The sequence below is a fragment of the Bufo gargarizans genome, chromosome 8 (assembly GCF_014858855.1).
Source record: "Bufo gargarizans isolate SCDJY-AF-19 chromosome 8, ASM1485885v1, whole genome shotgun sequence".
Lineage (NCBI taxonomy): Eukaryota > Metazoa > Chordata > Amphibia > Anura > Bufonidae > Bufo > Bufo gargarizans.
Window position 1 is genome coordinate 190,951,742 of NC_058087.1, and position 60,948 is coordinate 191,012,689.

At 43.9% G+C, this 60,948-nt stretch overlaps 2 protein-coding genes across 2 annotated transcripts in view; both read right to left on the bottom strand.

Annotated features, from left to right (window-relative positions):
- LOC122945529 (signal-regulatory protein beta-1-like) overlaps positions 1–1,242 on the bottom strand; it is a 21,645-nt gene extending 20,403 nt beyond the window's left edge. Inside the window, exon 1 of the mRNA XM_044304592.1 lies at positions 1,115–1,242. Within this exon, the coding sequence (XP_044160527.1) occupies positions 1,115–1,160 (46 nt within the window). The 5' untranslated portion in view covers positions 1,161–1,242. The remainder of the gene's footprint in view (positions 1–1,114) is intronic.
- Positions 1,243–14,772: 13,530 nt separating this feature from the next.
- LOC122945530 lies at positions 14,773–60,584 on the bottom strand. The gene is made up of 12 exons (XM_044304593.1): positions 60,542–60,584; positions 58,402–58,722; positions 56,288–56,629; positions 55,721–56,026; positions 51,744–52,079; positions 41,799–42,092; positions 36,298–36,630; positions 33,729–34,031; positions 25,656–26,003; positions 21,369–21,662; positions 18,185–18,529; positions 14,773–14,804 (listed from the first exon to the last, which is right to left on the bottom strand). Exons 1-12 carry the CDS (start codon positions 60,582–60,584, stop codon positions 14,773–14,775), a joined length of 3,297 nt encoding a protein of 1,098 aa, XP_044160528.1.
- Positions 60,585–60,948: the final 364 nt, after the last annotated feature.

Here is a 60,948-nt window from a genome sequence, read left to right on the forward strand (position 1 = left end):
CCATAAGTGTTTTGCGGATCCGCGAATTGCGGATCTGCAAAACACAGACACCTGCAATGTGCGATCCGCAATTTGCGGACCGCACATCACAGACACTCTCATAGAAAACGTATTTTCTTGTCCGCAATTGCAGACAATAATAGAACAATAATAGATTCCTATTTAAACCCCTATTGAATTATTTTAAAATCCATTAAAGTCCCAAAGCAGAGCAGCCATCGGTGAGGAGGTCGGGGGCTTCTGAAAGGCCTTGCTTTGTAACGTCTTTGATGGATGAATAATGAATATGCTTCAGCAGAGTAATGTTTTCTCGTGCTGGAAAACATCCTTTCTCATAGCGATGTTCCTCTTTTATTCTTCCTAGAAATTTAGGAATAAATTGACAACTGGCTTTAGCCGTTCCCCTTACTAATAATGGATGTTCCTACACAGTCTAATTGGCCAGGGTTAGAGCGTGGAGGTCCCCCCCCCCCCCCCCCCCCAACTCTTAACATTCCGTTGTCAACATATTCCTACATTGCTACATTTTCAAGATAAATAAACAAAGATAATAAAAGAGGACGGCAGAACACAGAGTTCCCCCCAAAAAATATATATATGTATCTAGAATTGTTACATTATGGGTTATTTATGTAGTAAAACGCCCCTTTAATACTATGCATTTCCTAGTAAGGATATGTTCACACATAGCAGATTTGTTGCGCTAAATTCTGCCGCTGAAATCTGAATCAGGTTGTTTCTGCAGCAGGTGAATGTCATAGAACATATATTTTCTACTAAACATGGATTAGCATTCATAGATAAGTCATTTCATTATAATTAATCATAAACTGAACATCAGCCAACGAGCGCGCAGCCTCCAGTTACTAGGATAGTAGACAGACGGTCTACAGGCTCAGGTCTGTCGTATGTTTTCATGGACATGACAGGTATGGGTATGCTGGGCTGCACAGCCGTTCTGCACATTGTGCGGCTGGGAAATGCTGCTGACACTCCAGTTCATTGTGAGAACAGTCTGCCTGCAAAGCATCGCAAGGACAAATGCTGGAACAGAAATCTGCAGCTGCGGTGGTCTGCAGAATGGATGCCCCTCCGTCAATAATGTCATACTCACACACAACTGTCACCAGCGGCAGCAGGATCAAGAGCAGGGAAGACATGGTAACTGGAAATGAAAGGACCAGGGCCTCGTACTACACTCGATTGTCAGTCACATCACAGCCAGTTCCATAGCTGTGTCTCCTCCTACCGGGGCTGGCAGACCACACATGAAAGATGTGAGTGGTGCAGGGATGCAGTCCCATGTAATAGACAGGCTTTCTGCAGCCATAATGAGGGAGAATACATGAAACGTGGGAGGATGTGACTGCTCTGCGCCGTGTAATACCGGTGTATCACCCAGCACTATATATATATATATAAATGTAACATTGTCTTGTGTGACCGTAATATTCTGGACCTGTTACACCTTCGTGTAGAGGAAGAAATTACTAATGATACCCGTAACCTCGCTCACATTCACTATTAAGGACTCCAGTCCTTTAGAAAGATTTCAACCCATCTTTTTTTTATAGACAGACAACAACCGGGGTAAATGTAAGCCCCGTGTTCCCAAATACTAAACCCTATGCGTAATTCTTAAAGAAATCCTAAAATGCTCCTTTCTGCCCCTGCACGCTTTCATTGGGCATGACGAGGGGTGTCACGGCCGTACAGTGATGGGTCTTGTTGCCCCTACCTACAAAATGTAATCCCTATGTCTACATGCAGCCATGTCACTGTGCACCCGTGTCGGAGCCTGTCTGCTGGGTATATGAAATATTCAGCATGCTTTACTTTAATGCCTGGAAAACAGACGTGAAAATATAAATTCATCGGCCTACGTCCGCGGGGCATTCGCGTCCCATCAGTAGCTTGTCGGTATTGCTCTTTCATGAATTTCTAATTCCTGCCTGGAAGACGTACTGAGGGAATAGGATGCGTAATATGGACATATGGCAGATCTGCAGTACGCTTTGGTAGAAATACACTGGTGTGAAAGTGTTGTTAGGATATGTCCGCGCTTCACAGTCAGTGTCAGGACCGCCGGAGTCCCTATAAAGCAGTGGTCCCCAACCCTTTTCACACCAAGGACCGGTTTCATACAAGACATTTTCTCAGTGGAGGGGGAGGGGGGGGGTGGCGCGTCAGTTAATCACTAGTGATGAGCGGCAAGGGCTATATTCGAATTTGCGATATTTCACAATAATTTTGTAGAATATTCGTCATATATTCACGAATTCCGAGAATTCCAGGTTATTTTATTGAACGTGAAAAATTGGCAATGTAAAAATTGCGTAATTGTCATGCCCTGCTCGGACGGTGTGCGGAGGTCTGTCAGATTGGCAGCACGTGTCTAACCTTTTGTTTGTTTTGGAATCATGCTGGATCCGCCTTCCTTCATGTGCTCCGGGTGGGGTCATTGGCTTAAATTGCCTTCAATCCCAGAGGGCTGTGCGGGTTATAGATTTCATTCTGGTCTTGGATTCATGAAGGAAGGATTGTCTGTTCCAGCTCAGATAAGTTTGATTTCTGTTTGTGTTGTTTGCGGTCTAGGCTATTTGTGTGTCTTCTGCCCCTTCTCCCCTTTCACCATCTCAGGGATTCTAGGGTGTTTTGCAGTCCAGGCACGAGGACACTTCACACCTACCATCAAGGTCTGAATGTGGGCTTAGCAGCATAGGGAGAGAAGTCAGGGATGTGCTAGGAGGTGACCTGTCCCCAGCATCTAGCCTAGACACTTGTGTATTTGGTTGTCTGTGTATCTGAGTTCCTGTCCGCCGTGACAGTAATGCGAATTCGCAATGTAAAATACGGGCGTGGGTGACTTTGGTTACATTTTTCAAGCTGGTATTAGTTTCCTGAGAGTGGAGAAAATGGTTGGCCCGGCAGAACATTAGAATAGCTTTATATGCAGATAGAGTCAAGTGCTCCAATATATTAGCGATTGCGCTAATCGGCAGTGATTAGAATGTTTTTCCGCACTACGTGCAACTTCACATTTTAGCAGGTCTGACTACAGATTATTGATTGGTGTTGTGAACTTGACATTGCTTCCTTCTCCTTGGCCCACAAGCAAGAAGCAGAGAGGAATCATGTGTGCAGATGGAAAAAAATGACGAATATTCGATCTAACGAATACATAGCACTATATTCTAAATATTCGTGAATTCTCGAAGAGACGATATTCACGATATAAATTCGATATTCGAATATTCATGCTCAACACTATTAAACACGTACATAATAAAACACAATAAAGTACATATTGCAGAATACACGGCCAATAATAACACTTTATAAAGGCCAACTAATACTGCTACACCATTACCCAACCATTAATAATCCCGCACTCAGTGACCTCCAGGTGAGGTCTCCTCTTTCCTCTTTCTCAGTCCAGCACAGAACACCACGATCACGTCTCCTGACCACAACTGCATAACTGAACACCTACAGTATTTAGTATTAATGCTACCAGAGAAGTGGCACCTGGTTTCTTACAAGCACCTCTCACCCCATCCACAAAGGCTAGTGATGGAGGAAGATGCACCCTCACTCCCATATCGGGATTTCTCATTTCCTATGCTCCTATGAGATCGTGACTCTCCCATCTCTTATATCATCAATGTTTAGCACTTTGCCTAAACCATGTTTATTTTTCTGGTTGGGACTTTTGAGGACTCTTTTTATGTGGTTATCTCTCTATTCCTACAGGCATTTTGAAGTACGATGCCTCCTGCCCAGGTTCATATGAGTACCTTTCTGTACCCTTCCCAGTAATGCCTTCATCCCCATGATATGTAGTTGGCGATGGTTTGAGTTTCCCTCTTTGCAATCACCCATCTGCCTCAGATCCTTAAGTTGCGCAACATTATAAGTGCTTGTTTGTAAGGTTTAATTTTCTATCTGAGGTCAGTCAGGGTCAGTTTCCGTCATAGGATGTAATTCGGGGGTTTCTCTTTGCACACCCCTTCTGTTAGATGGTTATGGCTGATTTAACAGTGCATTCATTTAATGTTAAAGGCTTCAATGTCCCTCAGAAATGTTCTCAAGTATTGGTGCTTCTAAAAACAAAAAGGAACAGCCCATAATTGTATTTTTCCAGGAAATGTAGTATTGCTTTTAGGAAGGGGCTCCTCAACACCATTTTTGGGTATTATATCTAACCCCCTTACTAAAGCTTTATTTAGTGTCTGGAATAATCAGTGTAGTTCTCCACTATTTTCTCTCCTCCCCTCCCCCCTAACTAGAGCTAAACATCTCACCCACCTGATTTCATTCACACACACTGTGGATCCGGCAGAGTTTTTGACCCGTTCGGGGGTTTCTCTATTTTTTGCTTTTGGGAGATGGCCAGATTCTTTCTAGGTGAGACCTGGTGGATCTCCTAGGCCTGTGATGGCTAACCTCCGGCACTCCAGCTGTGATAAAACTAAGACTCCCAAGATGTAAGGTTCTCAGAACTCCATAGAAATGAATGGAGCATGCTGGGAGTCGTCGTTTCACCACAGCTGGAGTGCCGGAGGTTTAGCCATCACTGTCCTGGGTGTTTCGGACTTCTCTATCCTACATTACTACCAATTCACGTTGATTTATTGGTAGTTTCTGAAGCTACATCTCTCTCCTATGCCCCTTACCTGCTTTGAAAAAACCATATTGGATGATATACCACTTTATAAGGGAACCTCTAATATATATATAAAACATTGACTTCCTCAGATAGCTTTAGTACTATACCTTTTGTGTTGGGGTGGAAGAAAGAACTTGGTAGAACCTTTTTGACTTTAGAGGTCAAGCAGATCCTGCTTCATTCCCATGGATTCTCTAGGTGTGTCTACCCTCAGGTGAACTCCTATTAAACCTCACCCGCTGGTATAAAACCCCTGCCTTAGGGTCTTAGTCTCACTGACCTATGCTGGAGATGTGGACGTAGCTTGGGACAACTTCCCATACATGGTGGGGGCGCGCTGGAATCAAAAGCTTTTGGAAGGACACTATACTCCAAATTTGTGGGCCACTCGTTGGCCAATCAAAAGAAGCAATTCTTATGTGGCTGGACCTTCTATTAGCCCTTGTAAGTGTTTTCTCCCGACATATCTTATGGCACCAAAACTATTTATACCTGCTAAATGGCTGAGCCCTGAGCCACTGCCTAAACAACAATGGATAGATAGGGTAGAACAAATCTTGGAAGAAATCACTGCATGGGTCGAAGGCTCCCATAACCGTTTTAAGCCACTATGGTTCCCTTGGTCCTCCGATCCATGCGTTCTTAAGGTTCCCATTGACTGCCTCTCTGTATATTATCTTGTCATTCATGGGCTTGAGATGTCTTCCACCTCCCTCCTGTTATAGATACGCCTCTCATAGCAAACCCCATGTTTCCAGCTTTGTGGTTCCTACTGTATGAATGACACAATTTGAAATGTTAGTGTTCTCTTATGTCATTCTAGAAGCTCATAAACTGTCCGTAACAGATTGGACGGCTCGATCTTTTTGTTCCTTTGTATATGCTTTCAATGTACATATTATTTCTTTATTCAATAAACAAATATTTGACTAGAATTGTATTAATCGTTACAACGTATCAGTGCAAAACACATCAATGACTTTTATTTATGAAAGGAATATTTTAGATGATGGATGATAGACGCCTAAAGATTTATCAGCTTCAGGCCTTGTCCACAGTTTCAGATCCGTGAAAAAAAGGACCTGTGTGTCCTCCGTGAAAATGTCCGTGAAGGATCCGTGTGTCATCCGTAATCCATGGATGCTGCTCAGCTGAAAATTAATTTCCAGAGCATCTCCTATCAGTCTTCAGTGAAAAATGAATGCAACATGGTTGCCATCCGTGTTGTGTCCGTGATTTTTTTACGGAGCTGTAGACTTCAATAGGTATGTTTGGTCTGCATCATGGACCAAAGTAGTGCATGTCTCTATGATTTATTTTTTTTACTGATGCACCATCTGTAAAAAAGAAAATACTGAATACATCAATGGGTACACGTGCTGTCTGCAGAAAATGGACGCGGATTCGGACAGGATTTAGTACAAATAAGATGATATGCCTGCAATGTCTATGGGCTGCCTTCAGACAGAAGTAATTTGAGTTCACTATGGCGTCCATGTTAGGGCCACAATACGTGGATCTCTCCTAGTTTGTACTTAACGTTCTATGTTGATCCAAGTTCAGTAGAGCCCGGGAGGTGCTGCTATTGTTGTAACACAGGTTCCAGCTGTTGAAAGTGGTCGTACTGACATCTGCCTCAGTCTCAGGAGGCATAATTATGATAGATCCTAGAAATATGGAAATGATGAAGAGCGATGCACTTATGACTATAGAAATAAATGGCCTTTATTGTGATCATTAACAAAAAAAGAAAAGCCCTTTATCAGCCGAGCGTTTTGATCCTGACAGCTTTTTTTGTGCATAGACCAATGGCCATAAATGTTATACCTTCTGCTACCAAAATACTTTTTATCTTGCTTTTCTAAGGTAAATATTTTCTCTTTTTCAGTTCTATTCAAAGTCCATAAAAGTCTATTTTGAACTAAACTGAATGTTCTGAGGCTACTTTCACACTCGCATAATGGATCTGAAAAAACGCTTCCGTTACAATAATACAACCGCATGCATCCGTCTTGAACGGATCCGGTTGTATTATGTCTTCTATAGCCATGACGGATGCGTCTTGAACACCATTGAAAGTCAATAGGGAAAGGATCAGTTTTCTATTGTGCCAGACTGTGTCAGAGAAAACGGATCCGTTTGGCGCCGCTTCGTTGGGCGGACAGCAAAACGCTGCAGGCGGCCTCCAGAGCGGAACGGAGACTGAATGGATTAGGGCAAAACTGATCTGTTTTGGACCGCTTGTGAGAGCCCATGACGGATCTCAGAAAACGGAAAGCCAAAACGCAAGTGGGAAAGTGGCCTTATCAGACATCGCGTTCACTCTGTAGTGATGCTTTCTAGGAGTAAGGCCTCATGCACACGACAGTATTTTTTTGCGGTCCGCAAAAAGGGGTTCCGTTGTTCCGTGATACATGTCTGTTTTTGTTTCCGTGTGTCTTCCTTTATTTTTGGAGGATCACCAGACATGAAGGAAAGTAAAAAAAAATCTAAGTCAAGTTTGCCATGCAAATGATAGGAAAAAAAACGGACGCGGATGACAATCCTGTGTGCCTCCGTGTTTTTTCACGGACCCATTGACTTGAATGGGTCCGCGAACCACTGTCCGTAAAAAAAATAGGACAGGTCATATTTTTTTCACAGACTGGAAACACGGATCACGGACGCGGATGACAAACAGATCCATTGAAAGTCAATGGGTCCACAGAAAATCACGGAAAACGGAACAACGGACACGGGACACAACAACGGTCGTGTGCATGAGGCCTTATACTGTGTACACAAGAGTCCACCTACACGTTCATTTTCTCAGCTCAAATTTATTGTTCATATTGCGTTTTATTACACATTCGAATAAACATACAGGAAAAATCTATAAGCTGATGTCTCTACAAGGTGCTTCCTTAAAGGGGTTGTCAGGTTTCCCGTATAGATGAACTAGCCTCAGGATATCAATATACTGGTGGGGCTCAGACTCTCAGCACTCCCGCCGATCAGCTGCACTCTGTTCACTGTTGGGCTTGAATATTCGAATAGCGAATATTAATCGTGAATATCGGCACTTTGAGAATTCGCGAATATTTAGAATATAGTGATATATATTCGTAATTTCGAATATTCTAGATTTTTTTCCATCAGTAACCTCCCTTCTTGCTCGTGGGTTAATGAGAAGGCTGCAATGTCTTTGTCACAGCTTAGCAACATCCCTAGCAACCAACAGGAAAGTTGCCTGCCCCTTACTATATAAGAACCTCCGCAGCAGCCCTTGTCTGCAGTACTTTGCAGATCTGAGAGAGGTAGCAGTGTTACTGCTGTGCTCTCTGCTTTCCTGTGTCATTAGATAGTTAGTTAGTTACTTAGTTTGTTTATATATATAATACAGATAGTTAGTGGGAGATAGTCAGGGTAGGTTAGATAGTGATATAGTGGAGCTAATAGGTTCCAGTGCAGGGTGTTAGGTAGTGTGATAGGGATTACTGTTTCTCTGCTGTCCATACATACATGCTACAGACACAGCGCTGTGATGTCACAACAATACTTAATGCACCAATCAGTAATAAGTAGTCAGACCTGTTAAAATGTGAGGTTGCATGTATTACGCCAAAATATTCGCATCATTGGTGCCAATTTCGCAATCGCGAATATATTGGTGCACTCTAACTGAATATAAAGCTATTGTAATGTTCTTCCGTGCCAACCATTTTCTCCAGTCTCAGGAAACTTCTAGCAGCTTTAAAAAATGCACCTATAGTGACCCACGCCTGTATTTCGAGCGCATTACATGAATATTACATTGCCGATTTTTCGCGATCAAGAAAATATTCTTGAATTCTCAAATATATGACGAATATTCTACCAAATATTCGCTAAATATTGCAAATTCGAATATTGCTCATCACTAGTAATTAAACCGCACGGCCGCTGCAATGTCAACATCGAGCAGGTAAACAGTGAAGAGTACAAGCGCTGCAGTCTCTTCATACAGCCGATTGATGGGGGTGCCGGGAATTGGACCCCCACTGATCTGATACTGATAACCTATCCTGAGAATAGTTTATCCATATGGAAAACCTTCAAAGAGGTTGTCCCACCTCAGCATTTCGTAGCCAAGACGTGAATATCTCACAGTAAGCACCAGCATGTGGAGAAGTTATAACAACTGCCCAGGGGTCGATGCTCCTCTGTATGTGTAACTCCCACAGCAGTAAATGGAAGCAATGCAAACATCTTAAAGGGAAGCTGTCACATTGAACATGGTGTCTACAGGCAGCATGTTATAGAGGAGCGTAGCAGATTGATATATAGTTTCATGGAAAAAGATTCAATAAAATTTGTATTTTATACATATAAATTCCTGCTAATTCTTGGCTTTGAAGGCAAGGAGACGGTCCTATCAGTGACTGACAGCCTGCCCTTTATGAGGAGGAGGTCCTATCAGTGACTGACAGCCTGGCCTCTATGAGGAGATGGTCCTATCAGTGACTGACTGCTTTCCCTCTATAAGGAGGAGGTCCTATCAGTGATTGACAGCCTTCCCTCTATGAGGAGACGGTCCTATCAGTGACTGACAGCCTTCCCTCTATAAGGAGACGGTCCTATCAGTGACTGACAGCTTTCCCTCTATGTGGAGGAGGTCCTATCAGTGACTGACAGCCTGCCCTCTATGAGGAGGCGGTCCTATCAGTGATTGACAGCCTTCCCTCTATGAGGAGACGGTCCTATCAGTGACTGACAGCCTTCCCTCTATGAGGAGACGGTCCTATCAGTGATTGACAGCTTTCCCTCTATGAGGAGGTGGTCCTATCAGTGACTGTCAGCTTTCCCTCTATGAGGAGACGGTCCTATCAGTGACTGACAGCCTGCCCTTTATGAGGAGATGGTCCTATCAGTGACTGACAGCCTTCCCTCTATAAGGAGACGGTCCTATCAGTGACTGACAGCTTTCCCTCTATAAGGAGGTGGTCCTATCAGTGACTGACAGCTTTCCCTCTATGAGGAGACGGTCCTATCAGTGACTGACAGCTTTCCCTCTATAAGGAGGTGGTCCTATCAGTGACTGACAGCCTTCCCTCTATAAGGAGACGGTCCTATCAGTGACTGACAGCTTTCCCTCTATAAGGAGGTGGTCCTATCAGTGACTGACAGCCTTCCCTCTATGAGGAGATGGTCCTATCAGTGACTGACAGCCTTCCCTCTATAAGGAGACGGTCCTATCAGTGACTGACAGCTTTCCCTCTATGTGGAGGAGGTCCTATCAGTGACTGACAGCCTGCCCTCTATGAGGAGGCGGTCCTATCAGTGATTGACAGCCTTCCCTCTATGAGGAGACGGTCCTATCAGTGACTGACAGCCTTCCCTCTATGAGGAGACGGTCCTATCAGTGATTGACAGCTTTCCCTCTATGAGGAGGTGGTCCTATCAGTGACTGACAGCTTTCCCTCTATGAGGAGACGGTCCTATCAGTGACTGACAGCCTGCCCTTTATGAGGAGATGGTCCTATCAGTGACTGACAGCCTTCCCTCTATAAGGAGACGGTCCTATCAGTGACTGACAGCTTTCCCTCTATAAGGAGGTGGTCCTATCAGTGACTGACAGCTTTCCCTCTATGAGGAGGAGGTCCTATCAGTGACTGACAGCTTTCCCTCTATGAGGAGGTGGTCCTATCAGTGACTGACAGCCTGCCCTTTATGAGGAGATGGTCCCATCAGTGACTGACAGCCTTCCCTCTATAAGGAGACGGTCCTATCAGTGACTGACAGCTTTCCCTCTATGTGGAGGAGGTCCTATCAGTGACTGACAGCCTGCCCTCTATGAGGAGGCGGTCCTATCAGTGACTGACAGCCTGCCCTCTATGAGGAGGAGGTCCTATCAGTGACTGACAGCCTTCCCTCTATGAGGAGACGGTCCTATCAGTGACTGACAGCTTTCCCTCTATGAGGAGGAGGTCCTATCAGTGACTGACAGCCTTCCCTCTATGAGGAGACGGTCCTATCAGTGACTGACAGCTTTCCCTCTATGAGGAGACGGTCCTATCAGTGACTGACAGCCTGTCCTTTATGAGGAGGAGGTCCTATCAGTGACTGACAGCCTTCCCTCTATGAGGAGACGGTCCTATCAGTGACTGACAGCCTGCCCTCTATAAGGAGGAGGTCCTATCAGTGATTGACAGCCTTCCCTCTATGAGGAGACGGTCCTATCAGTGACTGACAGCCTTCCCTCTATGAGGAGACGGTCCTATCAGTGACTGACAGCCTTCCCTCTATGAGGAGACGGTCCTATCAGTGATTGACAGCTTTCCCTCTATGAGGAGGTGGTCCTATCAGTGACTGACAGCTTTCCCTCTATGAGGAGACGGTCCTATCAGTGACTGACAGCCTGCCCTTTATGAGGAGATGGTCCTATCAATGACTGACAGCCTTCCCTCTATAAGGAGACGGTCCTATCAGTGACTGACAGCTTTCCCTCTATAAGGAGACGGTCCTATCAGTGACTGACAGCTTTCCCTCTATGAGGAGGAGGTCCTATCAGTGACTGACAGCTTTCCCTCTATGAGGAGGTGGTCCTATCAGTGACTGACAGCCTGCCCTTTATGAGGAGATGGTCCCATCAGTGACTGACAGCCTTCCCTCTATAAGGAGACGGTCCTATCAGTGACTGACAGCTTTCCCTCTATGTGGAGGAGGTCCTATCAGTGACTGACAGCCTGCCCTCTATGAGGAGGCGGTCCTATCAGTGACTGACAGCCTGCCCTCTATGAGGAGGAGGTCCTATCAGTGACTGACAGCCTTCCCTCTATGAGGAGACGGTCCTATCAGTGACTGACAGCTTTCCCTCTATGAGGAGGAGGTCCTATCAGTGACTGACAGCCTTCCCTCTATGAGGAGACGGTCCTATCAGTGACTGACAGCTTTCCCTCTATGAGGAGACGGTCCTATCAGTGACTGACAGCCTGTCCTTTATGAGGAGGAGGTCCTATCAGTGACTGACAGCCTTCCCTCTATGAGGAGACGGTCCTATCAGTGACTGACAGCCTTCCCTCTATGAGGAGGAGGTTCCATCAGTGACTGACAGCCTTCCCTCTATGAGGAGACGGTCCTATCAGTGACTGACAGCCTGCCCTCTATGACTGTGTATACAGAGATAGCTGTCAATCAATGATAGGACCGCCTCCTTGACTTTAAACCCCAGAATGAGCAGGAATATAAATGTATAAAATACACATTAAACTGAATGTTTCACCACTAATCTGTATATCAGTCTGCTCAGCTCCTGCTTTCTATAAAATGATAACAGGCTCCCTTTAACACAGATGTCATGCCAAGATGGGCTAACCCCTATAAAGCATCATAACCCTAGTAATATCCAATATGTTTCACTAAATAAAAGTGTTAAATGTCGTTTACATCACATCTTTTATGTCTAGCATGCACACCAGGGTAGCCCACAGGGTTACATCAGTATGTCAGTATCACTGTGTTCCAAAAAATGTATGGCATGGTGCAGTACACTGTTATACAGTATCCAGTAAAACATATATGTTATATATGAGAAAGAGGCATGTGAGAAAGAGGCAACCTGTCTCGTAGCTGTTATTATCTGTGTATGATTTTATGTCAATGTTGAGTGATTTTATATATTTTTCTGCCTTTCTTTTAAAACGGTCGGTACGATGCCATGCTGTCACAGCGCGGTGTGGGTAATTAACTCCACACCAAACACAAGAGGGAAGGGAAGAGGTACCAGGCCTTGAAACTAGGGAAAGGGGATAGGTCACAACCTACTGAATCCCTACCCTGAGTCCTGACTACTATCAGCATGAACAGACCCTGAGAGTAGGAAAGCTCATATGCAGGAACCTAGATCCTAATCTGACCCTAAGTGGCCCTGGAAATAGTCTCTGGACAAAAGATGACCTGTTCCTTTCCAGTTGAAGAAACAAGAGGCTCCCTCAGGCCCAATACCAAAAGACAGGGGAATACAACAAACAATAACTAGGGAAAAGGACACTTAACTCCAAAGAAAGCGGATGAGCAGGAACTCAAAGGAGAACCAAACACCAGCATGTTCACAAGCAGAAAGAGCTATCAACCGCATAGCATAAAAGTTAAGACCAGACTAAATAGAGGAGTGGGAATGACCACTTAAGCTACACCTGAGACAAGAGGTGTGGTCATATCCAGCAACAACACAGAAACAAGTGAAACTAAAGAGGCTGTCAGATCACATCACATGCAGCCAGTCTCTTAGATCTTCTGACCCCTGTCACGGGAGAGGCTGTGACACATGCAGTCTGGACCTGTGGGGGAGAATACACAAACACCTTTTTGCAGGATTCAGATTAGCATCCTACTGCTAACAAAGTAGTGGTAACGAGGTTTCCAGGACGGGCCACTAGAGCCTCATGGTAATGCCTGACACGTCAGACGTATTGGCATCGGTGCACAGCAGACATCTAGGTGCTTTTCAACTGGAGTACCAGAATATGAAGGAAATATATCATAAGCGATAACTCGTCTCTGGTAATACTGCAAATGGTTCAGATGCAAAGAAAATGTTACGATGGCTATTCTGTTAATAAATGGGCCGCTATGGCCTTTTACACCAAGATAAGGTCTCCGTGTGTTTGATAATGGGAAAAGGGATGAGGTGGTAAATGGCCGTACTAATCTTCCATCCTATTAAGTCAACTGTAAGTCTGGGGACAGTCTACTGCTGAGGCTATACATATTAATGGTGGGAGCAAAGCATATCTCCACTAAAAGCAAAAGGATTGGACATTAGACACCCCAACACATGTTTAGTGGCCAGTGGTTCTGATGACATTCACCCAATGTAGAAACTGACCTTTACTCATTTCATAACACATGTAAAATCTTTACCATATCAACAATACGTGCAGTTTTACTGCTGCTTGTGAAACACCTCGAGGGGCCTCTCATTTGTCACATAAACCTGGCACAGGTGAATTGGGTCTGTTTTCACCAACCAGCTGTGCCATGTCAGGGGCCACCCAGTGATCACATGATCACCGGGAGCAATAGTGGTGGATAAGTGCACTGCCTCTGTTTGCTACATGGGACTGATTTAGTGTTATTTAGGCTGGAAAAGATAAGTGGCTTCTAAATTAGGCCTCATTCACACAACTGTATTTTTGGTCCACGTCCAGTCCGCATGTTTTGCAGTTTGAACGGGGATGTAAAAAATACAGACGGCACACGGATGTCATATGTGTGCTGTCCGTGCCCGTGTGGCTGTGCTGTAAATGGTAGAACATGTTCTACTCTTGTCCATTTAGCTGGCAGTTTTGCAATGAGTCCCACGAAAAGCGTAGCCTAAGGGTTCATGCACACAAACGTATTTTCTTTCCGTGTCCGTTCCAGGTTTTTTTTGCGGACTGTATACGGAACCATTAATTTCAATTGGTCTGCAAAAAAAACGGAAGTTACTCCGTGTGCATTCTGTTCTGTATGTCCGTATTTCCATTCCACCCAAAAATCGAATATGTCCTATTATTGTCCACATTACGGACAAGGATAGGACTGTTCTATTAGGGGCCAGCTGTTCTGTTCCGCAAAATACGGAATGAACACGGAGGTCATCCGTATTTTTAGCGGATCCGTTTTTTGCGGACCGCACAATACATACAGTCACGTGCATGAGGCCTTAAAGTGCAGGATAAAATTTCAGGACAGTGTGCCGTACTTTTACATGGTCCTAAAGAGGTGAACGAAGTATTAATTCTTATAATATTAGGGCACACCAGTTGGATTCATGTATCATTACAATCATTGGAGGGCTGACATCCAAGACCCAGCTGATTCCGAGAATGCACAGAATGAGATCCCTTAGATTTTTTTGCTCTAGTGTAATATACACCAAAAAGAGTTCCTTGCTTCCTAATACTTGTGGGGCAAGTGGATTTCAGGTGTAATGTCCTCTGGTGTTCTTTCACCCTTGTTAAATGTTTTGGGCCAGGGAGATCCTGGCTGTGGCCCACTCCCTCCTGCCCACTTATACCGCTGGCAGGAATGTAAGGAAAAAGCAAAAAAAACTAACAAACATAGTAAATCTCCCAGAGTTTTGGGAATGCGACCTTTGTCTTCTATTTCTTGTTTTCCTTCTTCTTCTCTTTACCTGCGATAAAAACACAATAATGTCGGCAAATGTCCACACCAAACCAGAAGAAGTAATTGTTCTCTACTCTATCTGAACACAGCCACCTACATATCGTAACTGGTGGAACAACCAGTACAAAAAAGGTTAAATACATTATTCCAATGAATAAATAGGGTCATGACTTAAACTTCTAAGACAAGGTTTCATCAATAGAAACTATACAATTCTCAGGGTGGACATTATGAGGATTCATCTGATTGTCTTATTAACTGCCCCAACATTCATCAAATGATAGTATTCTGTAATGTTTACATTGATTATTGCTCATTAAACTTATTTCATAAACCTACAGTACATTTTCTTTTGTCTTTTGTTTACAATAATATTATTTTTACCCCTTCCCGACACATGACATAATAGTACGTCATGGCGGTGTCACCGCCAGTTCTGTGAGAAGGACTGGCAGACGTCCTTCTCTACCTCTTGCATGAAGTTCTTTGTTTTGGTTTCACTTCATCATCTCCTTTCCTTCTCCCAGGTGTCACCTATTTAGACTAATCGTCTCCCTTTATATTCCCTCCCATACTGCCTCACTTTGCGGTTTATACTACTTCCTGGATGAAGTGTTCACTGCTGGAGGCTGCTGCTGCTGTTTACTCAGATAAGTCTTTTCATGTATTGTGTTTCCTTGCTGGCTTGATTCTAGGAGACCCTCTTTATTCTAGGTGACCCTGACTCCGTCCGTATTAAGTGCTGGGAGCCGGTGGTCGTGTCCCCTCACTATTATAGGGTTTTCAGGTGTCACACAGTCTTAGGTACGTGGGCATGCAATCGTCTACAATTGAGACCCTTGCATGGGCATAGCAGTCAGGGAGAGCTCTTAGGGTTTTATAGGGCTCACCTATATGCTCCTTAGTTTGGGATCAAGCCAGTCGGACGTAAATTCATAAGTGCCAGCTATCTGCAGCATCATCCGTGACACGCTGCAAGTGACTTCCCGTATTTGAACGTACTATTACGAGAGTCACTAATAGCCGGGACACTGCTGTATCCGCCAGCATCGCTGTAAAAGCCAATGCCGGTGAATTAACCCTTTCTATGCCACGGTTAGCTCTAACCCCGGCATAGAAGGGGTTTGCGGTGGGTGAGGGAGCCCATCAGGTCCCCGCGCTGCTGTGTCGGGGACCCGATAGGTGACAAGGCAGCCCGATGCTGTGTAGAGACTGCCCAATGCCTTGCACGGCATGGACACCTGCCTTCAATGGGTGCCCAGGATATCCAGCCCGGTCTCCTAGGCAACCTGTTAGTGTATTACACTGTGCAATACACTAAAAGGCAATGCATTACAATACAATAGCTGTTTTGGCACCGTTTTTATTTTTTGTTATTTACAATGTTCATCTGACAGGTTAGATCATGTGCTATTTTTATAGAGCAGGTGGTTATGGACGCGACAATACCAAATATACAACTTTTTTTGTTTTTTTGTTTCAGTTTCACATAATAAAGCATTTTTTAAATAAATTATTTTTTAGTGTCTCTATATTCCTCAATTTTTGCGCGAGGAGCTACTATTTTAGGGTGCATATACATTTTTGATCGCTTGGTATTACACTTTTTGTGAAGTAAGGTGACAAAAAATTGCTTTTTTTCACCGTTTTTATAAAAAAATATTACGGTGTCTACCTGAGGGGTTAGTTCATATGATATTTTTATACAGCAGGTTGTTACGGACGCGCGATACCTAATATGTATACTTTTTTTTATTTATTTAAGTTTTACACAATAAAAGTATTTTTGAAACAAAAAAAAATGTTTTATTGTCTCCATATTCTGAGAGCCATATTTTATTTATTTTTTTGCTTGATTGTTTTATGTAGGGGCAAATTTTTTGCGGGATTAGGTGATGGTTTGATTAGGACTATTTTAGGGGGCATACGCTTTTTTGATCACTCGGTCTTGCACTTTTTGTGACGTAAGATGACAAAAAAACTATTGTTTTAGCAGTTTTTATTAAATTTTTTCTACGGCGTGTAGAGCCAGTCATTACAGACGCGGCAATAACCAATATGTGTGGTTTTCTTTTCTTCTATTTTTTTTTACAATTTTATGTGTTTTATTTTGGGAAATGTTATTTTATATTTCTTACTTGAAACTTTATTTATTTTTTATTATGAAAAACACTTTTTTTAAACTTTTTTAAAAACTTTTTAAAGCTTTTATGCTAACAGCTTACCTGTGAGACCCAGCCTAAGGCCTCTTTCACACGACCGTTTGGCTTTTTATGAGTGTTTTGTGGGCCATTTTTAACAGATCAGTTTTTCCGTTTTTTGTTTCAGTACTGTTTTCGGTTCCGTTCCATTTTTCCGTTTAGTTTCCGTTTTTTGCGGATCGCAAACGGCAACGGAAGCATGGCATATACAGTATACAGTAATTACATAGAAAAATTGGGCTGGGCATAACATTTTCAATAGATGGTTCCGCAAAAACTGAACGGTTACGGAAGACATACGGATGCATTCCGTATTCATTCCATTTTTTTTGCGGACCTATTGATTTGAATGGAGCCACGGAACGTGATTTGTGGGCAATAATAGGACATGTTCTATCTTTCAACGGAACAGAAAAATGGAAATACGGAAACGGAATGCATACGGAGTACATTCAGTTTTTTCTGCGGAACTATTGAAATGAATGGTTCCATATACGGACTGTATACGGAACGCAAAAAATGGCCCGTAAACTAAAAAAATAAATGTTCGTGTGAAAGAGGCCTAAGGGACTGCATCTCACAAGCTTCCGTAGAAGGCAAGCCCCGATGCCTATGGAAGGAATCTGGCTTGCCTTCTCTGACATCAGTTCCCCGTCACTGCAGCGCGGGGACCCGATGGAGATGTGGAGGGCACCTGTACCCTCTGCAAACCCTCTGTATGCCGTGGCCAGCCTTGACCGCGGAATAAAAGGGGTTAATACGCCGGCATTGGTGTTTTTCCCAATGCCGGAGTATGCAGCAGGGGCCCGGCTGACAGTGACTGCCGTATCTGTGCCACTGATTGGGCAGCCGCAACTCCTGCACCCGCCCGATCAGCCCGCCGTACATGTACAGCGCTGGTCCTTAAGTCACGTCCACCAGCACTGTACATGTACCGCGAGGGTCCTCTACGGGTTAATTGCAATCTTTTTTATTTTCTGATTATTTTTGCATACTACTCAATACTACGCCCCCAATTTGCATATGTATCAAATAGTTTTTTTTTACACAATAAAAGCACACAGAGCTATGGGGACTGGGTATTGCGGATGTGCTAGCGGCCATCTAGCAGCCCATGTCCTCGGCTCCATACACAAAATCCCGGTGACAGGTTCCCTTTAATTATATTTAATTAGCTGGTAATTACTGGAGAAGGCATCACCATAGACTTGTATTGGTCCTGTAGATTTCTCCACGTGTTGTCCTGAGCTCGGATGCTGCACTCTGCAGATGATCTCTGCTCCATCATGGTCTTGTATGGATGGTCTGACTACCAGGCTGGCGGTACAGCTGTACGTGTTGTCAGGCCGTCTCTCTGCTGTGGGTGTAGTGTTCTCAGTTAGCTTTCCATGTCCACGATATGTCTTCCTGTACCAGGTCACAGTGAGATCGTTTGGAAAGTACTGAGAGATTTTACACTGTAATCTGGCTTCAGTGTTCACATGGAAAACGGGTTTCTCTATTTCTTCAACGACCGGACGCCAGGGAAGATCTAGAAAGAAGTCACAGAAAACCGACCGATGAGGGATATTACTGGACGTCACTTGTTATTATACAGCTTTACCATTTATTGATCCTCCTGCATAGAATTTATTATATCACGAAGCTTCCATCTTACGCAGGAATATTTCCTGGTAGTTTTGCGGTGACGTTCAGCTAAGCTTCATTACAACTTTGTCTTCCAAATTGCATTTAGGCAACTGCTATTGCGCCACATTCTGGCGGGGACGAGGCGGACAATCTATTAATCGTCTGCACCACACCAAATTGTCACAGTGAAAATGCACCGTTACATGTGTTAATAATGGCACTATTACCCACAGGCATGCGGTATTACCATGGTTTAGCGGCAGTGCGGTATTGGTGTAGCTCTCTGCTGTATAATTCTGCATGATAGTGAGACAATTGCAAGAGACAATTTACAAGAAATTGGATTTAAAATGTGTTGCTTATCCTGAACGTGAGACCCCAACAGATTGCTATCATTTATGATAAAAGTGTCAGACATTTGAGTGCACTGTGCTGCTAGTTAAGTTCGATATACACTCGCCTAAAGAATTATTAGGAACACCATACTAATACGGTGTTGGACCCCCTTTTGCCTTCAGAACTGCCTTAATTCTACGTGGCATTGATTCCACAAGGTGCTGATTCTTTAGAAATGTTGGCCCATATTGATAGGATAGCGTCTTGCAGTTGATGGAGATTTGAGGGATGCACATCCAGGGCACGAAGCTCCCATTCCACCACATCCCAAAGATGCTCTATTGGGTTGAGATCTGGGGACTGTGGGGCCATTTTAGTACAGTGAACTCATTGTCATGTTCAAGAAACCATTTTTCCAGTCTTCAACAGTCCAATTTTGGTGAGCTCGTTCAAATTGTAGCCTCTTTTTCCTATTTGTAGTGGAGATGAGTGGTACCCGGTGGGGTCTTCTGCTGTTGTAGCCCATCCGCCTCAAGGTTGTGCGTGTTATGGCTTCACAAATGCTTTGCTGCATACCTCGGTTGTAACGAGTGGTTATTTCAGCCAACGTTGCTCTTCTATCAGCTTGAATCAGTCGGCCCATTCACCTCTGACCTCTAGCATCAACAAGGCATTTTCGCCCACAGGACTGCCGCATAATGGAGGTTTTTCCCTTTTCACACCATTCTTTGTAAACCCTAGAAATGGTTGTGCGTGAAAATCCCAGTAACTGAGCAGATTGTGAAATACTCAGACCGGCCCGTCTGGCACCAACAACCATGCCACGCTCAAAATTGCTTAAATCACCTTTCTTTCCCATTCTGACATTCAGTTTGGAGTTCAGGAGATTGTCTTGACCAGGAACACAACCCTACATGCATTGAAGCAACTGCCATGTGATTGGTTGACTAGATAATCGCATTAATGAGAAATAGACCAGGTGTTCCTAATATTTCTTTAGGTGAGTATAAGTTCACTGCAAGTCTTCTACTCAGGTTTGGACTGGTCCACGAGGGTTCAGGTGAATAACCAGGTTGCCCCAGGGCAACGTGGCTCCTTGTCCCTCACCCACAGCACAAGTGGCACGTGACTCAGTAGACTTACTGCATTACATATAGATCGGCAGTGTACAGCAACTCAACCAGCCGATGTTCATAAGACGTTGGGTAGATTATGTAAGAAACTCCCCAGTTTATTATTATAGACACATTCATGTGGCTGAGATGACTTCTAGGTACAGAGGCAGGACAACCAGTGTCCTCCTTTCCCAGAGACTTGCCTTTTCAAAGTTGCTGCAGGGACCCCTGCTGTCTGCTGCTATCTGGATGTATTCCTATGGTGGGCCCCCAAAATAAATTTTACTGCTAAGCCCAAGGCAGCCCAGTGCAATTCTGCTCCTACTGTATGTACTATTCCCATTAGATCTGTACAGGAAATCATTCACAGTGCAGATGATGGGGTCTGGTGGGAACTATCTATGGAGTCAGTGTGGTGCAGGGTGTGACTAGGCCATCAGTGCTCTGTGCGGTGCGATGACCGGGGTCCTTCTAGGGCTGTACCTTGCACATGGGAAGGAATAATGCAAGTCACCGGTACATACTAAATGGTAAAACACTGGGTAACACTGACATGGAAAAGGACCTAGGAATATTAATGAACAGCAAACTAAGCTGTAGAAACCAGTGGCCAATAAGATGATGGGTTGCATCAAAAGGGGCACAGATGACGGTGATGAGAACATACTCCTACCACTTTACACATCACTAGTCAGACCACACATGGAGGACTGTGTACAGTTCTGGGCTCCTGTAAACAAGGCAGACATAGCAGAGCTGGAGAAGGTCCAGAGGAGGGCAACTAAAATAATAACTGGAATGGGGCAACTACTTTAGAAAAAAGATGACTGAGGGCATATCTAATTACTATGTATATATATATCAGGGGTCAGTACAGAGATCTATCCCATCATCTATTTATCCCCAGGACTGTGACGAGGGGACAACCTCTGCGTCTGGAGGAAAGAAGGACATAGCAGAGGATTCTTTACGGTAAGAGCAGTGAGACTATGGAGCTCTCTGCCTGAGGAGGTGGTGATGGTGAGTGCAATAAAGGAATTCAGGAGGGGCCTGGATGTATTTCTGGAGCGTAATAATATTACAGGCTATAGCTACTAGAGAGGGGTCGTTGATCCAGGGAGTTATTCTGATGCCTGATTGGAGTTGGGAAGGAATTTTTTATTCCCCTAAAGTGGGAAAAATTGGCTTCTACCTCACAGGGTTTCTTTGCCTTCCTCTGGATCAACTTGCAGGATAACAGACCAAACTGGATGGACAGAGGGCTTTTTTCGGCCTCATAAACTATGTTACCTGTTACACGGAGGTCGTGATGCTGAGGAGATGTCAGGGATTCATGCTCCCAAGTCACTCGCACTCCAGAGCGGAAAGCTTTCCAGGGAACTGTGCATTCACTTGTAGCATCAAAGGTCTGTTCTTTGTCCCCCGGGATTGGTTTTGTGGTTGAAGGGATTGGTTTACTATTATGTTTTTTAGTCCAAGTAATATTAATATTTGATGGGTAAAACTTTAATAAACTCATGGAGCACGTCACTGTGTCTGATCCACCGGGGGTTAACTTCACCGGCTTCACCATCTGCGGAGTCACTGGGGGTAAAAGTGATAACATACTATAAGCATCGTGCGTACAGCTCCGACCAGACCGTCATTGCGTGGTCGGACTCTATGTGCATTCAAAATCATATAAACTATCCCTTAATCTCTGCTTCTTGATATAAACAAAATGAAATGTTATTGAACGAAGCGACTGAAGACTTAAAGAGTAACTAAACTTTTGTATACATTTTTGTTAACTGTCCCTAATGCCCTAATAACACTTTTTGGAATATAGCTTATTAATGGTTTTTGTATTTTTATTACACTTTTTTTTACGTAAAGCGCACTAAAATCTACTTCTCTGTACACCACTGCGGGGCCGCAGCGCAGGGAGTACGGTCAGGAGCACATATTGCTTCTCCCGCCCGTGCCCCCGGGAGGATTACCAACTCCTAGCATAGCACATGGGTACCCTGTAACCATGTGCTATGCCAGGATTAGCTGAGTGGAGCAGGCTTCTGCTTCGCTAAGCTACGGCTAGATCTACACAACGACATTTGTCGTGCGACAACAAGTCGTGCGACACATAGGGCACAACAGCACAATGTCGCACGCCAATTTTTATAATGGTAGCCTATAGTGTCACATTGCGACATGCTGCAACTGCAATGCGACAGTCGAAGAAAAATCCATCTTGAATGAGTGTCGCAGTCACAGCATTTCGCAGTGCGACACTATAGGCTACCATTGTAAAAATTGCAGCGCAACATTAATGCGATAATGCCCTAATACCCTAGCGATATGCCCCCATTGTCTGAGATGGGAAAACCCCTTTAATAAACTATATTACAAAAGGTGTTGTTAGGGCATTAGGGACCGGTTAATAATAATTTACACAAAAGTTTAGTTATTCTTTAATAACATTCATGAAACTGTAAAATCCTTCCCAAAAGCAAAATAGTGAAAAGACCTCTATGTGCCTGCAGTGTCAGAAGTGTAAGGAGAGCCGGAATTAACCATTTCAGTGGGAATTTATGAAGACAGTCCTACAAATAAAGGTTTTGAGATGGACATACGGTAAATTTTGGTTTCCACAAAGTTTGCTGCTTAAGGGTTTTGCACCTTTTTGTCAGAAGTTTCTATACTGAAGAACAATGATAACATTTTATACATTGAAAAGACTGAATGGGGGAGATTTATCAAACTGGGCCAAAGTAGAGCTAGCTTAGTTGCCCATAGCAACATATCTCCATTGAAAAAGGACAGGTGGACTCTGATTGGTTGCTATGGGCGACTAAGCAAGTTTGACAAATTTCCCCCAATATTTCCAGAGCTGACTTTTCTTCTTCAAGACTTCGTTCACCCTGCCTGCTGAAGTTCAGCTTCTGGGCCAAATCCTGCTTGATGGCAACCCACTCCTGCCTAATCAGTGCTAGGAGTTTGTTTGTTTGATTTGGATTATTTGTATGGCTAGTTTGAGATCCATCAGGAAACAGCCCGCCAAATCCCCTGCATTCCCAGAACCAACTGTATCACCGTCCGGCCCCATTCACTATAATGGGGACTGGCGGCGATCCGACCGCATCCTGGCAAATATGCTGAGAATCCGACGGACAAATACAGCTGCGCGCAGCCGTTTTTGTCCAGCTGCTTCTGCCATGTTTGCCGTGTTATGACCGGATCGCCACCGGTCCCCATTATAGTGAATGGGGCCAGCGGGTGTGCGGCAGTGCTGGATCCAGACATCTGCGGCAGGCTGCTCCCTGCTAGAACAGCCTGCCAGAGATGTCAAATGCAAGTGTGAAAGAGGCTTAAGACGTGATGTGTACACATACAGACATATACTTACCTCTCTTAAAGAAAGGTGTCAGCATATTGTGATCATCACATTTTATACATAGCCAGGTTTTGACCAAGGTGTTTCACTGAAAGGTGTGGCTGCGGATTCTGCACATGGACATTTTAATGTATTGAATATAAATTGGAATGCTTTTATGAGACTCCTGTTTGGCGCGGGACTTCTTCCATTGTTTCACTGTTTTCAAGGCTGCTCTCCGGGTCCATCTATGCACCCTGGAATTTTCCTATAGTGGAGACATCATACAACCTCTTGTGTGCATGAAGGCAGCTCTGTCCTACCATGTTCATCAGGCCTTAATATGTTAAGAGTGCCCTGGAGCAGGGGTACTGTGAAGTCTGGACATTTGTGGACATTTGCCCCTGTTTCCCCTATGCAAAATTATAAACTTCTTACTTTACTTCACTAGGTTAACTTACATTGTTTAATATCATGTAACTGCATTTTATATGTATGTTGTGATATATATCCTGTTTATTTGCACTGTATTTCTGAGGCACTATGGAAAGGGTTAATGAATACTGAGAGACTTTTGGGACTTTGAATGAGAAGCTGGTAATCTTTCCACAGTTACCATAGAGTTTAAAGAAGAGCATGTTTTGGAGGGAGAAGGCCAGACTTGTTGACCACCAAAACCATACAGACTGACCTTGTGACTGTCTTGTTTTTGCTTTGTTGTTAAGTCTGGAAAAACTGCTGTGTCATTGCTATTGAGTATCATTGAAGATTTTATGTAAGTCAGTGACAAATTGTTTGTGCTCAGTTTTTCCACTCCCCCCTCCCACTAGAAAGTTCCACTCTAGCTAGAAAGGGGAGCCCTCAGAGCCCTGGTGTGCTGCAGGTAGGGCCCAGTGCTTGGAGGGGAAGACTCATTCTACATGAGTGACCAGAAGAAGATGTTAGGATGGGGACGCTGAGCTACAGACCATGGGGCACCAACCCTGTGACCAAGGAGCCACCCGGACTATTGAGCTATAAACCGTGGACCTTCAGCCTTTGACCAGGGCACCAGCCTTCTGAGAGAGACAGGGACAGCTGGCTCAGGCATTTTCTATGCATCAAACCCTTCTTCTGCCAAGAAGGAGTCTGGAGGAGCCAGCCCTATGTCTCGCCTGTACTGTTGTGCACCTGAATTCCTATACAAACCAAAAAGACAGGGTGGCATTAGCAGGAGGTGCTCAAACCCACATGCAGTCGTGCATATATACAGGGGAGCAAATCCTGCATTTGTGGCCCGTTGCTAATGGCGATCCCCAGCAAAATGCATACGGTGGAGGATGCCCGCGGCTCAGGTAACTGGTGAGCTGTTTGTGAGTCGGCCTCATGCTCCTGTAATTTGCCCACTGGCTCCTGGTATTGCCCATATGGCTCAGGTAGGAGAGTGTTAGGTCCCGGGCTACTTGAGAAACCTTGTCGTGGTGCCCGGGCTTAGACATGTTCTACACCGTAGTACATGTTGACTAATCTCTCAATTTTAAAATCAGTTTAAGGGGTTTAGTGAGACTGCAGAGTGCACCTGTATTTGTTATTGTTTTGTTATATTTGCACCTGAATTCCTCCAGTAAAGAAGCACACTGATTTACTCCAGACCCTGACTCTCTGGACTTATTTCCCATTGGGACAAACCATCCCTTCTGGAGAGCAGCAACATGTGGTGACACCTCGACGGTGTCCAGGGGACCACCCTAAACTCGGCCACTGCACGGCAACATAATGATGACATTCCTCACTAATGGCATCTAAAGACCAAACAGGTGATACTAGCCAGTACATTGGGTGTCTGTCTATTAAAACCACCCTCCCATTGGAATGGGATTTTGATAACTTTATTTACATCTACCGTACTTATATTTATTGAGGATTTCCAGTGCAGAATCCACAAGACCACAGCCAATTGCCTACGTTTACCCATTGTCTTAGGCCCCTTTCAGATAAGCGAGTTCCACGCATTGGACTCATAGCGTATGTATGCGGCAGCTTCCGTCCTCACCTACCTAGCACTGACGGGCTTGCATAGCATTATATTGATTTATGATGCTGTGTAACCCTTACAGTTCTGAAATGTATTGGATAACACTGACAGCAGTGTTGTCTGATGCTGTGAGTCCGATGTGTGGAACTCACTCGTCTAAAAGGGGCCTTAGAGTATTAGTGGGTTGTGTTCATGGTAAAAGTCCAATACTCACATGATATCAAGATCGGCCCTGTAGTCCTTTCTATAGGGAAATCCAAACTTGGGTGATTTACTTTACACTTAAACTGAATCCCATGATGTTGCCTGAGTAATGGACCAAGTTGTAGCGAGGCTTTATAGTGGTGTCCAGAATCAGAGCGTTGCTCTTTCTTGAGCTCAGTCTGGTTCTTGTGCTCTTCTACAGGGACATATTCATGGCTTGTTCTCTCCTTTACATACCAGGTCACGGTCAGTTTGGTTTTGATGTCTGTGTTGATGTCACAATGCAGTGTTAGTTTTTTATTTAGCGATATAATTGTGGGGGTGATTATTTTACCAACTTCTGGAATTGAAGGAAGACCTATAAATATAGGAAAATGCCCATAACGATCATTAAAATGGCAATAGCAGCACATCACGTTTGTAGTACAAAAATGACAAAATACAGGAATCATCAGAAAAAAATAAAATCATTTATTTTGGAGCCTTTCTATGAGAGAGAGAGAAAGATAATACTGCCTCTTCTTTGGGCTTTGAAAAGGGAATTTTGGGGGTCATTTATTAGGACCGGCGATTTTAAATGCCGGTATTATTAAGCCCCTACACTGGTGGGGAATCCGCCAAAGTTATGAAAAGGCGCCGGACTCTACATAACTTCGGCGCATCCAGCACCAGTCTAAATGTAAGCCAGCTTCCTTGGCAAACAGGAACACGTGCAGAGATAACAACAACCTTTGCAGGACACAAGGACCTTGATGCTCAGGCAACTGGGAAGGGGGCTAAGCAACTTATATAGGTGCAGGAAGGCTAGGATTGGACAGCATGGTCTCATGTGCTAACCAAAAAATCACAGGAACTGACGTGCACCCGCCCTTAAGTAATGAATACAGGAAACAAACTGAAAGCATGCTGTGCCCAGGCCTGGAAGGAAACAGTGGAGCAGATTCCAGGATGGACAATGCCTGTAAGGACAGAACCCAGGAAGTTACTCTGTATGCATTTCCTTTCCGCATGCCTGTAATTCGGTTCTGCAAAAAAATAGAACATGTCCTATTATTGTCCGCATTACAGACAAGGACAGTACTGTTCTATGAAGAGCCAGCTGTTTTTGCGGATCTGTTTTTTGCGGACCGCAAAATACATACGGTCGTGTGCATGAGCCCTAAGGCTGATAGAAAATCAAAATTAAACAAAGCTAGCTGCAGCCCCAGAATCCACAAAAGCTAAACAAGAAACAGACCTTTCTAGTAAAGACAGATTAACAGGCAATAGAGCCCTGTCAGTCATTAAGGGAAATTGCAATGATCATCACGCAGACACTCCAAATGGTAGATATGCAAATTAGTGTATTTATTCAGCCGGACATGATGGTACACAATAATACAACGTTTCGGGCTAAAGGAGAGCCCTTCGTCAGGCTAGATTGTGACCAGGGTATGCGGGAAAGTACTGGCACTCACTGTAATGCCGTAGCCATGTTGGTTACTGGCATTACAGTGATTGGCTGGTCGAAACGCGTCATTGGGTGCTATATAGCACCCGATGACACGTGGTTCGGCTCAGTCTTAGTCAGGGAGAGCTGAAGGGACAGATAGTGTAGGGACAGGAATAGTTTTTTTTAGGCATGCTTTAGTGTTGAAAGGTGTTAGAGACCCAAAAGTCCTTTTAAGGACTATTGTTTTATCTGGCTGCAATATATATTTTTAGTGCAACCTGCGCTAAATTGTGTGCAATTGTTTGGCCGCTGCTGACAGTGACAAAACCTCTGCTACATCTGTAGTGTTACATTTGCACATCCTAAATATCTGTGACATTCAGTGTCATTTATTTGCTCATACACTTACAAAACCTGCGCTACTTTACGTGTGACATACTTGCAAACATATATACCATTTAATATGCTCAAGGCGAGCAGTAAGGGATGGGGAAGTGGCCGTGCTGCTGATGGTGCACGCAGAGGCCGTGGCCCTGGGCGCGGTGAAACTGTGCCTGCTGCCAGAGCACAAGAAACACACTCATCCACGATACCTAGCTTTATGTCCCAGTTTGCAGGGCGGCGCAGGACACCACTCTCGAAGTCACACCAGTGCGACCAGGTGGTCGGTTGGATTGCAGCAGATAATGCTTCCAGTAGGTTAAGCACTACCCTGTCTTCCACAAAGTCCAGTCTCAGTAGCCAAGAGTCTGGTCCACAGAATCCTCACCCTGATCCTCCTTCCTCCCACCTTGGAGAGTCTTGCCAAACAAGTGATCCCACACTCAGATATTCCGAGGAACTCTTTTCATCGCCATTCCTTGATTTGGGCCTCTCAGCAAGCCCGCTTAAAGATGGACATGAGGCGATCTTGTGCATTGATTCCCAAACTCTTGAGCATCCACAGTCAGAAGAAGATGGCGGTGGGGAACGGCAATTAGTGTTTCATTAGTTGAATGATGATGATGAGACACAGTTGCTAATAAGTCAACGGCAATTAGTGTCTCAAAAGGTTGATGATGATGATGAGATTCAGTTGCCAATAAGTCAAAGGCAATTAGTGTCTCAAGAGGTTGATGATGAGGATGAAACAAGTCAACAAGTCAGGAGGATGACCAGAGTGAGGAAGTGGAAGAGGAGGTGGTGGACGATTAAATCACTGACCCAACCTGGGAAAGTGGCAAGCCGATCGAGGACAGCAGTACAGAGGGGGAGGGATCCACAGCACTGCAACAGGCTGGAAGAGGCAGTGAGGTGGCAAAAGGGAGAAGGCGGGCCACACCAAACAGGCCCACAACTGTTCCCCAGAGCACCCCCTTGCAGCAATCTTTCTTGCCAAGGGGTAGGTGTTGCGCAGTCTGGCGCTTTTTGAGGAAAGTACGGACGATAAAAGAATTGTCATTCACCTGTGCCAAACCAAAATGAGCAGGGGCGTGAACACTAGCATGGTATCAAAGCACCCTAATAGATGGGCCAAACGCCTGGGTCCACAATCAGTGTCTGCTGGTCAAATCACTGCTTCCTCTTCCCCTGTGTTACGTGCTGGCCAATCCCCTGTCCAAGATGCAGGCCCAGATGCCTCATGCCCTGCACCTGGACCTTCGCAAGCACCATCAGCTAGCACATTTACTTCTGTGTCCCAGCTCAGCGTACAGATGTCCATACCCCAGGCCTTTGAACGAAAGCGCCAATATCCAGCCACCCACACACAGGCCATAGCACTAAATGCACCTCTTTCCAAATTGCTTGCCCTGGAAATGTTGCCATTTAGACTTGTGGAAACTAAAGCTTTCCGCAGTCTGATGGCGGTGGCCGTCCTTCGTTACTCAGTCCCCCGCCTTACACCAGCATGTGTCCCGTAACATCACCCATGCCCTTGTCCAACGCAGTTACTGGGAAGGTCCACTTAACGACTGACACATGGACAAGTGCTTTTGGCCAGGGACGCAACATTTTCCTGACTGGGTGAACGTTGTGGAGGCCGGGAGCGAGTCGCACCCTGGGATGGCACAGGTGCTACCGACGCCAAGGATTGTGGGCCCTACTTTCGTCAGGATTTTCGCCACCACCTACATTAGTGGCTGTAACCCCCCCTCTACTTCCCCCTCAGAATTCTCATCTTGCAGCAGCAGTCAGTCATCAATCAGTAGCTGGAAGCAGTGTAGCACTGCAGTGGGGAAGCTGCAACAGGCCGCGCTGAAACTAATCTGCTTAGGTGACAAACAGCACACCGCCGCAGAGCTGTGGCAGGGGATAAGAGACCAGACTGAGATGTGGCTCTCGCCACTCAACCTACAACCAGGCATGGTTGTGTCTGATAATGGCCGTAACTTGGTGGCGGCTTTGGAGCTCGGCACCCTGACACACATCCCATGCCTAGCCCACGTCTTAAACTTAGTGGTTAAGTGGTTTCTCAAAACCTACCCCAATTTGCCTGAGCTACTGGTGAAGGAGCGCTGTGTGTGTGCCCATTTCCGAAAGTCATCTGCAGCTGCCGCCGGTCTGGCAACGCTGCCAGTTGTGCGACGTGAGCACGCACTGGAACTCTACGTTTCACATGTTGGCCAGGCTTTGTGAGCAGCAGAGGGCAGTAGTAGAATACCAGCTGCAACATGGTCGTCGCCTTTTCAGTCAGCTTCCACTGTTCCCAAGCGACGAGTGGGCATGGATGTCTGATCTCTGGGAGGTTTTACGCAACTTTGAGGAATCAACACCGATGGTGAGCGGCGATGACGCTATTATCAGCGTAATCATCCCACTTCTGTGTCTACTGAAATGCTCGCTGCTTACAATGAAGGCGGACACTTTGCATGTAGAAGAGGTGGAATTGGGGGACGACATTACACAGGGTGATAGCTAAACCACCCTCAGTTCGTCTTCTCAGCGTGAATTGAATGATGATGATGAGGAGGAGGAGCAGGAGACGGTTGCCTTCGCTATAGAGGGTAGTACCCATAGTACGTTTATTTCATCTGTTCAGCGTGGATGGCCCGAAGAGTAGGAAGAGGATTAGGAGATTGAGATTGAGAGGAGGAAGAGTCTTATCTGTTTAGACTCTAGCACACATGGCTGACTTTATGTTATGCTGCCTTTTCCGTGACCCTCGCGTTATACGCATTTTGGCAAACACTGATTACTGGTTGTTCACCCTTCTCGACCCCCGCTACAAAGAGAACTTCTCATCTCTCCTTTCTGTGGTGGAGAGGACTAGCAAAATAGTGCAATACCAGAAGGTCCCTGTGGAAAAAGGGCTCCAAAAATTTCCATCTGACAGCGCTGGTGGCAGAGTACGTAGTTCCTTGGGCTACACAGCAGATCCAACAGGGGCAAGGCAACACTCTCCAAAGCCTGGGACAGTTTCATGACACACCGCCAGCACCCTCACCCTGATGTGCGGCCTAGTGTCACAAGGAGGGAAAAGTCTTGGAAGATGGTGAAGGAGTACGTAGCAGACCATGTCAGCGTCCTCAATAATCCTTCAGTGCCTTACAGCTACTGGAAGTCCAAGCTGGACACATGGCATGAACTGGCAGTCTATGCCTTGGAGGTGCTGGCCTGCCCTGCCGCCAGTGTTTTGTCAGAGCGGGTATTTAGTGCTGCTGGTGGCATTATAGCAGATAAGCGCATCCGACGGTCAACTGAAAATGCTGACAGGTTGACTCTTCATAAAAATGAACAAGACCTGGATTGCCCCAGGCTTCTCTACTCCACCAGAGGAAAGCGGCTGAACATAAAGGCACTTTAAATGTGGCTTTTATGATGTATTGAATACACTGTATTCCCATGCAGCCCTTCCACCACAAAAAAGGGTATATGGTTCAATCCTTCTTTTCTCGTCCTTCTCCTCCTCCATCATATCAACATGCTTATTAGGCTGCCCTCGCTCCTAATGTTTTAGCGGGTCAGCTCAGCAGCAGACCCTCGCCCCTAATGTTTTAGAGGGTCACCAGCAGGCCCTCGCCCATAATGTTTTAGATGGTCAGCTCAGCAGCAGACCCTCTCCCCTAATGTTTTAGATGGTCAGCTCAGCAGCAGGCCCTCGCCCCTCATGTTTTAGAGGGTCACCCGCAGGCCCTTGCTCCTAATGTTTTTGAGGGTCACCAAAAGGTCATCAATCATCATTTTTCAAGGGTGTGTATGATGCCCTCCTTTATGTGTAACAAAGGGTGCATTGGAGTGCCGGTTCCTTGTAATTTTTGGCAGCCCTTTCGCTTAGTGCATAGGCTTTATGAGTGTAGGAGTCCCACTACCTGAACAATTGTACCACAGTGTGAATAAGGCCCTCCTTTATGTGATATACAGGTTGTATCGGAGTGCCTCTTCCTTGTAATTTTTGGCAGCACTTGCACTTTATATACAAGTAAATATACAGGAAAGAATGTTTCCTAACAATTTTTCCTCTAAAATCGATTTTATCTTCGGTTTTGTGGGTATTATTATCAGTCTGTAAAAGTGGCGCACTACTCGGACAACATCGTTCCCAGCAGCGACCTGGGAGTCCAAGATGCATCCAGACATCCTCCCCGTGCTGTTCCCGAACCATTTCAGTGGTGTTTCCATCCATTTCTGACCTTTTCCTGTGAACCAGACGCCCTCCCCTCTTCAGAGCAGGGGGTGCCTGGTTTAATGCTCCGGTTCTCCCATTGACTTCCATTGTGCTCTGGTGCTCTGTAGAGCACCCGAGCATCCCAAGGTGTTCGACCCGAGCACTTTGGTGCTCGATCAACACTACAGCTGAGCTATGAATCAGCTCACTGCTAATCTTCCCCAACGATGCCGACTGCCGGGAGAAACAGAGCATTGCATCCTATACTAAGGATGTGGTCGTGTCACCAGGCAGTGTGGCTCAGCAGTGTGTCTCTCCTGGGATTGTTTATTACATCAGCTTTAGCTCCTTTTGCAACAGACATGGCCACTATTAAGCAGGATCTACATTGAATGGGACACAGAGTAGACTCTCTTGGACACACACACAGACCACTGTCAATGCTCACTCAGATACAGTAGCTTCCTTCTTACAAATACAGGATGCACATAAGCTATATGCGAGTATAGAGAACTTCAAGAGAACTCAACAGGTGGAACAACCTACAGGTACGTTGCTATCCAGAAACTGTGGAACCTTCAAATATCTCCACAACTTTGACCACACTATTTACAGGTCACTGAGAGACAGCAACTAGAGAGTGTGCATCAAGCATTGTGCCCCAAGCCTAAGCCTACTGAGCCTCTCGGCACATAGTTTGCAAGATCCTTGATTTACACATGAATTTTTTCTTGCAAAATGCCAGAACATATGAGTTTCTTATTAGTATTTATAAGGACCTAGCCCCTCCACGCTACTTAAATGGGGCAAGCTTAAACCATTTACAGACGCCATTCGGTAATCTCAGTTCCAGTTTTGTTGGTTGTTCCCCTTTGCAATCTAAATCTATGCTAATTGAAAAAGATAAACTGCTCGCACCTCTGAAGACATTGCTAAAATATCTTCAGACCTCCATATCACTCTAGAGTTGTTTACTGAGCGAGTGACTCTTAAAGAACATATGTCCCCTATGTCTTTAAAATAATACTCCACACATCTAGCAATTGTCTTCACTCTCACACCTTTGTGAACGTTCTCACCAAAACTACAATTAATTCATGGGCTTCCCACTCCCCATCTCCACTTATACTCGTAAAAGTTTTACCAGGGCTCTACATTGAAAGTCAACACTTACACACCAAAGACCTTCTCCATTCTCTGGAAACCCCACTGGAAAGAATCATAGAAGATTGCACTCTTACATGCCTAAACATACTGCTTCACCCACATGTGCTGATTGAGCAATACCTAAAGGGTTAACAAAGTTTGTAAAGTCAGTTTTTAATAACTCGAGGAGTGTAGTTTCTAAAATGGGGTCATTTTTGGGTGATTTCTAGTATGTAAGCCCCACGAAGTGTCTTCATAACTGAACTGGTCCTTAAAAAGTGGGTTTTGGTAATTTTCTTAAACATTTTTAAATTTGCGTCTAAACTTCTAAGCCTTATAACTTCCTTAAAAAAATGAAAGGACAAAATGATGCCAACATAAAGTAGATACATGGTAAATGTAAGCAGTAACTATTTTATGAAGTATCACTATCCATCTTAAAAGCAGAGAAATTAAAATTTTCCAAATTTTCGGCAAACTTTGGATTTTTTTACGCATAAAGGTAAAATGCATCAACTGAAATTCACCACTAACATGAAGTAGGATGTATCATAAGTAAACAGTCCCAGAATGGCCGGGATAAGTAAAAGCGTTCCAAAGTTATTACTAGATAAACTGACACATGTCAGATTAAAAAAATGGGGCTCCGGCATTTCGTCCAAACTGGCTGTTGCTTGAAGGGGTTAACATTGGGGGTCTGACCTGAGGTCTGATGAAAAATCTATATTTTTTACTTGTTCTCCTCCTCTAAAACCTAGCTGCATCCATAGGGCAAAATATTGTAATTTGGGAATAATTTATTGAATTTACTTAATGATTTTAGAACGATTAAAAATCAAAACATTGGTTGATTCATTGGTGTTACATGAAAGAACAAGGACGTGATAGTAAATATTTGTACAACCACAACATTGTATTACCTGTGTCCCTTATGTACATCTCTCTCATTTCTGGTCCACCCAGGGATTGGTGGCTCCAAGTGACTATGATCCTAAAGTCGGGGTCATCGATATTCTCCTGAGTGACGGTGCACTCACTCCTCACATCGTAGGTTGAGTCTGGATTCTCTTCATAGGTTTCTCTGGATGTTACTTCACTGTGTGAACTGCAGCTCCACTTGATTTCTATCGGCTTGGGGTAAAAACCCTGCAAACTGAGAGTACAGAGACCTTTTCCTCTCTGTCTGAGAGACCACCGTATGGGCTCCTGCATCCTGGGAGAAGCTGGACAAGAGAATAGATGTTACACTGCTGCAGAATAGGGAGAAATCATCTGGTTTGGTAAATTTGTCAATTCCATAGATGTTAATTTTCTATTTAGGCTCTGTAGTTGATGAAGATGTACTAGTTATCAATGATTCAGTTCTTATTCTGTTCTGCTTCTCACCATGAAGGGTAAATAACAGTCCAGGAGTCTAGGAGATACTGTATTATTCAGATTATAATTTTATGTCCAGCTTTTTACGTTGAGGCCTCTTCCTTACTATTACCAACCATTTTTAAAAACTATGCCAATAAAATTATAATTTGTCTCAATTTATGGGGTCATTTATCAAACTGGTGTAAAGTAGAAGTGGTTTAGTTGCCCATAGCAACCAATCAGATTCCACATTTCATTTTTCACAGCTCCTTTGGAAAATAAAAGGTGGAATCTGATTGGCTGCTATGGGCAACTAAGCCAGTTTTCCTTTACATCAGTTTGATAAATCTCCCCTTTAGTGAATAAATAAAATGACTGTTGGAACCAGCATATGATCCCCGTCTGTCAGCATGGACCACCTGGCTGCTGCTCACCAACAACTCAAGATCAGGGAGGACCCCTCTACAATAATTTACCAGAATGCCACATATAGACAGGATGCTCATAGGCGATGTAAAGGAGACAATATGCATTCACCACAATAAAGTCATCCTGTCACTATGTTGGGGTATTATTGTCTAGTTTCCTGTCTGGCAGAAAACTATTTCTGCTCTTTGTTCTTTATTCATAGATTATCTGACTTGATTATAGAAATAATCAGAATTGCACTTTGTTAATGAGATAAAATACCATTTACTTCATAGAAAATAATGTTTTCTAAGTGTTCTCACATACAGTATATATTCTTATTATTATAGCCACATTTACCAACCTAACTCCTCCCACAGTTTTTACACTACATAGACAGTAATATACGGAAACGTGCGGATTGTTCACAATTGGTGTGCTATTACTTTGTGGAACGTATGATTCACAAAATATCGGCGTTTTTGTGGCGAAATTGGCCCCATAGGAATGAATGGCAGAATGTTCAAAGCTAGAGTGTGAGCTGAAAAATCAGGACATGATTTCTAAACTGCCACCACTCCCTCATTTTCAAGCCCACCTACAGAAATCTTATATCAAAACATTCAGCTATCCCTGCTGCCACTTAAAATGTCCACGGCTAAGCCATACTCTAAACTGCGACTGTGCCTTCATTTTTAATATTTCAGAGACATACTATGCATCAAAATGTAGGTCTGGGTCTGGTGATTCTCACAATATAAAGCTCTTCGCTGTAGGATTTATAATTTTCAAACTACAACCGTTTGAAGATGGCTACCGCCAGTGAAGTGAGCAAGTTGGAGCAGTTTGTTTTTAACAGCTCTCCCTGCTTTTGCTGTAGAGTGAGTTGCCATAGGACCCCAGGTGTGTGAGCAGCCAGCAGAGTGACAAAAGCTAGAGTGTGAGCTGAAAAATCAGGACATGATTTCTAAACTGCCACCACTCCCTCATTTTCAAGCCCACCTACACAAATCTTATATCAAAACATTCAGCTATCCCTGCTGCCACTTATAATGTCCACGTCTAAGCCATAGTCCTGATAGTTTTCACAATATGACCATTTGTTTGCAACTCACGCTGTCCATTGACATTCATCGAAACTCCACTCTAAACTGCGACCTTCATTTTTAATATTTCAGAGACATACTATGCATCAAAATGTAGGTCTGGGTCTTGTGATTCTCACAATATAAAGCTCTTCACTATAGGAACCCAGGTGTGTGAGCAGCCAGCAGAGTGACAAAAGCTAGAGTGTGAGCTGAAAAATCAGGACATGATTTCTAAACTGCCACCACACCCTCATTTTCAAGCCCACCTACACAAATCAGCTGCTAATGTTTTTATAAATGTATCTTTTAATGTAACTGTGAAGCACTTTGGGAATAACATTGCAATTAAATGTGCTGTATAAATAAATAAAAGTTGAAATGCATTTCTCACTCTATCAAGCTTGCCATGTGCACTTTTAAAATTTGATCAATTAGTTAGTGTAATGTTTACTATCTTTACTTACTTCAAACAAAGTTACTCTGCCCAGTCCGACCTTTCCACAGTTACAGTTACTCCAGTCACTCCAACCACACATCAGTTACTCAAGCCACTCCACCCAGTTACTCCACAGAAATTGTAGCTTTTCTAGTTAATTATATATTAGTTCTGGGTGGTAATTACTGAAGGACTCACCATAGACTTGTATTGGACCTGTAGATATTTCCATGTGTTGTCCTGAGCTCGGATGCTGCACTCTGCAGATGATCTCTGCTCCATCATGGTCTTGTATGGATGGTCTGACTACCAGGCTGGCGGTATAGCTGTACGTGTTGTCAGGCTGTCTCTCTGCTGAGGGTGTAGTGTTCTCATTTAGCTTTTCATATTCCCAATTTGTCCTCTTCTTGTACCAGGCCACAGTGAGATCATTTGGAAAGTACTGAGAGATTTTACACTGTAATCTGGCTTCAGTGTTCACATGGAAAACGGGTTTCTCTATTTCTTCAACGACCGGACGCCAGGGAAGATCTAGAAAGAAGTCACAGAAAACCGACCGATGAGGGATATTACTAAGGGATAAGTATTATGTACTGTATTTGCCATTGAGAAACAAGCTCAGCCCCAAAGTCTCCGCTCTCCACGACAGTAGAGATACCGGTTGGCATGATACTTAATGGGGTATTCTCAAGACTCTATTTCATACTTACCTGCTCCCGGCGCGCTGTCCACTTCCTAGTTTTGGCACTCGGCAGGGGGCGGGCTCCATCTTGATTGAAGTCTTCTCCCGGCCGGGCCGCTCGCTGTACTGAACGCGCATGCCGAGGCCGCGCATGCGCCCTGGTGACTTCTTCCTGGCCAGTATACTATACTGGCCAGGAAGAAATCACCATAGCGCATGAGCGGCCTCCGCGTGCGCGTTCAGTACAGCGCGCGGCCGGCCGGGAGAAGAGAAGAAGTCGTCTGCGCACGCGCGGCCACCGCGATTCCTGAGAAGAACGGTGGCCGTAACCAGGGGAGACAGAAGACAACAGTCAGGTAAGTATATGTTTATTTACTTCTAAGGGGTGGGGATTTGTTAATTAAATATATTTAGAAAAATGATCACTGTTAAATCATTAACAGATTTAACAGTGATCATTAAGATGAGAATACCCCTTTAAGGCGTCCGGTTGCCATGGTAACCATTGGGCTGCTGCAGAGGCCCAATGGTTACCATGGGAACTGGACTCTTAGTGGCAGTGCAATACTGACAGTACAGTACATTGCAATAATATTGCAATGCACTGTACTGCAAAAAGGCCCACTGGATCCTCAAGATCCAAGTGTGACTTAATTTAAAAAAAAGTGTGAAAATAAAACAAAGTAAAAAAAAATGTAAAACAAAAAAAATAAAATTAATAATAAAATAAATAGTCTTCTCCTTTATCCGCTCATTTATAATGGATTAAAAAAATGAAAAAATAAATAACACATAATTGGTACCTGATCTATAAAAGTATCATGTTATTACTAATCAAAATGACAGAATTGCTGTTTTTTCTCCTTCCCCAAAATTTTTATTAAAAGTGATCACAAAGTCATATGTACCCCAAAATTATGCCAGTAAAAATGACAGCTCTTCTCGCAAACACCAAGCCCTCACACAGCTACATTGGTGAAAAAATAAAAATGTTATGGAGGTTAGTGTATGGTGAAGCAAAATCTAACTTATTTTTAACACAAAAGTGATTTTATGGTGAAAAAGTGGTAAAACTATATTGATTTGGTATCACCATGTCCGTATCAACCCACAGAATGAAATTATCATATCATATATACCGCATGAGGAACCCCATAAAAATAAAAACACTGATAGAATTGCTTTTTTTACCTCCCTACCACTTTATAAAAAGTGATCAAATAGGCATATATACCCCAAAATTATACCAATAAAACTACAGCCCTTCCCAAAATAAAAACAAGCCCACACACAGCTGTATTGGTGGAAAAATAAAAATGTTATGGCCCCTAAAAGCTATTTCAGCAAATTCCATGTCAAAAAACCTGATTGCTGCTTCTTCCCTTCTGAATGCTGCCATTTCCCCAAACAGCAGTTTACAATCACATATAGGGTGTTGGCGTATTCAGGAATAAATGCATAGCAAATTACGGGGGGGATTTACTCCTGTTATGTCTTGTGAAAATAAAAAATTTGGGGCTAAAACAATTTTTTTTTAAACAGAAATTGTGATTTTTCATTTTTGCCAAGTGTTTCTAAATTCTATGAATGGTTGGTTCAAAGCATTCACTTCACCCCTTGATCAATTCATTGACGTTTTTTTTTTCTTCTATTCTTCTATGGGTAGCTCATGGTCTCTTCAAATGTGACATGACACCTGAAAACCATTCCAGAAAAATCTGCCCTACTTTAACAATATGGCGCTCCTTTCCTTCTGCGCCCTGCTGTGTGCCCATAAAGCTGATTTTACGACTACTTATATAAACTGCTCAATCAGGGTAATAAATATTGCTGTTAACCTTGCTATGTTACAGAAAAAATGGATTTATATGGAAAATCTGCACACAAATTGAATGGGGTCATTTATCAAACTGGTGTAAAGTAGAACTGGCTTAGTCGCCCATATTAACCAATAAGATGCCACATTTCATTTTTCACAGCTCCTTTAGAAAATGAAAGGAGGGAACTGATTGGTTGCTATGGTCAACTTGCCAGTTCTACTTTTAACGACACCTGAAATTTTTAAATTTCACTTTGCTTTAATTCCTGTAGAACACCTAAAGGGTTAATAAAGTTTGTAAAATCAGTTTTGAATAGTTTGAAGGGTGTAGTTCCTAAAATAGGGTAGGTTTTGGGTGGTTTTTATTATGTAAGCCCCTTAAAGTCACTTCAGAACTGAATTGGTCCTTAAAAACAAGGTTTTGAAAATTGTCTTGAAAATGTCAAAAATTGCTTCCTAAAAAAATAGAATAAAAGTTACAAAATTATGCCAATATAAAGACATATGGGGAATATTCATTAATAGCTATTTTGTGAGTAATCATTATTTGTCTTACAATCAGGGGTTTTACAGGGGTCACTAAGGGGGCCTTAGGTTGGGCCTTCATCTTTTTAGGGTGCAGAAGTTTGGATCCAGGATGTTTAACCCTTACCTTGTATGAGGCTACAGAGGGAGCTGACTCCCTTTGTCTCCCATCGGTATCTCGCAAAAGAAATTGCGGGTCTGCTAATGTCAGAGGAGGTGACAGCCTGGGTAATAGGAACAATCATTTTACACCTGGCAGCACTGACTGCGGATTGCCATTATACAGCTCTGTAATTCCAGCAAACCGTTCTTGTTATTGGGGTGCAGATGCTGTTTATTACAAGGAAATATTTCTACCTCTTATTAGCCCTTGTGCAGTGCAGTTACAGCCAGGTCCATAAATATTGGGACACTGACACAATTCTAACATCTTTGGCTCTATACACCACCACAATGGATTTGAATTGAAACAAACAAGATGTGCTTTACCTGCAGACTGTCAGCTTTACCTGCAGACTGTCAGCTTTACCTGCAGACTGTCAGCTGTAATTTGAGGGCATTTACATCCCAATCAGGTGAACGGTGCAGGAATTACAGCAGTTTGCATCTGTGCCTCCCACTTGTTAAGGGACCAAAAGTAATGGGACAGAATAATAATCATAAATCAAACTTTCACTTTTTAATACTTGGTTGCAAATCCTTTGCAGTCAATTACAGCCTGAAGTCTGGAACGCATAGACATCACCAGACACTGGGTCTCATCCCTGGTGATGCTCTGCCCGGCCTCTACTGCAACTGTCTTCAGTTCCTGCTTGTTCTTGGGGCATTTTCCCTTCAGTTTTGTCTTCAGCAAGTGAAATGCTCAATCGGAGTCAGGTCCGGTGATTGACTCGGCCATTGCAGAACATTCCACTTATTTCCCTTAAAAAACTCTTTGGTTGCTTTTGCAGGATGCTTTGGGTCATTGTCCATCTGCACTGTGAAGCGCCGTCCAATGAGTTCTGAAGCATTGGGCTGAATATGAGCAGATAATATTGCCCGAAACACTTCAGAATTCATCCTGCTGCTTTTGTCAGCAGTCACATCATCAATAAATACAAGAGAACCAGTTCTATTGGCAGCCATACATGCCCACGCCATGACACTACCACCACCATGCTTCACTGATGAGGTGGTATGCTTAGGATCATGAGCAGTTCCTTTCCTTCTCCATACTCTTCTCTTCCCATCGCTCTGGTACAAGTTGATCTTGGTCTCATCTGTCCATAGGATGTTGTTCCAGAACTGTGAAGGCTATTTTAGATGTCATTTGGCAAACTCTAATCTGGCCTTCCTGTTTTTGAGGCTCACCAATGGTTTACATCTTGTGGTGAACCCTCTGTATTCACTCTGGTGAAGTCTTCTCTTGATTGTTGACTTTGACACACATACACCTACCTCCTGGAGAGTGGTCTTGATCTGGCCAACTGTTGTGAAGGGTGTTTTCTTCACCAGGGAAATAATTATTCGGTCATCCACCACAGTTGTTTTCCGTGGTCTTCCGGGTCTTTTGGTGTTGCTGATCTCACCGGCGCGTTCCTTCTTTTTAAGAATGTTCCAAACAGTTGTTTTGGCCGCGCCTGATGTTTTTGCTATCTCTCTGATGGGTTTGTTGTGTTTTTTCAGCCTAATGATGGCTTCACTGATAGTGACCGCTCTTTGGATCTCATCTTGAGAGTTGACAGCAACAGATTCCAGATGCAAATAGCAAATAGCCGACTGGAAATGACCTCTGGACCTTTTATCTGCTCATTGTAATTGGGATAATGAGGGGATAACACACAACTGGCCATGGAGCAGCCGAGAAGCCAATTGTCCCATTACTTTTGGTTCCTTAACAAGTGGGAGGCACGTATGCAAACTGCTGTAATTCCTGCACCGTTCACCTGATTTGGATGTAAATACCTAAGATTACAGCTGACAGTCTGCGGGTAAAGCTGACAGTCTGCGGGTAAAGCTGACAGTCTGCGGGTAAAGCTGACAGTCTGCGGGTAAAGCTGACAGTCTGCAGGTAAAGCACATCTTGTCCGTTTCATTTCAAATCCATTGTGGTGATGTATAGAGACAAAAATTGTAAATTGTGTCAATGTCCCAATATTTATGGACCTGACTGTACATGTTCTAAAGCATTTTTTGGCTTGTATAAGGCTCCTTTCACATCACCGTTTCCACTTTTCGATCTCCGGCTCCATTGAGGAGCAGGAGAACAGAAAGGACGGATTCTGCAGATAACTGAGACCTAACTGAGCGTAACGGAGCCTAAAGACCCCATAGACTATAATGGGGCCCGTTTGCTGTCCGCTCAGAACATGATTTTTGAGCGAAGACGGAGAACGGAAAGGAGAAACGGTGATGTGAAAGGAGCCTTAGTGGGAAGAAAAGGCTTTATTAGCCGTTGAGTGGTGAAGTGCTAAAATTACAGCCCTTTTTGTCGTGCATTAGTGGCAAAAATAAAATATATTTGCCGCTCAGCGGTGCTAACGTTAGATTGCTGATGACAGCGCATGCAAGCCGGAGCATAGTGTCCCAGCAGACTGAGCCTCTTCATCAGGATGGTGATAGAAGGGTATACGGGTGTGACTAGGCCATCAGTGTTCTGTGCGGTGCGATGACCGGGTCCTTCTAGGGACGTACCTGTTACACGGAGGTCGTGATGCTGAGGAGATGTCAGGGATTCATGCTCCCAAGTCACTCGCACTCCAGAGCGGAAATCTTTCCAGGGAACTGTGCATTCACTTGTAGCATCAAAGGTCTGTTCCTCGTCCGTCTGGATAAGTTTTCTGGTTGAAGGGATTGGTTTATTATCTGCCATATTATTCCAGGTAATATTAATACTTGATGGATAAAACTTTAATAAACTCATGGAGCAGGTCACTGTGTCTGATGCACCGGGGGTTAACGTCACCGGCCTCACCATCTTCGGAATAGCTGGGAGTAAAAGTGATAAATGATGATAATGAATAGGAAAAAGCTTTGATCCAGAATCACTAATGTGTCTGCATCTAGAATCTGTCTAAACAGCTTTGCAATTTAGCGCAACCATATTTTTGCGTTACTCGCTCCGGCAGGAAGTACTGGCAGGGGAACGGCCCGCCGCATCCGTAACTACCATGTATAGTTGGTTTAGAGTAAGACAAATGTGTCTAGACATGTACCAAAGCCTGTCTAACTCTATGCCATCTATAGTATTAGTAACATGTTGATATGACATACCGCCGGTTATGCTGGGAATGCTGAGAGCGGCAAGTTATTATACATCTGGATGCAGCTCTTAGAGTGAACTATGTACATAACGTACTCTTCTCGCCCTGAGATCCGTACATTCAGAAGTAGTCTTGTAAACACTTATGTTGGAAAGTGGACGTGTCCTTTAAAGGGGTATCCCCACAATGGGGGTATATCGCTAGGGATCTGGGACCCGCACTTACAACGAGAACAGAGCGGGGAGAGCTATAGCTGCAGGACCCCAGGTGCACCACCAAGCGCTGCTGCCATAGAAGTGAATGGGAGTGCACCGCGCACAAGCGGCCCCTGCTCCCATTCATTTCTATGGGGCAGATGGAAATAGCGCTTGTCTATTTTTGGCGGCCCCATAGAAATGAATGGAGGGCGGCTGCGCATGCGCAGTGCGCCCTCCGTTTTTTCCCCCGCTCTGTTCTCATTGTAGCTGCGGGTCGAAGAGGTGGGACCCACACCTATCAGACAATGGGGGGCATATCCTAGTGATATGCCCCCATTGTCTGTGATGGGAACGCCTCTTTAATTCTTCATGTTAGCGTTCCATCTGCAATGTTATATCAATACTGATCTGTTCTAGTTAAATCCGGTTGTGTCACTTCAGCAAGTGGCATTTGTCATTTAGACAAAGTTAAATACAAGGCACTTAGTAATGTATTGTGATTGTTCATATTGCTTCCTTTGCTGGCTGGATTCATTTTTCCATCACTCTATAGGAAAAAAGTGCCGGCCTCTCTGGTGACCGGGACGGCGGAAGCTCACATAGGCGGGTGCTTTCTTCTGTAGTGTGCAGGCGTGGCCACAGCTGATCAATTGCAGGGTGGTCGTAACTAGAGATGAGCGAATCGAAGCTGACGAAGTGGAATTCGATCCGAATTTCAGGCAAAATTTGATTCGCACCAAAGCCGAATTTCCTCATGCTTCATGGTAACGAATAGTACTAAGCGGGAGGTGCCATATTCGATTTCACAATATTTCGCGACTATTCGATTGACTATTCGTCTTATATTTGTCAAAATTGATTATTCATCATTATTCTATTTATCGAGAAAAATATGCGATTTAATTATTCGCGTATTGCGATTTTTAACTGTATAAGGCAACTTTCCTAACTTGGCTAGGCTATATGTGTATTTTACAAAAAAAATCGCTAAATTGCTATATATTCTTGTTTTAGAATATGACAAATATTCTAAAAAACAAAGTTATAGCAACATAGCGAATATATTCGTTATTTAGAATATTCGTCTTTTTTTTTTCAATCTGTACTGTTATTCCACTTTGGCATACTCCTCCCCGACAAGCGTCCCCGTCACCTTGGGAACGCCTGTGGGTTAGAATATACCATCGGATCTGAGTTTCCCCTGAGATCGTGAAAACTCAGATCCAATGGTATATTCTAACCCACAGGCGTTCCTATGGTGACGGGGACGCTTGTCGGGGAGGAGTATGCGAAGAACTGTACAGAGTGGGAAAAAAAATGTGAATATTCTAAATAACGAATATATTCGCTATATTGCTATAACTTCATTTTTTAGAATATTCGTCATTTCTTTTCCATATTAAAACATGATTCCTTCCTGTGGGCCTCAAGAAAGAAGCACGGAGAAATCATGTTTTCAGATTGTTAAAAAATGCCGAATATTCGATATAGTGAATATTTAGAACTATATTCGAAATATTCGCGAATTAGCGAAGTTGCGATATTCGAGATTAATATTCGCTATTTGAATATTTGCACTCAACACTAGTAACGAATCAAATTTTTTCCTAAAATGGCCACTGCACGTGTGAGGACATGGAGAAAGGAACTCTGGGAAGGCGGGATCACCCACAATGCCAGGCATGCAGCCAATCAGCAGTCAGCCAGACCTGTGATGTCACAGCCCTATAAATAGCGGCAGCCAATGCCGGATTATAATAGGGGCGTTTAGGTCGGAAGCCCCAGGTCCAGTGTCAATGACGGGCCCATTGCCACACCAAACGCCCCAGTGCCGTTACATATTTACATTTTCATTTATCACGATGCGCAGCGCTAGTGCTGCGCTGACAACAGCAGGCTGGGCCCCGACTGGAAGCAGGGAGGGAGAGCCGCTGCAACGCTTCTTCCAATCAGCTCAGTGCCCGTTGTGCCACTCTGTGATGTCTTTAGTGGAAGTTTGCTCCCACAGCTAGCTAGGGTTGCCACCTGGAGCGCGGTAAAGTATCAGCCTGCCCTGTATTATCAGTGACTGTGTATACAGAGATAGCTGTCAATCACTGATAGGACCGCCTGCTTAACGGAATGAGCAGGAGCTTAAATGAATGAAATACAAGTTATACAGAATTTTATCCCATAAAACTATATATCACTCTGCTCATCTCCTCCTGCTCTATAACATGCTGCCTTCAACTTATAGCATTTTCATGGTGACCAGTTCCCTTTAAAGGGGTTGTCCCATTTCTCATTCCCACCTCCTTTTCCTGCAGCAGCTCACCGCTTCCTGTGCCGTGTGTGGCGGCACCTTCCACTTTGCAGCCGCTTGCGCTCTGCATTGCTATGGCGAACATTTCCTGAGCTAATGTACATGCCCAGGAGCAGTCCCTGGCAGCCAAGTTGGGAGATGCCGCACATGCTTCCAGCCAGCACGGGCAAGAAAGGAGTAACAGAGACACCGCGCAAGCGCGGCCGCCACTGGGGTATCGCAGCTGTGGTCAGAACACCTGATAATGACCTACAAAGGAAAACAAAATGTATGAATTTATGAATAGGGAGAGGAAGGGGCCATTATTGGACTAAACAGATGGAAAGCAACTTAGTGAAATGGGACAACCCCTTTATAGAGGGTCTGTCACCAGGATCAACCCTATTAGACCATATATACTGCCTGGTAGGACTCATCATGCTGATTATGTATGATAAATAGCTGCAGAGATATCAGCGGTTTTATTCATATGCAAATGAACAATTCGAGCACTCAGAGGCGGGGCTGAATATTCTGAGCAATGCTCTGCACACACCCCTCCGCCATTACCTGACAGGGCTAGACAGACAGAGCTGTGTTCTGGCGTATATATATCTGCTGCATATATGTGTATTATACACACTATGTACTATAGCTTCACCACACTCAGAAAGGTAATCTACATATTACTGCTTTATTCACAGCATAATATATGATTATAAAGTCACTGGTACTATGTGTTAGCTTATAAGTATAGAAAAACCATATATCACCATGTGGTAATGCTATAGCTTGAAGGGTTTCTGTCATCAGAAAAATCGTTATGTAGCTGGCTGACGTTAGCGATGTGCTAATGTCAGCAGAACATAACTGTATGACTTATATCTCCCTGCCTCCTGTTACGGTCCCTTAGGTGACTGATATCAGGAAATCAAGGAGATTGGCTGAGTGTGGAGGAATCTAACAGCCTCCTTGATTTCTCTTGATTCAGTGTTGATAGGGTTAATAATCACTCCCTTTTCTCAGCTGTTGCTGAGTGGTCATCACTTCTACCCTTTATAGTCTCACCCCACCCTTATGACTATGGGGTAGCTAGCTTCATTTGGGTTTGGCTGAGCTGGTGTGAGATCCTCTCTGGTGTTCCTGTTCTTCCATCTCTGCAAGTGTCATGTTTGTATTTGTTATATTCCCTGTTGTTGTATCCGGGCCTGAGACAGAGACTTCTATTCGTCCATCTGGGTAGTAATGGGTTGTCTCTGGTCCTATACTTATTCCAGGGCTTTATAGGAAAATCAGGGCCTAGGTATCCTGCTTATGAATATTTCTACCTTCAAGGTCTATTCATATTGATAGGTAGTCAAGGCCTGGATTAGGGTTGTCTAGGAGGTGACCTGTTCCTTCCCTAGTTTCCAGGCCCAGTTACTGTTCCCCTTCCCTCCTGTGTTCAGTGTGGAGCCCCCCCCCCCACCCCACTGATTGTGACACTGCTGCCGTTTGCGCTAAATAATTACTTTTATTTTAGGTGCTAGTGGGGCGTTGCTGCAGCACCTAGAGGCTCCGTCCTCTCACCGTTTGGCATGCCCTTGTAAAGGTGATTGACATCCTCGATCTCCTCCGTGCCCCGCAAATCCTGCACCTGCGCCGTCCATTTTAGTATTAGGCGCAGGCGCAGTGAGTGAAGGGCGGCAGCAACCATTTTTAAGGAGATGCAAATGAATTTATATAAACTTCAACGATCTTCCTAGTAACAATTACTACAAAAGTGACAAGTATTTAAATACTATACAATATATACCACAAAAGTTTTGTGGCAGCTCCGTCAGTATACACCACTGAATTCCTTTCACAATAGGGACACTGTGATCATTCATATACCGCTGTATTAATATCGTTGATATAATGTTGCACTAACAATTTTATATAGGGGGAATTTATTTTTACTGTTTATTCTTACTATTTTTACTGTATGTTTTATTTTATTTATATGTTGAAAGGCGAAGAGTTAAAGCAACTTAGTAACGTGTTACATATGTATTCAAATAAAGGGTGTATTCAATTTAAATGTATCTGTGTGTTCCACGTAGCCCCGGATGAGAGGGTGCTTGTCACATTTATATCTTCTTACATACTCCACATCACACGTTTTTGGGTGTACCGGTGACAGTGCACCTCTGCCCGTAATACCCAACCAGTGAGCCTCGGTAATCCTATTATATATTTTTCACATTGTACTTCATGACAGTCATACATTTTAGTCAATATATTTCACCTTTATTTATGAAAAATCCCAAATTTAACAAAAATTTTCAAAATTTCAATTTCTCTGCTTTTATAACATAAAGTGATACATCATAAAATATTTATTACTTAACATTCCCCATATGTCTACTTTATGTTGGCATCATTTTGTAAATGTCATTTTATTTTATTAGGACGTTAGAAGGCTTAGAATTTTAGATTTTTTTTTCAAATTTTTCTACATTTCCAACACCATTTTTTTGAGCAACAATTCAGTTATAAAGTGATTTAGTGGGGCTTACGTAGTGGAAACCACCTATAAAGGAACCGATTTTAGAAATTACACTTTTTTCTTGCAACACAGCAAAGGTTAACAGCAAAATAAACCTCAATATATAAGGTATTACTCTGATTCTGCAGTTCAGAGAAATATATATACAGGTGAAACTAAAAAAATTGCAAAAAGTCCATTTAGTTCAGTAATGCAAATTAAAAGGAATTGCATTAATGCAGCTTAAAATTAGAATTTTGTGAAAAGGTTCAATATTCTAGGCTCAAAGTGTCAGACTCTAGTCCGCTAATTAATCCATACCCCCTGAGCATAGTATACCTCAAAATTGAGACTTTGGGGTTTCATAAGCTGTAAACCATAATAATCCAAATTATAACAAATAAAGGCTTAAAATATCTCGCTTTGCCTGTAATGAGTCTCATATATTAGTTTCACCTTTTAAGTTGCATTACTGAAATAAATTAACTTTGCACAATATTCAAATTTTTCGAGTTTCACCTTTATATGTGGCGGTAAACTGCTCTATGGGCACATAGCAGTGGTCAGAAGGAAAGGAACGCCATATGGATTTTGGAGGCAGATTTTGCTAGAATGTTTTTTTAGGCACCATTTTGTAATTGAAGAGATCCTGACATACCCCTACAGTGGAAACCCTCAAAAATTGACCCAACCCTTAAAGAATATATTTAGGGGGGTACTGACCACTTTGACCACAGAAGCATTTTACGAAATTTGAAAACACTTGGTTGTGATAATGAAAAGCTTAATTTCTTCCAATAAAATGTTGCTTTAGCCCCAAATGTTTTATTTTCACAGGGATAGCAGGAGAAAAAGCACCCCATAATGTGTTAGCCATTTTCTCCTAAATGTGCCCCCACAGTGGTAAACTGCTGTGGGGGCACATGGCAAGACTCAGAAAGTAAGGAGCGTTATATGGCTTTTGCAGCACAGATTTTGATGAATTGGTTTAAGGGTGCCATTGGATTGGTTTAAGGGTGCCATTGGATTGGTTTAAGGGTGCCATTGGTGCCTCATTTTTTGCAGGATGAGGTGACGTTTTCATTGGTACCATTTTGGAGTACATAAGACTTTTTAATTGCTTAGTATTACACTTTCTATGAGGCAAGGTGAAAAAAAATCGCTGTTTTGGCATAGCGCATTCACCTGAGGGGGCATATAATGTGATATTTTTATAGAGCAGGTTGTTACGGACGTGGCGATACATAATATGTCTATCATGTTTATTTTTGTTAAGTTTTACACAATGAAAGCCTTTTTGAACAGAATAAAATCTTGTTTTTGTGTTGCCATTTTCTGAGAGCCTTATTTTATTTATTTTTTGACCGATTGTCTTAAGTAGGATCTCTTTTGTTGCGACATGAGATGTTGGTCTAATTGGTACCATTTTGGGCTAAATACACCTTTTTGATCGCTTGCTGTTACAATTTTTTTGATGCAAGGTGACCAGAAAATGGCTGTTTTGACACTGTCTTTATATATATATTTTTTTTAAGGTGTTCACCTGGCGGGGTGGATCATGTGATATTTTTATAGAGACAGTCGACACGGACGCTGCAAAACCAAATTTTTTTTACTTTATTTTGGGAAAAGGATGCTTTTTTTTTTTTTTTTACCTGAAGTTTTTAATTTTTTTTGTAAAACTTTTTTTTATTATTTCTTTTTTAACTTTCTTTTTTGTCCCACTCTGGGACCTCAACTTCTGGGGGTCTGATCCCCTGTACAATGCATTCCAATACTTCTAGGGTGCTGGATCTCACAGGCTCACAGGGATGGCAGCCACGATGCCTAATTAAGGCATCGGGTCCCTGTCACAGCATCACTGGGACCAGATGGACACCCCGCACCCGTCAGGATACCGCATGTGCCGCGGTCAGTGCTGACCGCGGTAGTGCAAGGGTTAATGCGCCGGCATCACTGTTTTCACCGATGCCGGTACATACAGCAGGGGTCCGACTATCAGTGACTGCCGGACATCTGTAGCTGATCGGGCGGGAGAAGCTCCTGTGGCCGCCCAATCAGAGCGCTGTAGCTGTATGGCGCTGGGATTTGTGACCGTGTTTCCAGCGACATACATGTACAGCGCTGGTATCCTATGGGTTAATGACATATTATTTATTATAGTATATCCTATTAATATAAAAAAATAATAATAATAGAAAGAAAACATATGTCTTTCTGGGGACTTCAACCTGGGATGTCTACATGCAAAGCCATTAGTGTAACCTCTAAGCTATAACATTACCACATGGTTTTTCTATACTTAGACGCTATCACATAATACTGCTATCTGTATGATCATATATTGTGTCTGTGGATAAAGCAGTAATATATATATATCAGCTTTCTGATTAGATATCAGTGTGGTTAAGCTATAGTACATAGTGTATATGATACACATATATACAGTAGATATGTATAATCCAGGATACAGCTCTGTATACAGTGACTAATCAAAATTGTGATTCTTGCAGGGGTCAGGTGTCAGGGTCAAGTGTGAGAGTCAGGTGTAAGAGTCAGATTCACCTCGAATATATTCGTATCGAACCAAATTTTTATTTTTTTTATTGCTGATTCGGCGAATGGAATATTAGAAAAATTCGCTCATCTCTAGTCATAACCATGGAAACCAGCGATGTATAATGTGATGGAAAAATGAATTCAGACAGCCAAGGAGGCAATATGGAGAATCACAATACATTAGTAAATGCCTTGCATTAACTTTCTCTACATGATAAATGCTACTGCTGAAGTGACACAACCCTTTTAAAGCTAACTTGTCATTATGCTTAGGAGTCCAGTAGGAGTTGCCAGCAATCTCTATATATGCACTCATACAGGAAAGGCTGCCGGTCAGTAATTAGGACCACCCACTGGACCCCAAAGCATTGAAAGCGTAGAGATTTAAGTAAATATATTACAAGTTTCCCACAAAACTATATATCAATCTGCTCAGCTCCTCCTGCTCAACACAATGCTGCCGATTGCTTTAAAGTGGCTATCCTGTGGGGTTAGGTTCTATGTTCAGCATTCAAGTAGAAGAAGTGGATCAGCACTCGACCTTTGATACTAATATATCTTCACTTTATTGCCATAAACAGATTACAGGCAAATATGATGCTTTTTTGCTAAACAGCCTTTTTAGGCTGTTTAGCCGAAACGCGTCACATTTGCCTGTATTCTGTTTATGGCAATAAAGTAATGATTTATTAGCATCAAAGGTCGAGTGCTGATCCACTTCTTCTACTTGGATGTATGGACCTGCAACACAGCATACGAGCACCACCACCTTCTTCCAGGGTGCCACCTGATTATTTCTATATTTTTTATTTTTTTATTTTAGCACAAAGTTGCAACATACATAAAACCCCAAAAAATTGTAAGGGTCCGAATACTTTCTGAATGCACTGTATTAGGTCTTTATATTTATGTAATTTTAGTTTTATTGTTTTTCATTTTTGATACCTGTAAAAGAGTCCTTTTCACACTACATTCTATTGTTTTGTTTTTTCATAGCACAAAATAGCACTAAAATACGTTTTAAAACTGTGTCACCTGTGTTCTCCTTGTTATTATACAGGAAATATACGGCAGTCAGGGCAGGGTTAGAAGTTGTGGTGTGGGACAGTAGTGGCTTTTATTTTCTTATATACCGTATTTTTCACCCCATAAGACGCAGTTCCCCACCCCTGCGTCTTATGGGGCGAATACTAATGAAGTGGTTCCATTTTTGGAGCGCTACATTAGTACCGGAGGACCATGAAGCGGTGAAGGATCTGTACTCACCGCTTCCTGGTCCTCCGCTCGGCTGTGCGCAGCCTTCACAGCTGACAGCCGAGAACCAGGAAGAAGAGAGAGAGCGCTGGTGGTGAGGAGCGGCGGCGTCCAGGAGCAGGAGAGGTAAGTTGGCTGACATGGGGGCATGATGGCTGACATGGGGGCATGATGGCTGACATGGGGGCATGATGGCTGACATGGGGGCATGATGGCTGACATGGGGGCATGATGGCTGACATGGGAGCATGATGGCTGACAAGGGGGCATGGTAGCTTGCATGGGGGAATGATGGCTGACATGGGGGCATGATGGTTGACATGGGGTAGCATAATGGCTGGCATGAGGGTCTGATGGCTGACATGGGGGGCTGATCTGAGGCATTGGGGTCTGATCTGAGGTCTGATTAACATTGGGGGTCTGATTGCTGGTCTGACCTGAGGTGTAATGGAAAATATTTTTTTAGTTATTTTCTCTTAACTTTCTTTTATTTTACACATTGTGCTCTCTCCCCACATACAAGACCTTTGGGGACATTTTAGCATGCTTATATACTTTGAAAAGTACTTTGCTTACCCCTCATCTTGGCTTTCCCCGTACTCCGTTCTATTGGATCCTTTAGGCTGGGATGTATAACTTTGCAGATAAATTCGAGGTCTTCAGGCTGTGACTGAGCCATGAATGATAAGGAGGCTGAGCAGGAGCGCAGGTTATCAGCAGTTCTCTCCGGTTTGATAGACATTTTGTAAGTTCCATCCATAATTGGTGTTACAGATTCCCCAACCTTCTCGTACCAGTTCACCGTCAAGTTATCAGGGAAAAACATTGAGATTTTGCAAGTGACTGCCGTCTGTTTGCCCATTTGCAGAATCAGAGGAGTCATTTCCACAATTCTTGGACGCCAAGGAAAATCTAGAAAATATTAGTGTTAGATGTAGAGACTAGCATCACATATACAGTATGTATGGTCGATGCAAAAATATGTCTCCATTTAGTTAAGCGTATGGGCCAATTGTTTGATCATATTTGGGAATTTCAAAGAGGTTGACTGATGACCTGAACCCCTTTTTATAAGCTCTATTAATGAATATGGATATTGTGGGGAACCTCTGTTTGAGCCGAAAGGAGACCTTCTCTGTGAGGACCCTGATTGACTTGGCTGTCCATGCATTGCATTCTGGCCACGCTGCTACAATGACTCTATATATTATCAATATTATATAATTGACTGCCTGCGTACTGACTTCTTTTAATTTCACTGATTTTACCCTTCCATGCCTGACCTGATCTCAGTCTGAACTCCTTACTAACCCTGAGCTGTGTTCCCCGACCTTAGACTGTTTATTAGAATGCACATGCTGTGCCTGCCCAGACCTCGTCTGCACCTGCTCTGCACCAGTGTCATCTGTTAGGCCCCTTTCGCACGAGCGAGTTTTCCGCGCGGGTGCAATGCGTGATGCGAACGCATTGCATCCGCACGGAATTCGGACCCATTCATTTCAATGGGTCTGTGTACACGCATCACTTGTGCATTGCGTGAAAATCGCAGCATGTTCTATATGCTGCGTTTTTCACGCAACGCTGGCCCCATAGAAGTGAATGCGGCTGCGTCAAAAGCAAGCAAGTCCGGATGCGATGTGTTTTTCACTGATGGTTGCTAAGAGATGTTGTTTGTAAACATTCAGTTTTCTATCATGCACGTGAAAAATGCATCAATGCGCATTTCACCCATGCAAAAAAAACTGAACAACTGTCACGAAGGGGAGTGGGGGAAACCCCCCACCGTGTGGTGTCAAAGGATAGAAGGGGATCAGCCTGACCGAAAGGAGTAATAAGGGAGCAGGTAAACTCCTACAGCGTCCCTAATCCTCTCCCTGACTCCTCACCGTGTGAGCGGACCCCGATGGTAGGACGACTCATACTCAGGATTCCTAGAGACCCTAAGTCCCCTGGGAATCCCTCACCAAGGAGCAGGGAAGAGACGACCTGTTCATCCCAGTCATGGAGGAACAGGAGTCTCTATCTGAGGCCAGGCTGCAAGGAGAGGGGAACACATACAGCTCTAGAGATGGCAGGTAAGTGAAACCCATAACACACTCACCTGCCACAGACACACTGACTGGAACCTGTGCACTAGTGCTGCTGTCCACACCAACATTAAAGGACACAGCACACACCACAACCACACAGGAACCCAGGATACCCATAGCTTCAATAAACATGAGACAGGGGAATGTCTAGCAAACATGACACCAAACACCACCAGACATGTAACACCAAACTAGACATACAAACACCCTGAACATAACCCACTCCATACAAATAGGGACAGGAAGGGAAGGAGACACTGGGATGACATTGATGACCCCAAGGGTGGCCCTCACTGGACAGATGGAACGCTCTGGAGTGGAGCAGAGCTCCAGCACCAACCACAGCTGAAGTACAACTGACTCCAGCCAGGAAACCACAGAAGATATAAGCCAAGTGACCACCCCTAGTCAGGGAGTTAACCCTTCAGCACCAGAGGGAGGCTACAACTCAATGGGGAAGTGCACACACAAGCATACCAAACACATAACCACCGGCAACAGCATGCGTGGCAACCATGTCACGGCAATCACCCAGAAGGCCGAGACACTGCCACCGCATGCTCTCACAGCAACACGTTGCCGTGGGCAACCGCAAGTGTGGCAACAGTGTCACAGCGTACACCATAAGCCGTGACAACAACTGAACGCGATCGCATAAAAAACTGAATGAACTTGCTGGCGAAATCGTGCATTTTTCCCTGAACGCATCCGGACCTAATCCGGACGCGCTCGTCTGCAAGGGGCCTTAAGCAAACAGAGACTACTCCAAGAGGTAGCGGCCTGGTGGTTCTGCTGCAGCAATGTCCAGATCCCTATATAAGGGTAAAACCAGGGGACTGCCAGGATGATGCCCTTATTAGTAACCCCAAGCTTAATCTGTTCGGCTGACACAATGGGTCCACACCCACTGCCGTAGCAGCATATTTACTTTCTTAGAAATCTCGGAATTTTAGAAATTTTAATCATAAATATATGCTAAGTTATGTTCTGTCATGCTAAGGCCCCTAATTATAAAAAAAACTGAGATCTAGGATGAAGCAGCAATAGAAACTTCAGCTGTCACGTCTTCTTAGTTGTCTCCTCTCCCTTAAATTAAAGCTGGCCATACACATGGGATAAACATTGGCTTGTCGTCCAACAGCTATCTCTCAAACTCTTCCCATACAGATGTAGTAAATTAAGATAAGGGAAAAAGTCGCTGTCTGAAACCTCTGTCTTTGGCTTATTTCCCTGAAAACAAAAGGATTGGACATGTGAAAACCAATGTGCCTGATCCTTACCTCCGGAAGATAAGACCCCATAAACATTAGATGTGTAACATCCTGAAGTATGTCACTAAACTTCTGTCACCCTGCTTCATAATATGTTAAGTGTATATTATTATCATCTTGTGTAATCTTGCTTTACATTTTCCATTATATACTGGACAGATCTGCCCCAGAGATCAAGCTGATCAAGAGGACCTTTCACCACTCCTGACATGCCTATTTTAACAATTCTGGAGCATCTATTCTTATGACTCTATGTTGTGCCGTTCCTTTATTATTTGCACTAGAAGTTATGAATGAATTGCTATAAGCCTTCAGTAAGGGTACAGAGGGGGCGGTAACCAGTTGGGGGTGTGTCCCTGCACAGACTGACTCTATCCAATCAGTGCTGCCATTTTCAGACTGTGCAGGTACACGCCCCCAACTGGTTACCACCCCCTCTGTACCCTTACTGCAGACTGCTAGCAATTCATTCATAACTTCTAGTAGAAATAATAAAGCAATGGCACAACATACAGACATAAGAAAAGATGTTCCAGAATTGATATTACATGGGGAATGCATAAAGCTATTAAAACAGGAATGTCAGGAGCTGTGAGAGGTCCTCTTTAACTGTGTGAGGCAACATGATTAGCCTATTTTCGAAGTTTGACAATTTCTGGTCATTTAGCCGTATGAGCATATGGCAGACCACTGTTTTCAAGAACTTTGAAAACTACTGCACCTGTTTATTTTAAAGGCACACTTTAAAGGGATTTTTTAAGATTTGAAAAAACTTGACCCAAAGCTGGGTGTGTAAAATAAATTTTAAAAAACATAATCGTTCAATGTCTTGCATTCCCGTGCTGCTGCTCCGGTCCTACCACTCTGATCCAAGCTGCTCCTGTAGCAGTCATGTGCCATTCATCGTTCATGTGACTACTGCAGCCAGTCACTGGAGGTTCACCGCTGAGGCCAGTGATTGGCTGAGCAGTCTTTTCATGTGTGTGATGTATAGGGGGACCCAGGCAGTGGCGGGGGTCAGTGAGGCAAGAATTGCTTGTTTTCATTTTGCCTGTTTAACTGAACTTTATCCGTTGGACAACCCCTTTAAAGACCAAGTAAGGGTGGCAGAGAAGGGAGTCAAACTCTGAACGTGCTATCCTGTAAATCTATATCATTTTGTGCAATGAGTTTTCTTGGTTCACCGTCTCACCTGCATCTCTTACAGACATCTCTCTGCTTTCTGCCCGGTCCATTGTTTTATGTTTCCATGTCACTTTCAGTTTAAAATCCAAGTCGTTAAAGCTCTGCCCGGGGATTGTACACCTTGTAGTAATGGAGAAGGTGCCGTCAGGATTTTCGGCGGCTCTTTCCTCTGACGGCTTCTTCTCCGGGGATTGACCATCGCTCCATGTGATCCTTATGTCTTTAGGATAAAACTTTAGAAGAGATAAAGCTGCTATCACATCTCCGGAGTCACCGATGGAAAGCTGTATGGGATGGTCGAGTGTAGGTTTCACTGAAAGGGAGAAGAAATAAAGCGTAAATCATCAGTAAGTCATCAGTAATACTCAGACGGTCATCAGATGCATTTAAATGTCGTCTAATATTTCTTTTTGGATGTACCTGCCATACTAGTGCACGCTAGGCAGAGTACCAGTGCTATAAGGTCATAGTGATGGCAGATCCTTCATGGTATAAAGTGAACAGACACTGCAGCTCTTGACGCCTGGAGATGACACTGGTGCGGATCTTAGTCGGAGGATCCGCCTGAACTCACCGCACACTTGTATCCGTCCTGTGCTCCTCTCCGCCGGCTGCTCCAGGCTGGGATGTGCGACTCTACAGATGATCTCTGCGCCTTGATCCTCCAGCGATGGGGTGAGCAGTAGACATGCTGTGCAGGTAAATGTCTTGTCGCGCTGCTGCTGTGACGTGTGAGGTGTAATCTTGTATTTCTCAGACGTCTTCATTATTTCCTCATTACCCTTTACTTTCCTAATCCAGTTCACAGTGAGATTATCGGGGTAAAAACGTGAGATTGTGCACTGGAGCGGCGTCTGGCTGTTCAGCGTCAGATTTGGTGTCAATATTTCCCCCAGTTCTGGAGAAGACATTAAATCTGCAAAAAGAAAAGTTATCAGATGCTTCGTTTATTTCATGTTTCTGGATAACAAGTATTAGCGTTTATCATTGACAGATCAGCTCCCTGTCATGATTGGCCTCAAATAAATCAGTTAGAGACAGTGCTTGGCAGCAAGGGTAGCCTGAGCGTGAATCGGGATCTTTTATCTTCATGAGTTTGTTTATTTTTTAGATCCAGGGAACTGTGTTTAAGAAGTTCTTACTTTATAGTTGTCTGCCTGTTCATACAGGTGAAACTCGAAAAATTTGAATATTGTGCAAAAGTTGATTTATTTCAGTAATGCAACTCAAAAGGTGAAACTAACATATGAGACTCGTTACAGGCAAAGCGAGATATTTCAAGCCTTTATTTGTGATAATTTGGATGATTATGGCTTACAGCTTATGAAACCCCAAATTCACAATCTCAGAAAATTAGAATATTGAAGAAAAGGTTCACTATTCTAGGCTCAAAGTGTCACACTCTAGTCAGCTAATTAATCCACATCACCTGCAAAGGGTTCCTGAGTCTTTACATTGTCTCTCAGTCTGGTTCAGTAGGAATAACAATCATGGGAAAGACTTCTGACCGGACAGTTGTGCAGAAAACCATCATTGACACCTCCATAAGGAGGGAAAGCCTCAAAAGGTAATTGCAAAAGAAGTTGGATGTTCCCAAAGTGCTGTATCAAAGCACAATAATAGAAAGTTATGTGGAAGGGACAAGTGTGGAAGACAAAGGTGCACAAGCAGCAGGGACGACCGCAGCCTGGAGAGGATGGTCAGGTAAAGGCCATTCAAAAGTGTTGGGGACTTTCACGGAGTGGACTGAGGCTGGAGTTAGTGCATCAAGAGCCACCACACACAGACGGATCCTGGACATGGGCTTCAAATGTCGTATATTCCTCTTGTCAAGCATCTCCTGAACTGCGTCAGAAGCATCTTACCTGGGCTAAAGAAAAAAAGAACTGGTCTGTTGCTCAGTGGTCCAAAATCCTCTTTTCTGATGAGAGCAACTTTTGCATCTTATTTGGAAACCAAGGACCCAGAGTCTGGAGGAAGAATAGAGAGGCACACAATGCAAGATGCTTGAAGTCCAGTGTGAAGTTTCCACAGTCTGTGGTGATTTAGGGAGCCATGTCATCTGCTGGTGTTGGTCCACTGTGCTTCATTAAGTCCAAAGTCAACGCAACCATCTACCAGGAGATTTTGGAGCATTTCATGCTTCCTTCCGCAGACGAGCTTTATGGAGATGGTGACTTTATGGAGATGGAAATTTTTCGAGTTTCACCCTGTACATATGAAAGATGCCATGCAGGTCACCACCAGCATTCACCATTAGGTGGCGTGAGAGCTTCCCGTGAGTCTTATTGACTGTAGTGTATGATAAGCACTAAGCTCCCTCTGGTTGTAGCCTGCATCCGTGTCCGAATTACGGTCTACAAACCACGAATCTGCAAAATTACAGACAACTTCTCTGTACAATCCGTATTTTTCTTACTCTCGTCTACAGAAGTTGCAATTCTTTTCCACAAGCAAAACAGGCACACGGATCCACAAAAAATACCGATGTGTGCATGACTACATAGAAATGCATTGGTCAATGTCACACTGATGAAGATACAGTCGTGTGTGCATGAGGCCTAACCCTTTCTTCCACCTTCCTTTTTTCTAGTTTGTTTAGTGAAAGGAAGAGTAATTATATAGATAGAAAGCCCTGGGCAGTATTATAGGTTTAGGGAAGATGTCGCAATCTCCAGTGACACTTACGTGTGTTGTCTTTGTTCTGATGAGGCGTCCATTCTTTGTAGGACGGATGCTTCAGTTTCCGGTGAGTCACCGTAGCACGCAGGGTATACTCCTCTCCAGCGATGACTTTGTCTCGGAGGCTTTCAGTGGTGCTGGTCACATTAAAAGTGCCATCTGGGTTTTCTTGCATGACGTCTGTAGATTCCAGGTTCTGCGGGGTTTTACTTGAAGGAGGTTGAAAGATTTCCCAGGTGACTGAGATTTCTTTGGGGTAAAAATGGTCCACATTCAAAGTGAAGCTGCCGTCTGTCACCGGTGTGATGTTCCTTAGCTTTGGATGGCCTGGAACAACAAGCGATAGTTATTCCCTATCATAAAATTACTATACGCAGGAGCTCCGTACAGTATTAGAATGTATTGGCTTCAATGAGCCAAAGTCATTACTTTGCGAAGTCTCGCGGGACTTGGCATGATAACTTCAGAAATTGATTTATACTGTGAAAAACCATTTCCCGAACTCGGGTTCAGTTCCAAGATAGCACTTGGAACCGAAGCCGAGTTCTGGAAATGATTTTTTACAGTACAAATTAATTTATAAAGTTACTGCGAGAAGTCTCGCGAGACTTCGCAAAGCAATAACTTCGGCTCATCAGAGCCAATACATTCTAATACTGTACGGAGCTCCTGCTCCGTACAGTATTAGAACGAAGCTTTATGCGAATCGACTTTGGATGTTTCATCCGAAGTCGCTTCGCTCATTCCGAGTGCTAGTACACCAGCGGTGAGAAAAATTTCTTTGTAAAGCCGCTAAACGTTCTCCTGGTATGTTAAGGGGGAAGGCCTCTGTTTGTTATGTGTTTATCTTATATCCTGCGTGCAGTAACTTGGATCAGACAGTTATAGAATTACTTTTGCTTGAAGTGTCCCTGTACTTCGGTAAAACGTTTGAAAGACTTATCAAAGGTTTTGATTGGTGGGGGTTTGAGTCCCGAGACCCCCACTGATCACTAAAGCAAGAAGAGAGGAGCCGTGCCACGGAACGCTCTCCTGGCTGCAGAGGGTGGAATTGACACGGACTAAATAGAAGTCTATGGGCCAATCTCAGTTCTGTCTCCTGCAGTTAGAAGAGAGAGCTCGACACGTGAACTCTCCTCTCTCCTTGTAGTGATCAGTGGGGGTCTCAGCACACGGCCCACCCATCGAAACCTTTCATATATCGCTGTAACGTATCGACAGTTTTACCACAATACAGGGCTTATGCACACAACTTCAAAGGGGCCGCAAAAGATGCCACTCCGTGTGCTGTCTGCATCCGTATGTCCGTTCCGTGGTCCCCGCAAAAAATAAAAAAAGAACATTTCCTATTCTTGTCTGTGTGTACGCACAAGGATAGGGCGTTCTGCTCCGCAAAATGCGGAATTAACACGGCCGGTATCTGTGTTTTATGGTTCTGCAACTTGTGGGCCTCAATAGCTATGGCCGTGTGCATAAACCCTTTCGCAAGATAATAGGATGTGCCAATGTTCACCAACTTACCCCAGAGTGTTCTCTGGTTAACGAGTGGCTGGTATGGCAGCCTAGTCCCTTTCTCTCACATGGGACAGAGCTGACGTGAGTTGCCCTATATGGGACAGCTACTGTGAGGAGTATGGGAGGGCGCCCGGTAAACAGTCCAGGGGCTCGCCCGCCGCCCCTTCAGTTGCATGCATTACTTTGCAATATTAGCACGATGCAGCTCCTCTCAGACCTCAGGCCTGTTCCGTATTATGATGCTGATCATCAGGGGGTTAAAAGCATCCTTCGATATTAGACAGATGTTTTTTCTCTTCCACCTCTCTGGTTCATGGGTTGTGCCTAGTATTGCAGCAAAGCAAGTTACACACAGGGTTAATGCAGTGAGAAGAATAATGGTGATGATATATCCATTCACAAAACCTGCAAAATGAACCCCGGGTCCCTGCTCCAGACGCAGTCACATTGCACCGCTCCGCATCCCAGATTGCATGCCTGTCTCCACAGTGCAATGTCAGGGAGGAGCTGGTATGGCAGCCGCTGTGGAGAAGCCCCCTGCTGCTGCCCCTTCCAGAATGATCACAGGATGCACCTTCTCCTTTTTTTCTTGCCTCCATGACTTGTCTTACAGATAAAATATAAAACATACCTGAGTGTGAGGACAGGAGGAGAGCGGTGGGCGAGGCAGCCATGGTCTTCGGAGTCAAAAGATGTTTTCACTATTGCAACACAGTAAGTGGATTGTGTCCCAACAGAGAAAGTCTGCAGTGAAGATCTGGAAGCCACAGCAGATCTGCTTCTCTTCCATATCTGCCTGCAAAGCCACATGAGCTGCAGAACTGGAGCTCCAGTCTCCAGACAGCCGTAACTTCTTCTTATAGGGTCTTCATCTTTGCTGGACGTAGATCTCCAGGGCTTATTGGTGCAGGTCATTTATTGCATTGTGTTTATCTGGAGTCTTAGAAAACTTCTGACATGGAAGCCGTGAGAGCACTTCACAGGGCGGATCGGCTGACGCCAGGGAGCGGCCGCGCTCACCTTTGTATAATGGGCGCA

Bases quoted from the DNA above. Each gene is read 5' to 3' on its own strand.
- LOC122945530 (XM_044304593.1), bottom strand. From the start codon at position 60,584: ATGGCTGCCTCGCCCACCGCTCTCCTCCTGTCCTCACACTCAG. The intron at 56,027-56,287 runs GTGAGTTCAGGC...TCTCCCTTTCAG, and splicing joins AGGACGGATACAAGTGTGCG to TGAAACCTACACTCGACCAT. The intron at 26,004-33,728 runs GTAATACAATGT...CTATATTTATAG, and splicing joins GATGTACATAAGGGACACAG to GTCTTCCTTCAATTCCAGAA.